This window comes from Carex rostrata, chromosome 24 (genome assembly GCF_964058835.1).
Source record: "Carex rostrata chromosome 24, lpCarRost1.2, whole genome shotgun sequence".
NCBI lineage: Eukaryota > Viridiplantae > Streptophyta > Magnoliopsida > Poales > Cyperaceae > Carex > Carex rostrata.
In genome coordinates this window covers 6532994-6604337 of record NC_135941.1, presented here as the reverse complement: position 1 = coordinate 6604337, position 71344 = coordinate 6532994, and the positions used below count along the sequence as shown (strand labels likewise).

At 32.9% G+C, this 71344-nt stretch overlaps 7 protein-coding genes and 1 long non-coding RNA gene across 10 annotated transcripts in view; 6 read left to right on the top strand and 2 right to left on the bottom strand.

Moving 5' to 3' along the window:
• LOC144575944 (beta-hexosaminidase 3-like) overlaps positions 1-5652 on the top strand; it is a 6260-nt gene extending 608 nt beyond the window's left edge. Inside the window, exons 1-14 of the mRNA XM_078326202.1 lie at positions 1-211; positions 2073-2147; positions 2323-2358; positions 2454-2565; positions 2688-2758; positions 2873-3003; positions 3090-3155; positions 3267-3367; positions 3555-3614; positions 3707-3740; positions 3865-3963; positions 4320-4379; positions 4753-5003; positions 5298-5652. The exon at positions 1-211 is cut by the window's left edge and continues 608 nt beyond it. Of these exons, the coding sequence (XP_078182328.1) occupies positions 1-211; positions 2073-2147; positions 2323-2358; positions 2454-2565; positions 2688-2758; positions 2873-3003; positions 3090-3155; positions 3267-3367; positions 3555-3614; positions 3707-3740; positions 3865-3963; positions 4320-4379; positions 4753-5003; positions 5298-5464 (1474 nt within the window). The 3' untranslated portion in view covers positions 5465-5652. The remainder of the gene's footprint in view (positions 212-2072; positions 2148-2322; positions 2359-2453; positions 2566-2687; positions 2759-2872; positions 3004-3089; positions 3156-3266; positions 3368-3554; positions 3615-3706; positions 3741-3864; positions 3964-4319; positions 4380-4752; positions 5004-5297) is intronic.
• Positions 5653-12417: 6765 nt separating this feature from the next.
• Positions 12418-18286, top strand: LOC144575444 (beta-hexosaminidase 3-like). The gene is made up of 14 exons (XM_078325594.1): positions 12418-12744; positions 13474-13548; positions 14134-14169; positions 14264-14375; positions 15162-15232; positions 15726-15856; positions 15934-15999; positions 16117-16217; positions 16419-16478; positions 16577-16610; positions 16727-16825; positions 17077-17136; positions 17493-17743; positions 18120-18286. Exons 1-14 carry the CDS (start codon positions 12418-12420, stop codon positions 18284-18286), a joined length of 1590 nt encoding a protein of 529 aa, XP_078181720.1.
• A 668-nt stretch (positions 18287-18954) lies between these two features.
• On the bottom strand, positions 18955-23041 carry ATSPO22 (Tetratricopeptide repeat (TPR)-like superfamily protein). Its single transcript, XM_078325865.1, has 5 exons — positions 21735-23041; positions 21171-21360; positions 20643-20675; positions 19921-20550; positions 18955-19673 (listed from the first exon to the last, which is right to left on the bottom strand). Exons 1-5 carry the CDS (start codon positions 23030-23032, stop codon positions 19029-19031), a joined length of 2796 nt encoding a protein of 931 aa, XP_078181991.1. The 5' UTR covers positions 23033-23041; the 3' UTR covers positions 18955-19028.
• A 2898-nt stretch (positions 23042-25939) lies between these two features.
• LOC144575839 (polygalacturonase-like) lies at positions 25940-28143 on the top strand. The gene is made up of 4 exons (XM_078326082.1): positions 25940-26430; positions 26568-26857; positions 27453-27690; positions 27773-28143. Exons 1-4 carry the CDS (start codon positions 25990-25992, stop codon positions 27995-27997), a joined length of 1194 nt encoding a protein of 397 aa, XP_078182208.1. The 5' UTR covers positions 25940-25989; the 3' UTR covers positions 27998-28143.
• A 4361-nt stretch (positions 28144-32504) lies between these two features.
• Positions 32505-33666, top strand: LOC144575672 (uncharacterized). The gene is made up of 3 exons (XR_013518491.1): positions 32505-32621; positions 33149-33220; positions 33335-33666. It is a non-coding gene; the product is annotated as an uncharacterized LOC144575672 (long non-coding RNA).
• Positions 33667-33897: 231 nt separating this feature from the next.
• LOC144575443 (uncharacterized) lies at positions 33898-36184 on the bottom strand. The gene is made up of 2 exons (XM_078325593.1): positions 34436-36184; positions 33898-34335 (listed from the first exon to the last, which is right to left on the bottom strand). Exons 1-2 carry the CDS (start codon positions 36182-36184, stop codon positions 33898-33900), a joined length of 2187 nt encoding a protein of 728 aa, XP_078181719.1.
• An 18692-nt stretch (positions 36185-54876) lies between these two features.
• LOC144575442 (putative thiol methyltransferase 2) lies at positions 54877-57989 on the top strand. Its single transcript, XM_078325591.1, has 7 exons — positions 54877-55204; positions 55475-55605; positions 56175-56261; positions 56935-57036; positions 57241-57371; positions 57580-57658; positions 57776-57989. The coding sequence occupies exons 1-7, from the start codon at positions 54925-54927 to the stop codon at positions 57827-57829; spliced, it is 864 nt and encodes a 287-aa protein (XP_078181717.1). The 5' UTR covers positions 54877-54924; the 3' UTR covers positions 57830-57989.
• A 3942-nt stretch (positions 57990-61931) lies between these two features.
• LOC144575674 (G-type lectin S-receptor-like serine/threonine-protein kinase At4g27290) lies at positions 61932-67065 on the top strand. Of its 3 annotated transcripts, none has more exons than XM_078325889.1 (7): positions 61932-63273; positions 63434-63529; positions 63601-63806; positions 64833-65043; positions 65185-65422; positions 65523-65673; positions 66484-67065. In XM_078325889.1, exons 1-7 carry the CDS (start codon positions 61977-61979, stop codon positions 66790-66792), a joined length of 2508 nt encoding a protein of 835 aa, XP_078182015.1. In that variant the 5' UTR covers positions 61932-61976; the 3' UTR covers positions 66793-67065. The 3 variants fall into 3 exon arrangements, with proteins under 3 accessions (XP_078182015.1, XP_078182017.1, XP_078182016.1); XM_078325891.1 differs by having other exon boundaries at positions 63434-63535; positions 63649-63806; XM_078325890.1 differs by having other exon boundaries at positions 63434-63535; positions 63616-63806.
• Positions 67066-71344: the final 4279 nt, after the last annotated feature.

Sequence of the window (71344 nt, the reverse complement as noted above, 5' to 3'; positions counted from 1 at the left end):
GGCGAATCACGGTTCAAATACAATCTATTTGAGCACAAATTTTCAATTAAGTTCGCATGGAAGCAACTATTCAGACGGTTCTGGTATTTTGAAAGAGGCATTTGAGAGAATGGTAAATTTGCTTGAGGCTGATCATACCACCAATTCCAAATTTCCTAATTTTAGTGTTCTAGCCGGTGTCAATGTTGTGGTACAGTCGCCTGATGATACGGTAATTTCTTTTTATTAATTTATAATTACTTCATTGTTTACTGTATTATGCTTAATAATAGTTTGGGATATATATATATTTTAAAAAAAATTTCAAAATCAGTGTTTTTCATCAGAAAAACACTGATTTTGAAAAATTATAACAAAATAGTAAAAAATTTTCAAAAAATTTAAAATTTGGTCTCTAAGCACATTTCAATATGAAGAACATGTTGAGAAGTTCGGATTGACTATAAGAATTTTGAAATTAGAGATATAAACGCAAATTAAAATATCCACTTTAATTTGCAAAACATGATAGACTATCTTTGTATATATGTTAATAACTTAATATGCATTATAGAAATACAATCTTCCAGTTTTGTTGGGCTACAAAAACAACTTGTAATTTATTTTTTAACTAGACAGAGACATTTATTTAATAATTTATAGGTATATGCATGTGACCTACTTTTCATTGTAAAGTGTTACTCTAAATTAATTTTCTTTTAGATATTGTGATAGTGAAAGTTGCCGACAGCCTTTTCAACATAAATTCAAACAAGATAGTGAAAGTTGCCACCAAGCAACAACCAGGTCCTTTAGTTTAGTGGCTACAGTCCTCGTAGCATTATACTTATTGTTCTTAAAAAGTTAGAAACTGTGTCGGTGGGAAAAATGGAACGGCGGAGCCGGCACGGTTACGACACTGAACGGTACATCACGAGTGTTAGTTACGTGCCGTAATTCGCGTGTTCCGTGCCGTAATTCGCGTGTTCCGTGCCGTAATCATTCGCGTACTGTGATTATTTTTTGAAACTTTGGCACGGTACGTCACGTGAAAAATCTAGTCACGGCACGGCATATAGTCACACGAGTCACGTGTAATTAGAACCATTAGATATTGACTAAATGGTGAATCTTGAATAAACTAACTTAAATTATGATTAAATAATCACACTAGTTACATTTGGGCATAGAGTGACTCATGTAGTGTGACCATTCAGGTGCCGTGACCATCCCTTGATATTTTAGTCACGGTACGGCACAACACGTGAAATATTCACTTGGTCACAACATGACATGAGATCAAAATCACGGCATGCTAATCATGACACGACACAACACAATACTTTTTTTCCACTCTATGTATCGGCATATATAAAAAGATTGATTAGAAACTTGGAGCTAAACTTTTTGTAATGCTCTGTTTCAGCCACACTATTGTCAGTTTTCTAATCTTTTTAATTCTTTCTTAAAAAAAAATGACCAAGTTTTGAACCTGAGTTGGTCTTGTTCTGCCACACTAATAGGTTTCAAACTTAAATTAATTATTAAACTTTAATTGATTCATGAATATCATTTGCATCAAATAGTTCTTGAAATTTTGGGGAAAAAAAAAATCCGCCCTTCAACTTTGGAAAAGGACCAAGTTCATTTTTAGCAAATCCATCCTTAAAATTTCAAGAAATAACTTTTTGAGCCCTTGGACTTCTCTCAAAAGAACCAAGTCCTTTGGAGAAGTATCGCTAGTAGGGCTACATTTTATATTTTAAGAGAAATTGAAGGATTAATTACTTCAATATTTGCCAAAATACAAGAAATTTTAAGTGGAGAAAAATGGTCAGCAATTTAATTAACTTTTTCTAAGTGTCCAAGGGCTAATTGGTGGAAGGGAAAATTTTGAGGACTAATTTGATTTTGATTTTCTTTGAAATTCAAGGTCCAATTTGGTGCAAATGAAACTTGAGACTGATTCGGTCTCTCTGTATTAAATGTGATATGTTTAATTGGAATAGAAGATCATCATTTTTCTATAACTATTATTAACAGCATGATCCTCTGTACTAAACTTTTGCTCTGAATTTTGTGAAATCATGCAGCTGAATTATGGGGTTGATGAATCATATTATTTAAATATACCTGCAAAAGGAAGCCAATTGTACGCACAAATTGAGGTCAGTTGATGCTCAACTTTATACCTTAAAAACCTTTTAAAAATATTTACTTCTCTGTTTCTTGTCATTTCTATTATCTACTGAAGTGAATATATCTAGTAAATATAATTTAGGTAAGAAACCAATACCTGTATTAACTATTTATCTAATTTGTCCTTTCTCTTCCTTTTTTCAGGCAAAAACAATTTTTGGTGCACTTCATGCTTTAGAGGTAATGTTAAAACCACTAAACCTTATAAAGATGCTTCTTAAAAATTACAAGTGATTGATTTTTTTTTTTCTTTTTTCTTTTTTTTTGAACTGAAGACATTCAGCCAACTGTGCTATTTTAATTTTACAACAAAAGTGGTCGAGTTGCATGCAGCTCCTTGGACTATTAATGACCTCCCGAGGTTTCCTTATCGCGGTCTCTTGATCGGTTAGATTTATAACACCTTTTCATATAATTTGAATTTTTTTTGAATTTTTGCACCTTATTTCTTCAAAATATTTTACTTGCGCAGTTGAATTTTTCATATAACTGGTATCTCGGTTGTGCAGATACATCACGGCACTACCTTCCTGTACCAGTTATAAAGAGTGTCATTGATTCAATGACTTACAGTAAGTTGGTATGTAACTGTGATAACATCTAATGAAATAAATAATTGTTTTGTGAGATTTTTCAGAAAAGGAATAATTATTTTGTGAGATTTTTCAATTAATATGTACCTTAAATTGCATAGAATGTTCTTCACTGGCATATTGTGGACGACCAATCGTTCCCTTTAGAAATACCATCATACCCTAAACTATGGGATGGTGCTTATTCTTATTCAGAGAGATACACAATCAATGATGCAACTGAGATTGTGAGGTATATATGCTACTCTATATCATTAATTTGGCATGTGTTATGGCTTTTAAATTGTAGAGTTCTAAGATGAGATAAATCAATTGTAGGTATGCAGAACGGAAAGGGGTGAATGTTTTGGCTGAGATAGATGTCCCTGGCCACACTCTCTCTTGGTAGGCATCATGTTTTAATTTTATTTTCCATTTTGTTTTAGTTTTGTTTTCCTTAAACAAATACAAATACAAATCCATTTACTTTTTATTGAACTTGAAATTTTCTCACAGGGGGGTTGGTTATCCATTTTTATGGCCATCACAAAGTTGTAGAGAACCTCTAGATGTTAGTAATGAATTTTCATTTAAAGTAATTGATGGCATCCTTTCAGGTAACAACCTCAACTTTTTATGAAATTTTGCTTTAGTCCTTGAATGATGTCGTCTTTAGCAAATTACCTACTTGATTTCCTTGTAAAAATATTTATAAGTTATGTTAAGAACTTAAGATCAATTTTTGTGCTAAAAGATCATCCTCGTAAAAAAGTAATATAACAAAAGTCTGTTTTCTTTTTGCAGATTTTAGCAAGGTTTTTAAATTTAAGTTTGTTCATTTAGGTGGTGATGAAGTGAACACTAGTAAGGCAGATTATACCATCAATTCTTTTTTAACTAAGCCTGATTATATTGTTCTTAATTTTATTTAAGTTTGTCCATTTGTTTGAATTCAGGTTGCTGGACTACAACGCCACACATCAAACAATGGTACTCTTAATCATTTTTATTATTCAAAGTTTCAGAAACTTGACAAAAAAAAAATATTGTTTAAATTAAAAACAATTGTCTTATAATCATTAGAACTCTTTTTCTTATGTATGTGAACTTGCAGGTTAGACAATCATCACATGAATGAATCTGATGGTTACAGATATTTTGTGCTTAGAGCTCAAAATATAGCAATCTCACATGGTTATGATATCATTAATTGGTACATTTGAACTCTCTTTATTTATTTCTTTGCTGGTTAACAGACCGAGGTTAGATCCATTAAACTCAAATTTTGAGTTTGGATCTGGACCATCCAATCAGCATTGGCACGAATATTAAAGGGCCCCGTGAATTTCCATATTGGGCCAGATTAGCCCAATTCTGATTGGACGGTCTGGATCCAAACTCAAAATTTGAGTTACTTTAGGGACCGGGACCCATTGAACCCCTGCTGCCAAATTATCAGCATATTTTGTAGTGTATTGGGGACTTCAGATCCAGAAAATGTTACTAAATGAAGAAAAACATTCATATCATTTTTGTTACTACTAAATGATGTTTATATAATGATGCTAGGGAAGAGACATTCAACAACTTTGGAGACAAGTTGAGCCCCAAAACTGTAGTGCACAACTGGTAAAAGTTATATACCACCAAACATTGCATGTTAGTTGCACATGGTTACAAGTTGCTCCATCCAAACTCCAATCTTAAATTGTAATCATATAACAAAGGAAAGAGAAGAATCACTTTTGTCAAAAATAAAAACAAATTTTAAAGAGAAAATTAATTCTATAGATTCTTTTCCTTGTTGGTATTATACTATTATATCATCACCCAAAACCAAAATTAGGAATTCTTGGTACATGTAACTTTGGGGCCACCATTCTGTCATTAGTTCTTTTCAATATTCTGATTTAGCTGCAGATAAACCTTTTTGTGTACTAAATTTTTTCATTCCAAGAACTAACAAAATATTTTCCAAAAAATAAATGAATTGAAAAAATAGGTTAGGCAGTGGGGTGGCAGAAAAAGTGGTGGCGGACGGTCTGAGATGTATAGTAAGCAACCAAGACAAGTGGTACCTCGACCACATAGATGCCAATTGGCAAGGCTTCTACACGAACGAACCCCTAACTAACATATCCAACCCTGCCCAACAAAAATTGGTACTTGGTGGTGAGGTGTGCATGTGGGGTGAACATATTGACACGTCAGATATTCAGCAGACTATCTGGCCTCGCGCGGCTGCTGCTGCAGGTACAATCATATTTCTATTGGCTCGATCGCAATCCTAATTTGTTTAGGGTTTAGGGTTTGTGAGTTCAGTTGAGGTTATTTTTTTGAACTAGTGAATTATGATAAAGGCTGATAACAAACAAACTAAACATAGTATTTCACCCTATTTGCATGTAAAACCCTACATATATTCATATTTGTAAACTAAACTAAACTAAATATTGTTTAGATGAAGAAGAAGAAGAAATGACTGAATTGTCCCTAGGCTATATCAATGATCATACTTAACATTTTGTGTGTTATTTTGCAATGTAGAACGGTTGTGGACCCCATTTGACAAGCTTGCGAAAGACCCGGAACAGGTCGCATCAAGGTTAGCTCACTTCAGGTGTTTGCTAAATAAAAGAGGGGTTCAGGCAGCTCCTCTATTTGGATTTGGCCGGCAAGTCCCGTCAGAACCGGGCTCTTGTTATAAGCAATGAATTTGTAGAAAACGCACATTCATTTTGCTAGCAGAATAATTTGAGCCTGATTTCTCTCTAGTGCTTTCATTAGGAAGCTCAGTGTGGCCTTCTAAAATGTAGGGTTTTAAAGAGCTTGCTACAAGAGAAGTTTTGCATCAAAGTATTAATAAGATCTAAATTTTACATTTGAATGATTTGTAGGTAAACTAATTTTTTGGCGTCGAAATACATTAAATAGCATATAGCTCAGGAAATATTCAGACATGCAAAACCTTTTTAAAAATATATAAACTATAATTATTGCAACACTTCTCCATTTCTTTTGAACGATTCGACGTGAAGTTGCAACCGTTGCATGATGAACTACGAATTTGTTGCAGACAATGCAAATTTTAAAATTCCCAAGAATGACAGCAAATAGATGGTAAACAAAAAAAAAATCATAAATATATGGGCATGTTTCAACTAACATATTTTACTTAGTTTCATTTTATTATCAATTTTATTAGTAAATTTCTTCAAATCGATTTGCTTCTGCTTTTTTTTGGGTATTGGTTAATGGTTACTTCGGGGAAAAGAAATCAGATATGGTTAGGAGCGGATCCAGGATTTTCGTCGGGGGGCACAAAAAATATCAAATCGGGTTCAAATAGCTAATCGGATTTAAACCTATTAACCAATTGGATACTCGATAAAAAAATAATATTTTGATTTATATTTTTCAATGCTCTAACTTGTAATTTCTGATACTTTAACTTATAATTCTAATTATTAATTATAATTCAAGAAATTTATTTTGATTTTAACACTAAATTTAACTTGAATTACAAATCAAATATCCAAAAGATGACATACAAATCAAATATCCAAAAGAGGACAAGGTTTTTTTTTAGGAAGATATGGTTTTGGTATGTTGGGCCCCTGAGGCCATGCCATCTCAGTTTAGTTTACGAACCACAAAAAAAATCCCGTACCTGTGTAAACTCTCTTCTTGGGTAAGTGTAAGTGTGTAACAATACTTGTAAAAAATCGCTCGAGCTTGTTTTTAAGGCTGAATCAATATTGAGTAATTGGTGTTGTTTTGGGCTGAAATTAGCGAGACCGTAATAGTTGGGCCTTTGTTGTCGGCCCGTTTCACCAAAAACAACTATTTTTACAATTTTATATAATATGAGATTTGATAGCTAAACCCCATTATGTCCCTAGCAATCTTTATCAGTTCTGGAAGCTAAAGTATAAAAATTAATTATGAGAGTTAAACATGAATAAGGATTAATCATATATATATAATTTTCATGCTAAATATAAGAATTAATTTTACAATATCTATAACATTTTAATCTAGTTATATAGAAAATCTTGTATAAGTACAAAAAAATAAAAAATAAAATTGACTCCATTGTTTCTAACTAAATTTGCCTCTACATGCATGTGTTGTCCTTGTAAATTTTCTGTATGTGCCAGGTGGCTTAAAATTTGTTAGAAGAACCGAAAATAAACTGACCATATTTTTTTTTCTCTAATAGTTGATTTTTCTATGAAATAAAACTCTGTCTTTACCAATTTGCGTGTGACAAACTGACAATTGAGATTGTATGTTTTCACCACATAAAAAATAGTTTCAAACAATAAATTTGAATTATTCTTCTTGAAATACTTTATTAATAAAATGTTTATTTCCCTACATATTTTTTTGAGTGTACTTTACATAAAATCCAGAGATAGAAAATTGATTAAAAATGTTTATATGGCACAAAAAAGATAATTCATTCAACCACTTGATATGCATAAAATGAAGTCGAAATATTAAAAAAGTTAGAACATGAATGCTTAATTATTAAATTGTATCAAGATCAACTGTTAAAAGATTTCATTAAATGAAATTGAAATATTAAAAGTTTGATGGTGATTTGATGGTTTATAAAGTTTGTTGTTTCTAGCAATAATCTTTTTAGTCTATTTGACTAATTTGCAAAACATACAATTATTGAATTTTACGATTTTTTTCTATTTTAGAGTCATGCAGGTTCAAGACAATTGGAATTGCAATATAGATTGCTTGAACTGAAGAAATCATGAAGACATTTATCAAGAATTTAAATTGTATAATTATAAACTTGGTAAAGTCCTTTTAATGTTGTTTCAACATGATACAAATGTTGATAACGTTTGTAAAATGTTATAACGATTATACCTATAAGAAAACGTTGTGGAACAACTTGGTCAAACTTAGAAGGAATTACAAAAGTTATAACATTTTAAAAAAAGTTATAACTTTTATGAAAAATGTATGTGAAAAAATTATAACGTTTTAAATAAAGTCAAATTCAGGAATCACAAAAGTTATAACGTTTTAAAAAGTTATAACGTTTGTAAAAAAGTTGTAACGTTTTAACTAAATTTTTAAACTTCAGAAATTTCTGTTTTTGATTAAGTTTCTATAGAGTCAAATCGTTGGTAACGTTTTAACTGAGCTCGCAGAAAAAGAAACCCTAATTCGTATTTTGAACTAAAACGTTGTAACGTTTTAAGTCAAAAAACTCATTTTGGAGCTGTCTCTATAAATAGAGTTTTGGGTCTCCATCCCAAACTCTCTCTCAGCCGACCCTAACTTTCCAAACACTGTTTTTCTGTGAGCTTAAGTCCTCCATTGTTGATTGAGTTAGATTAGGTTAGAGTGAGATCTTGAGTGTTCTTCTTGAGGATTTAAACTTTGAGACTTTGTTCTCACTTTGAGTTGGCCGTGTGACTTCCCGTTGGTTATAAGGGCTCACTGGTTCTCTTCTCTAGTTGGCTGTGTTACTTCCCGTTGGTTGTAAGGGCTCACCAGTTCACAAGTGTAAACCTTCTGTATTGGGTAATAGAAAGACACACCTAGAAGAGGTTGTGACGCCTCGGAGACGTAGGCATTTGTTTTGCCAAACTTTGTTATCATCCCGCATGTCAAATTTTTCTAAACTCATCTATTTACTTTTAATCGCAATTATTTTTTAATCTTAAGCGATTAGTGATGCATTTAATATAACAAAATTAAGTTCACAAATGCTCTTAATCTTGGAGCTTATGCTCATTAGTCTATTCTTTAAAATAAAGGGTTAATTTCTCATGTACATAATAAACCTACCTCTTTTCAGTTAGAGAGCTCAAACAAAATAAATGTACTTGGATCCTGTTGCACAGAATTATTTTGCCTTATTATGTACAAAATTAGTAGTGAATTATGTATAAATTATTCTAACTAAGATTAATTTTATACAAATTTAAATTTATATAAATTATATAGTTGTTGATCTGTTGCATTATCTAGTGTGATTTTTATCCAAAATTTTTATTTATAGCACAAATAAAAAAAATAAACCAAAACACTCTAGATTTGGAGGATTTTCACATTTATCCGAGCCGTAAAGCAAATCTGCAATTTATTTATGGGAGCTGCAGATTGGCTTAGAGGTCCCCCAAAAACACAAAAAATGCACTGTCATATTGAATATATTTTTTGTTTTGAGGGACCTCTAAATCAATCTGCGACCCTCCATAAATATGGGCCGCAGATTGACTTTGTGGCCCGAATAAATATAGAAATCTCTCAAATCTAGAGTGTTTTGGTCTATTTTTATTTTTTTTAAAGGTTGTAAATAAAAATTTTGGGTTTTTTAAAGATCGGAAATAATTTTCGTGCTTAATTTTTGTAATAATTCAAATTATTGACAAGACTATGCTATGGTCCTAGACGCGATTATTTCCATGTTAGTGAAATATTTGCAGTACATTATAAAATAAAATAAAAAATTCCCTTTCAGGCGAGAATGAGTTACCGCGAGCATATAAGAAGCTTGGAGACAATTAATTAATAAGGATAAGTCAACTAAGTTTTGTTAGATTATTAATTGAGGAAAGGATAAGGAGCTAAAAGTTTTAAAAAATATTTGACTCGTCGTTAACATAGTGTTATTTAAAAAAAAATGAATAATGATAGATTAGTATTATTTTGAGCTATTTAGAAGAGTAAAAATATTAGGATAAATGTAACTGAAATAGTGAATATGTATGATAATGATAATAATAGTTTGAGATAATAACACTACAAAAATGTAATAAAAAATATGAATATATCAGTAGATAAATAATATAATAAATACATAATGAGTGTTATAAATAATTATAATAATTATGATATACTATTTAATACTAGTAATAAATAAATAATATAATATAATATAATATAATAATAAACTACCGTAACTTAACATGTTTCAGATACCGGTAAGAAATTTTTTTAGTTAGCACCTTAGAAAATCTAAATTAATTGATTATCACTTTAATAACTAGATCTCAATTCCTACCACCCACGTATATCCAGTTCGCACACCAAATTGAACTGATACGTAAATTAAACAGGGTACGCGTAGGTGATAGGAATTGAATTCTGACGGTTTGAGTGGTGATTGTTTAATTATGATTTATTAGGATACTAATTAAAAAAAATTCGGGTGAACGAAGCAGAATACAACAAAGAATTAATCAACCAGATCAATAATTTTGACGGTTTCCTAAAATGTATTATGAAATGCATGCATGGAATGATTCCATGTGCTCATTTAATTATTCAGAATTTGGTGGAACTTTCAAAGTAATGAAATCTAGAAAAAATTCAGAGATTGTATTATTGATATATTTTTTTTTATCAAATGAAAACTAAACATGTGTTCCCATCAAGAGAATTGCATCGATCGCATGTTGTTAGATTTATGGAGTCCGGGAATTTTACCAAAACAAATAAATCGAAATCTGACTTGACTCGAACCAAATTCAAATAATTTAAAACTCGAAACGGCTCGAATGAAAACGGACGTAACCGAGATCCGGTCTAAACATATCTTTTTCTTCTTCTTTTTCTTATCCACAATTCGGACATTTCAATATTATGTAAGATATATATTTTTCAATTTTTTAATTTTTCAAATTTTATATTTCTTGCTGATTTCACACTTTTACGGGTTCTTCCTTGAATTAGTTTGAACCACATGTTGGTTTTGTTATATCTTGTTATATCTTGTTTACTAGCAAATGTTGATAATTTTATTGTGGGCGTTTAGGCATTAGATTTTAGAATGTTATTGCGGTGTTTAGCATTTCGGTGAAAAGCTGGGAATGAAATCCGCTGCTTTCTAAAAAAAACTGCTATTCTTGATGTCCTCTCTATCTCAATCCTCTTTCGCTCTCTCTTCTCTCTCCTCCTCTTTTAAAGAGAGAGAGAGATAGAAAAACAGAGAGCACCCGTTGCTATTTGCTACTTTTTTTCTTAGAATAGTAGCAGATTTGGATATGAAAAGCAGACGCTAGACAAGTATTTTAGTGAATTGTAAGTTGCTTAAAAAATGAGTATGTTTTAAAATGTCTCGATTGTTTTGTATCTCAATTATGCTTTTTATCTATATTTATAAAGTTCAAATAGTCAATTCAAACGGCTCAACATGATGTCTATGTTAAAATGTTTTTAAGACCAAATCTTTTATTAATTTTTAGGTAGAAATAAAATAATTATTTTTTATGGTTCAAAATTTTCAAAATAATAATTTTGTATTATCTAAAAAAAATAATAAATTATTTTTAATAAATATAAAATTTGATCAACAAACACATTTAAAATATGAAAATTATGTTTAATATTAGAAAACTGACTATTTGGACTTTGAATTAAATTTTAATCCTACTCAAAAAGATAGTTTCGTTTTTATTTTTGTCCTTTAGTGTATGTATTTTGTTTTGGTAAAAATATAGGTAGCATCTAGCTATTCGTTAAATAAGATATGAAATCTTGACTTAATCAAAAATGATATAAACAATACAAAGTTAACTGAAAAGCATTAGTTTGAAAAAAAAAAAATAGTTATCTTATCCGTGTAAGCAAAACTTTGTTCTCAATCATACGGTATTGGAAGTTCTTTGCTCTGTTTTTTTTTACTTAAAAAGACTAAGCAAATTAAAAACTATTATAACCACGCCAATACTAGGAACGATGACAAGTATGCTTTCTTTCTTTTTTTCTAAAACTAAAGTTAACTGTCAAGTTTAGGGAATACTTCTATAATAAAAGTGAGCAACAAAAATATATATATATATAATTTTATTTGAAAATCGCTGCTTTTATTAAAATTATGCACTATTGAAAAACAACGATTTTCAAACTATCTTAATAAATAGTAAAATAATTTCAAAAAAATGTAAAATTTGGTCTCCAAGCACATTTTAATATAGATTGAACTTTTAACGGTTTGGATCGATTATTTAGACTTTGAAAATCGAAAAACTGAGTCATTTGTTCCGGAGGCTAGAAAAAAACGTTTTGACCTTAGTCATTATTTATATATGAGGAGGATTCAAATGCTTCCATCATGCCTCCATCTCTCTCCATCATTTTCAAAGTTCAAACAGTCGATCCGAACCGCTCAACCTAACCTCCATACTAAAATATGTTTGGAGACCAAATTTTATATTTTTAGGAATTTTTTTACTATTTTTTTAGATAGGTACAAAATCAGTAAATCTGAACCATCTAAAAACAGTATTTTTGTACCTATCTAAAATAATAGTAAAAAAATTTCTAAAAATATAAAATTTGGTCTCCAAACATATTTTAGTATGGAGGTTAGATTGAGCGGTTCGGATCGACTGTTTGAACTTTGAAAATGATAGAGAAAAATGGAGACATGATGGAGACACAAAAACACAGAGGCATTTGAACCCTCCTCTTTATATATATTGTCATCCGCTGCCCCAGTGCTCTGCTTTCCTATAAAATTAAAACAAGACAATTGTATCTCTCCTTGGAAAGTATCAAAAATTAAAACAAGACATTTGTATCTCTCTTTTGGTAATCCTTTCTTGTCTATACCTCTGCTCTCTATCAAAGTTCTTTCTTATTACAAAACAATCCTCATTGTTTTCTCAATATTATACTGTCTGTATTCATGGGTGATATATACCGTTCCAAGCGCCTCTTTTTGGGGCTTCTCTTTGGCTTTCTTCTGAGTTCTTCTCTAAGAGTTCATGGCCAGAACATTTGGCCGATGCCGAAAATGGCGAGTTCTGGCTCTAGTACACTTCGCCTGAGCCGAAATTTTGAACTGAGGACGTACCGAAGCAATTATTTGGACAGTTCTGGTATTTTGAAAGAGGCATTTGAGAGAATGCTACATTTAATTAAGGCTGGTCATACTGTCAAATTCGATTATACGCAAACTTCTCTTCCTGTTCTAGCTGGAATTAACATTGCTATACGTTCTCCTAACGAGATAGTAAGTAATTTCACTTTGTAAATTTGTTAATTATAAGTTAGTTACTTCCATTACTATATATGTTTAGGAATTCAAATTTTGTTGTTTATAACAAGTTAGTTACTTCCATTAAGTAAATTATCTTCCTGTTTATAAGGTAGGGGTGTTCATTGGGTCCGGTTTAGTCGGTTTTAAACCAAACCGAATTAGTTTGGACCAAACGGTTCAGTTCAGTTTGTTTTTTAAAACCGAATTATAACTTTGGTTCAGTTCGGTTTGGAAATTTTCAAAATTGAAATAACCAAACCGATCAAACTTTTATATATTATGAATTTGGTCCGGGCTGCCTCGATTTATTTCTTAATATACTTTGGTTTGCTATAAATCAATTGCTTTAAATAAAAATATTAATATATTTCGGTTTGAACTGAACAAACCGAAATAAAACTTTCGTTCGGTGCAGTTGCAATGCTAAATCGGTTCGGTTCGGTATATTTTTTTTAAACCAAATTATAACTTTGGTTTACCTAGTTCGGTTCAGTTAAACCGAACTGAACCGATGAACACCCCTATAATAATATAAGGTGTCTCGGGAGACACCTAGCTTACACTTGTATTTGCTATTCTTTTTAAATTTTTTGGCTGTTTATAACATCTGTCTTTCTTTTTTTTGTTAAAATGGGTGCAATAAAATTAATATCCTTATTTTGATCAATATTTTGTTTCTCTGTTTTCAATGAAACAATACAGCTAAATTTTGGGATTGATGAGTCATATTATTTACATGTGCCTGACACAGGAAGCATATTGTTTGCAAGAATTGAGGTCAGTTCAAGTAAAATTCAAATCCATTTCCCTTTTCTTTGCAAGTTTACCATCATTCTTATGATGCATTGAACTAAATCTGATTCAATATAGGTCAGATTTTAATCAAAATTGAACAATATGCCCAATTTTTTTGGGATTTCTATGTTTTATTTGTATGTCCGGCCCTTGCAGGGGCGGACCAGATGTATCCAGGAAGGCAGCTTGCCTCTCTCTGAACGTTTGATTTGTAATTTTAGTTAAATTTACAGTTAAAATTAAAATAAATTTCTTGAATTATGATTGGTAGTTAGAATTATAAGTTAAAAAATCAGAAATTACAAGTCAGAGTATTAAAAAGTACAAGTCAAAGCTTTTTTTTTTTTTAATCGAGTACCCAATTAGTTAATAGATTTAAATTCAATTTAGCTATTTTAAGCCCGATTCAATATTATTTTGCCCTCCCTGACGAAAATTCTGAATCTGCCCCTGGACTGGACTCTTGTGCTATGATTTTTCTATAATTTTTATACAATATATAATAAACAGTAATATATATACATCTTCATCTTCATTTGTAATTCACTTTTGTTTGTGTTTTTCCAGGCATCAACAGTTTTTGGAGCACTTCATGCTATAGAGGTGACATACAAAAAATGTACAAATTAAAAATAATTTTTTAATTTCATGATAAATACAGTTCTGAAATTTTGAATATTTTCCTATAAAATTGCAGACACTCAGTCAGTTGTGCTATTTTAATTCCACAACTAAAGCGTTAGAATTGCATTCTGCTCCTTGGACTATTTATGACCTTCCCAGGTTCCCTTATAGGGGTCTCCTCATCGGTTAGATTTCATATTATCTAGCTATTAAATTTCTTTATAACGAGGTTTCTAAATAGTTAGCTATAGCTGCGCTATAGCTTTTTCAGATCTCAAAAGCTATAACGCTATTAACTGTTTTTCTTTTATAATAATTCTAAATAGCTAGCTATGGTTGCGCTATAGCTTTTTTGGATTTTAAAAGCTATAACACTATAATTGTTATTTAGAACCTTGATTATAACTAGTATAAGTTGGTACTGTTGTCAGGGGCGGACCCAATATGTAACAGGGGGGCAGCCGCCCTCCCTGGATTTTGAGTTTTAGTGGTAATCTATCGATACTGATCGACTTTGCCCTCACTGAAATTTTTTTTGCCCCTCTAGATATTTAATTTGTAATTTGGGTTAAATTTAGTATTAAAATCAAAATAATTTTTTTTAATTATAATTGGTAATTAGAATTATAAGTTAAAACATCATAAATTACAAGTCAGAATATTGAAAAATATAAGTCAAAGCATTGTTGTTTTATCGAGTTCCCAATTAGTTAATGGGTTTAAATCCGATTAGCTATTTAAACCAGATTCGATATTATTTTGTTCCCCCTGATGAAAATCCTAAATCCGCCCCTGACTGCTACTTGCATTATATTATCCAATACTATATACATACATGAATATATATGATAGCCTCATAAAAATGTTTGTTTTGCAGACACTTCTCTCTGTTCTTTCTTAAAAACTGTACTGTAATACTAATTGATCAATTAGTTCATGGAATGAGCTGATAATATTATATTGTTGAGCAGATACATCAAGACACTATCTTCCTGTACTGGAAATAAAGAGTGTGATCGATTCAATGGCCTACAGTAAATTGGTATGTTAATAAAATGGCTCCAAATGAAATAGATCAGCTCTTGGTGAGATTGTCAAATTTTATGGACAAAGTCTAATGATTAATTCAGAAAATACAAATCGGTTAAATTTTCTAAAATAAATGATTTAAAAGACACCTACATGTTATTCACAGCAACCCAACCAGAAAACTTCCAATTTTGTGCAAGGGGTTGTTGGTTGGATATGTTTGTTATAGATCAAAATTAGAAGTGATATGATAGTCAAAATGAAAAATTGCAGTAATGATAAAATCATGAACTTTCAACTACATGTATTTACAAATTTATAATATTCCAATCAAGCAGTTGCATAAATATTGTTCTGCAATTCCTTTATGAGGATGAAAACAAACAAATGAAATATGGGTCAAGTGTAAAATATCTTATAAACTCATAGATTTTTTTTTCTGAGTCCTATCTCATTTATGAAAAGTGAACTCAGGACAGTTTCTTTGTAATGATTTGCATGTATAGAATGTTCTTCACTGGCATATTGTGGATGACCAATCATTCCCTATTGAAGTACCATCATACCGAAAACTTTGGAATGGTGCTTATTCTAGTTCAGAGAGATATACAATTGAAGACGCAGCTGAGATCGTAAAGTATGGTATTTTCTATTTTTACTTAACAGTTCTGTAGTCTTAAATTGGTGTTATGCTGAGACTAAGAAGAATTGCAGTTATGCGGAACGGAGAGGGGTGAATGTTTTGGCTGAGATAGATGTACCTGGCCATACCAGCTCTTGGTACATTGCTTTTCTCTTTGTTTCGTTATAATTTTCTTAGTACGATTGACCATACGAGTTCATCGTGTTCTACTGCTTGTTAGACGTAACTTTTTCCAAAATATTTTATTTATATAGGGGTGTCGGTTATCCATCTCTATGGCCATCAAACAATTGTAGAAACCCATTAGATGTCAGTAATGAATTTGCATTTGAAGTAATCGATAGCATTCTTTCAGGTAAGATTCCTATTCTGGTAAATTTTTACTATATTACTTCACTTGATCCCATCTTTAGCGAACCACTGGTATTTGATAGGACATGCTTATGAAGCATGTTCAAATTCTTTGTATTTGTGACATTCAAACATTTAAAAAATAAAACTAGCTTGTCATTGTTTACCAGAAGTTAATTAATAAATCTCTTTTATTTTATTTCAGATTTTAGCAAGGTTTTTAAGTTTAAGTTTGTCCATTTAGGCGGTGATGAAGTGTATATGGGTAAGGCACATTGAATTATCCAGCTTCATTTTTTCTAAAATTTATATTATAATTATTTAATTCTCTTTCTGAACTGATTAGATCTGTCTTTAATTCAGATTGCTGGAATAAAACACCACATATCATTGATTGGTATGTTCATCCTATGTACCCTATTAATTTGAGTAGATAAGCAAAAATAAATTCTAAATCAAATAATTAAAAAACGCTCCTTTATCTTGTGTGTTTGTGTGCTTGTGAATTTTCAGGTTGAATGAGAACAACATGACTTTATCTGACAGCTATAGATATTTTGTGCTGCGGGTTCAAGATATAGCAATGTCATATGGTTATGAAATCATTAATTGGTACAATAGTTATACTTTTACCTAATATTCTCAATTCCAGCTAGGGACTGAACTCTGGTAGTTTGTGTCATCAGTACCAACCTAATTGTAATGATTTTAGGTTTCCTGCAGATCAGAGAAAAGAGGAAAAAAAAATATTGAGTGTAACCAGCCAATACGTACTGATAATTCATTATTACCAAATTGGAGACACTAATAATATGTTGCTGATTACTGTTAACTGTTAAGTGACATTTTCATGATACTGCTAGGGAGGAGACATTTAACAACTTCGGAGACAAGTTGAGCCCAAAAACAGTAGTTCACAACTGGTAAGAATACTGTACACAAAGATTATTTGTTTCTTCACATGGATATATGGCACAATTTCTAAGCTCAAATTAAACATGAAACAGAAAGAACGAATAATAAAGTCCCAAATGATAGCAGTAGTTATTTCAAAATTATAAAATAAATTGACTAGTTCAACGTAGCTGTAGAATCAGTGTCTAGAGTTACTATATATAATTTTTTTAATTTATCAATCAAAATGTGAGAGATGGGAAAGATCAATACCCATTAAACATTTTTATACGAAGTTGAACAAAGCTATCTAGAATATTCAGGACATCCCATTTTAAGGTGCTAACATAATTTTCAAATCAAATAAAAAACAAAACAAAAATAGGTTAGGGGGAAGGGTGGCACAAAAAGTGGTGGAGGCTGGTTTGAGATGCATAGTAAGCAACCAAGATAAATGGTACCTTGACCACTTGGAGGTCTCATGGCAAGCCTTCTATGATAATGAACCCCTAACTGACATCTCCAACCCTGATCAACAAAAATTGATACTTGGTGGCGAGGTGTGCATGTGGGGTGAGCAAATTGATATGTCAAATATTCAACAGACTATCTGGCCTCGTGCAGCTGCAGCAGCAGGTACAAGGATGGCAATCTCAAAAAAAAAAAAAAAAAAATGCCCACAAATATCAGCTAAAATTTACATTTAAACTTCTTTGTTTGGGGTTTTCTTCTTTTCTGTTTGTTTGTTGAGGCTTTCAAGATGGTCAATACCAAAAGACCCACAAAAAACTTTCCTTATCTTTGATTCCACACCTAATAGGCTAATACGTCTTTCATGCAAGCAATTCAAATTTGCAATCAATACCATACCATTTTCTTTGGGCATTTGGCAACTAACACCTAGCTCTCAGAAAGATTGATTATTCCTAGCCCTTTATTATCTACTCAACCGAAAATAAAGTTACCCGGTTAAGTATTTACTTAAAGTTTTGTCTATGCTCTTTCAATATAGAACGGTTGTGGACCCCATTGGAGAAGCTCGCAAAGCATCCCATAGAAGTCAGAATGAGGCTAGCCCACTTCAGGTGTTTGCTAAATCAAAGAGGCATTCAGGCAGCTCCTCTTGACATTTTCGGCCGATATATCCCACAAGAACCAGGCTCTTGTTTTAACCAGTAAATTTGTATTAGAACAATCACATCTGGTAAGATAATTTGGGCAGCTTGTCACAAGCATGTGGACCCCGCCCATTGTACAATATAGCATTTAGTACTTCACAACAGAACTCATAAGGAATCTGCTAGAGAAATCAGATTATACTTTTCCTTGTAAATAATTTCTTTTACTTCCCATCCAACAATAAAAGTTAATACGGTGCTTTGATATTTGATATAGCTTCAAATTTAGCATAGTTTTTTTATGATGCTTGCATTGGAGTTCGACTTGAAGTTGCAACATTTTTCAAAGTTTGTCAGGGAGATTTCTCAAACCACTTTTAAATACTCCTTGGGCGATTGGATTCCAACAACAGGATATAAATTCCAGAAGATCTTCCAGTCAATATTATCTATCTTCACCTTTGTTAAAAATAAATTCCAGAAAATCTACCAGTTAATATAGTAAGTGAAAACCAATTTAGATGCTGTCACCTCTTTTGTACTTAATAGCACTGCACCTACCAACTGGTAGTAGTCTAGCACTGTACCAAACGACATCAATCCAGTCCAAAAAAAATTGGCTTATGAATTTTGCAAAACTCAAAGGACAACTTCTACTACTAGTGGTTTGCACAAACAACAAACAACTCTCTCACTAATCGACCTCCCCCCCTATTATATAATCTATCCTCAGCTTTGTACAAATAGTATTTAGTAGGGATATCAGCTCTGTACATAACTTCTATACTATCTCAAAAAAATTTCTACACTAAAACCAATTGATGATTAGCACCACTCTCATCCCCATCTCTTTCACCATTGCAGACTGTCTCGAATTTCTGTAAGCATTCCTCCATATTCGCCACATACTTCTCCATACCACTAACCTGCCGTGCCAGATCCAAACCAATCTTCATCCACTTCCTAGCAACCTCCCCTTGTCTGAGGCGTACTGCTAGATTGGATATGTTCCATGCTGACATGGCAAGCCACTTCCCCTCTTCTGCTGGGTACTCCCCCATTCTCAACCCAACGACAATCTGGTATGCTTGTTTGTACACCTCGTATGCCAAGTCCTCACTATGCGAAGTAATACTTGCAAGTTTTCTTAGTATAATACCGATTGACTGGTAGTCAGGAGGATGCAAGGAGAGCAGGGAGGTGAGAGAGGATCTGAAAGCAAATTCAGCTGCCTCAAGATTTGGTTTGAGACCAAGGGAAGCAGTCAGGCCAAGCTGTAGGAGATGATGTGGTGTACATGCTTTGGTGGACGCATAGCTCTTTATGAGTTGGGTTTGTTGCCGTTGCATGTTGGTGGGGCTTTTGTTTAGGAGTTGGTATGAGTTGTATGTATGAAGGAAATGGAACCCAGCATTTATAGATTCATCAGCAGATAATGATGATAATAACTGCACAAGCACAACAAAATGCAAAGTAAGATGCAAATAAATACGAAAGCCTACTAGGCATCGAAAACTTGTCAAGTTATTACTGAAGCAGGCCAATAATACAAATGTATCTATATGTCAGAAAACTAAAAGTTTAGCGGAAAAAAGAAACAGAAAATTAACAACCAACAAGCCTTCTGGTATGCCAGTTGATAATCTCCCTAAAGGGGAAAAATACAAAAATTCTTTTAAAAATTTGAATTATTACCTTGCCTGCTTGTTCGAGCATTTCAACACCTTTCTTTACATCCAAGCCCAACAAATTACCCTTCTTTCTTTCATCTAAACTCAACAAAGCACCTACACTCAAAATCAAGCACTTACAGATCATGGCTTGATTTGCATCGTTAATTCCATCCCCAAAATTCCCAGCAGTACCATAAAACTCTGCAGCCAGCTCAAAAAAATCTTTACACAACTCATGCTTCATCTCTCTTCCTGCTTTAAGTCCAAAGTTCCAGCAATTTCCAGCAAACCAGTTGATTTCACGTGCCCCACTGGCCCCTTTACCAAAGAAACTTTGTACACCAATTTCAACCATGCGGGATCGTACCAGTTTTGCATGTTTTAGTATTTCAGATTCAGTATTTGGTTCGCAAAGCAAGAGGGTTGTCAAACTGCGAATTACTGAGACTTCTGACAAGGGCATTGATTTGCCAGGGGAGTATAGAGAAAGAAGGATCGAGAGAGACGAGATTGCCACACGTGTAGACTTATTTTGTAGGGACTCATGTGTGGAGATGGATAGGAACTCTGGATGGAAGTCGGTGTAGGTCAGCATGGATTGGAGCTGCTTAATTGCTTCATCCTCTTCTTTCAGTCTAAGATGGATTTTGAACTAAATGTGCATCAATTTTTTTTTTGGGATTAGTATTGATTTTCCTGAAAGATATTAGGAAAGCTAAGTTTAATGAAGTGCAGGAATAGTACCTTGAGGAAAGCACATGTTATGCTTGGCTCGAGCTGGTAAAAAAAAAAATTAAATGGGTAAATTCAGAAGAAGAAAAAAATCCATACACACTAAAACAATGGCACTTGGCATTTCTTCAATCAGTGACTACCAAACTGGTGGTAGTCAGCAGACCCACGAGCTGTAGTATTACTGATGTACAGCTTCACCAGACCATACCAATCTAGTGCAGCATCAACAGTATTAGCATGATTATGTAGCTTAATTATGCCTCATGGAGCCCAAGAATAACAGCAAAAGAGAAACTGATAACCACATTAAAGGCCAATTTTACAAAACTAGCATTGGTATTTTATTGTCATTTGATATTATATTTGTTGTTTTAGCTTCAGCTTTGTATTTCATGCTCAATGCATCCCTGATTTACAAGAAAGATTGCAACTAAACAAATACCTAATGCACAAAACCATACTAGTCTTGGGCTCTTAGCTCTCTACCTGACCATTACTGTACTACAAATAGATAAGACATCTTGGTTTAAAATGTACCTTGTCAGCCTCATTAATGAATTCTCGAGCTCGATCAAGCTGGGAATTTGCGAGATAGCAGAGAGTCAGAACTCTGAAGCAATTCGCTCGCCTTGACCGGCTCTCTTCTTCTCTAGACAAATACAGCATTGACCTCTCAAATAGCTCGGCACTAATATCCAAGTTTTGTAGTCTGAAATGCTCGGCCCCACTTCAAGATTAAAGGAATGTGATGAGGGTTAAAAGGAGTTTTAGTGGTTTGGGTCTCCAAAATTCTTCCAGATATTTCTCAGGACATTTCAAAAAATCTTTATATGTTGTAGAAGATGACATTCCTTCAATCAAATCTTAATATGTTGTAGCAAGAAATTACCAGCTTTATAAAAAAAAAACACTGTTTTACCCTTAGCAATCTGAAAAACACATAAGCCTTTGCAAATTTCATCAATGATTAAACCATTGTTTCATAGAAACTCTATAACAAACACCTTGTCGTCAAGCTCATCCTTATTCATGACATTATAAAAGACAAACTAGATTTCTAGAATTAAATCTGGCAGCTAAAACAACCTAAAACCAACTCACCAATTCCAGAGGAGAGCATGCATCGCGCCACGTTCTCTCTTGCTTTCATCGCCATTAAATAGCCCCACAATCCTCTCATCAGCTGCCAGCTCAGCGGCAGCCTTAGCCCGTCCCTTCCCTCCACCACCTCCTCCGCCTTCCAAAACCCTTTTCACCACCCTCACTGCAGCTGCAGCCCCACCAACCCGGCACCGTCCCGCAAGTGCCACCATCACAGCAGGTGCTGCCTCCGCACCAGCCTGCTTCAAATACTCCTCAGCTGCTGCCACCACCACACTTTCAGCTGCCTCTTTATTTTTTACTAATCTCATCAATTCCTTCTCACCCTCTGGTACATTCCCTATTCCTAGCCAACCCTTCATTGCCACGTAACCTACACTTGGATGTTCAGATTCATCTTCCTTCCAACTGCTTCGCAAAACCCGCACACATTTTAAGGCACCTTCAAAATCTTCATGGTGTAATCTCTCAGCTGAGAGGAATCGAAGACATCGGGATTTTAGTGCTTCTAATTCTGATTTTTTAGAGTATTTTCCAGTGGCAGAAATCCCCTTCTCGCATATGTCTAAGGCTTCTGATAGTAAATCAGAGGCATTGGGGCTTGTGCTGGATTTGCTTTTTGACAACAGATGTTTTCCATATGAGAGGAACTGTTCAGCACAGGATTTGTATGCATCAGCGCAAGCTGACTTTAACAGAAGCGGTTTTGATCGGTTTAACAAGGCAATTGCCAGGGTTTTATCAGATTCATCCCATGCTGTCTGCGACCTTGCAAGATTCAGATCCAGTAGCATTCGGATTTCTTCTTCATTGCCACTACTAGCATCGACTAAATCAGTGGCCTTCTCAAAGCATTTGGCTGCACGATCCAGCCGGCCAAGCTCGTGCCAAATCAAACCAGTTCGGTGAAGGAAAGAGGCTGCTTTGACCGTAGCAGAGGGGACGCTGATCGGAATCCCAGCGACTAGCAACATATCCGTCGTGCATTGGCGGAGTTCGGCCAGGGAGGTGCTCTGGCGATCCCCCGAGTTGGAGAGGTCGATGCACGCATTCCAAAGGCGGAAGCTCAGTTTCCATAGGTGAAGTTGCCAAGGATCGGGGAAGGGTGCAAGAGGGGCTAGGAGTGTGAGTTGGCGGCGCAGAGAGGTGGCAAGAGTAGAGAGAGAATTTGGAGAGGCGGAGGAGGAAGACGAGTGTGTTTCCGCGGAGACGACGAGGGATTCCAGATCGGAGATTTGAGATGACAGCGGATCGCCGGAGCTTCTGTTGAGATCCGGCGATAGCTCGGAGATCTTCATTTTTTTCCCTCCTTTTTGGTGTTTTCACGAAAGTTCCATTTGGTTTCTGTTTAGCGGGAAATATTCCGAGTTTGGAGACGAAAACTAGAATTCTATCCTCTGAGATACCTCAAAATTTGCGTGACTTTACGGAAAATTTTAACCGTTTAAATAAGTATTGCACGAATCTCAAATCACAAATAATACAGGCCCCCGCGCTATCACCGAATAGGAACCGGACACGTCGGTCACGTAAAAGTTGAGATATCTCAGAGGATACGCACTCCGAAAACTGGGGGTATGGATCCTAAAGTAACCCGAATTTTAAGTTTCGATCTAGGCCGTCCGATCAGAGCTGATCGGACGGTTTGGATCCAAATTTGAGTTATTTTAGGGAATCGGAATTCAAAACAAGGAGGGAGGAATTTAGGCTCATGCAAATTTGTTGAGCTCTGTATCTAATTTTTTCAACTGATATATTATATAGAGTTAGGCTGGGGTGCTATGGATAGCATAGTGGCCTCTATGCTACGGCTCAATATTTGAGTTTTCAAAATCCAAACGGTCGATCCGAACCGTTCATCTTATTCTCCATATTAATATCTGCTTGGAGACCAAATTTTATAATTTTCTGAATTTTTTTACTATTTATTAAGCCACTTTGAAAATCGCTAATCCAACGGTTTTACTGTTTTGTGCAGCCACCGTTGGATCAACAATTTTGTAAAATACTTAATAAATAGTAAAACAATTCAGAAAAATGTAAAATTTGGTCTCCAAGCAGATATTAATATGGAGAATAAGATGAACGGTTCGGATCGACCGTTTGGATTTTGAAAACTCGAATATTAAGCCGTAGCATAGAGGCCACTATGCTATCCATAGCACCCCAGCCTAACTCTATTATATATGCATATTTGTAATTATTTAATTAGTTTTTTAACGAATACATTATTTTTAAAAATATAATAATAAAAAATTGATCTTGTATGTTTTTAACATTCAAATAATTATTTCTAACAAATTTTAAATTTTATAAAAAAAAAAAAACCTTAGCTACATTTTGTTAATATGGAAATAAAAAATACTTCCTGTTCTGATTTAACACTAATAATTTTATATTTTTAAGGAGTCTAGTGATAATATGAAAATGTAATGATGACCACTAATATGACTTCCGTATCATCACGGGTCCGGATCCCCTAAAGTAACTCAATCTTTGGGTTTTGAATCGAGACCGTCCGATTTGAATCTGTCGTTCGAGATTATTTTGTGATTCGAATTCACCTCTCGAAATGTGTGCGCTCCACTTCGGATAGATTATCATAGATTCGAATCGGATAGACCTACCAAACCCCACTTTCCAATTTCAAAGCTCAAAAGAAAAAGAAGACTTTGTTCAACGGGCTAACGGCTCGTCTATTTGGGTTTCTGTTAATTAGTTGGGGCTTAACCAGTAGTACATTTTGACTCTGGAATTTTAGTAAAAAAGCTAGCGTACGTGTAGAAAACAGTACAGATTATTGTAGCTATTCTAACTATTCTTAATCTACTATTCTTAACAGTAGCTATTCTAGCTATTCTCTAGTGCATCCAAACGTACCATCATCCGTATCCTCTCCGGTATTACAGAGGATCACCCTCACTTTAAGGTTTGAGATTAAATCTCAATCGGTTTGGGATTCAGATCGCAATAGGAGCAGTATTTTTGGACTTTGAGATTCGTGTCAAGTTAAAAAGAACGGTTCAGATCTAGTAATTGTAAAAGATTCCCTTATCAGGTATTGGAGAGGATGTGAATTCCAAATTATTGAGGTCAGACAAGATGCGCGCTAGGAATTTTTTTTTTAAAAACCATAATTAAAAAAATTAATTTTTGAAAACCAATATGATTCTTTTTTCTTTCCTTTTTTTTATAAAAATCATAAGAATTGAAATGCCATTTTGGTATGCCATATTTTTTTTCCGAACTGTTTTTTCAGAAAAAAAATGGTGTAATACCTTTAGACCAAGATGCCATTTCAATCCAACTTTTTTTTAGTGCGGAACAAAATGACATTTCGGTCCGAACAATCTTTATTTTTTTATTTTTTTAAGGAAAGAGAGAAGAGGGAGGCTGTCTTGGGGTAAAAAAAAATTTAATACGGGATTGAAATGTTATTTCAGTCCGGAGAGATTAATTTATGGATTTTCTGTGGCCCCTGGTATGAAAAGCTGTGAAACAAATACGGACCAAATTGCTATTTCGGTCTCCAAAAAAAAAAACTGGCGAACTGAAATGACATTTCAGTTATTATGGTTTTTGTAAAAAAAAAATAAGTAATCAGGTTGGTTTCATAAATTTTTTTTTTTTAATTATGGTTTATAAAAAATATTCGCGCGTTAGTATATCCCGTTGAAAACCAATGTATAACTGGTTAAAAAAAAGGATTGTATATAAAAGTTTCTAATAAAAAGTATCTAACCATAAATTATCGGCGGACATCAGAAAAAATAATTTAAATGTTCAGTCAAAAGAAGAAAAAGAAAATTGTTCTCAGCTATTTCGCAGTAGCAGCAAGTAGCTAGTGACATCTCTCTACTTTTTTTTTTATTATTGTTTGAAAGTGAAATGATTTAATTTAATTTCTATTTATTTATATGTAATATCTCTGAAGTAGGTAATGGCTTTTGGACTTGTGTAATTTTGTTTTACTGGTGCCCTTAGTTGTAAAACTTTTTCACAGGTAGTTAAATTGATACTGATTCGGTATCATCTTCTTTGAATTAACTATATTTTCTAATAAATTCGGTAGGTTTACAAACCCACATTTTTCAACAATTGCACTTTAGTATAACAAGTTTGGTGTATTTTGATTCTCAGACAGCTTTCGTTGAAAATTTTACAACCAAATTTTCGATGTATATATATATATATATATACCCCTTTGTAAACTTCAATAACTTGTTAACAACCAAACACATAAACAACAGTTTCAATGTCAAAGCTTGTTATCTCCACATGTCTTCTACTTCAATTAATCTCTTCTCTCTATTTTGCATCAAATGTACACTACCTCAACGTGCAAGATTACGGTGCCAAGCCGGATAGCATGACCGACTCATCCCAGTCATTTCTTCAGGCATGGGGTAGTGCATGCAGCTCGAGTCAACCCGTTACAATCCATGTACCAGCCGGAAGTTTCCTGATTACAGGTACCACATTCTCTGGCCCCTGCAAAAACACCGATATCGAGTTCTTAATTGATGGCACGATTGTTGCACCAACGAAGAATGAGAACTTACGTGATCCCGATCAGTGGATAATGTTTGATACTGTGGAGGGAGTCTCGATCAATGGTGGAACTTTCGATGGAAGAGGAGAGGCGCTCTGGAAATGCAAGTCGGCTAATAATCACCACTGCCCTGATGGTGCACCGGTATAAAATCAAAACTTAAGAATATTTAGATTTTTTTTTACAAATTAACAACATTTAGAAAATTGTACTGAAGTATGTACTGTTATATAGAAGAACATAATCAGTGTACTTAATTTATTTTTTTTCCAAACTCGCAGACTCTAATTTTCAGAAACTCAAAGAACATCGCAATAAACAGCATCAGCTCAATCAATAGCGAACTCTTCCACGTAGTCATCCTCGGGTGCAACGGTGTGACATTGCAAGGTGTCAACATAATAGCACCCGAAAGCAGCCCCAACACAGACGGCATTCATGTCGAGAGTTCCACGGGTGTCACCATTATTCAAGCTAATATTAAGACCGGCGATGATTGCATCTCTATTGGGCCCGGTACCAGCCATTTGTGGATTGAGCGTGTCAACTGTGGCCCTGGGCATGGTATTAGGTGAGCATGTATATTAGTTATTTATTTTAATGCAATGTCAATAATATAGTTACAATAGAGCAGGAAAAATTAACAAAGGGGAAAAAATATACTAAAAGGAAAAGTTCTTAGTCTAGAGTGGAAGTTGATCCATTAGTCTAAAGAGTTTGGTTAGTTTCAAATTTTGCACTAGTTTTGGAAGCCAACTGTTTGGTATGGTAATTTCTTTCTTCTTCAACTGAAGGAGGCAAAGTAATTGGGCCCCAATTCAGTGCTGTAATAACTGAATCTTACTTTTGCTGGGTCTGTTACAAATATATGAAGTTGGAACTAAACCTAACCCAAATATGAACAAATAAGATGGAGTAAGTAATTAAGCTAGGCTAGCCAACCATCTTCATTTACCAGAACTAAATGCTTTTTCTTTACAAATAGAACACTTGTAATAAAGGAACTTATAGAAGGAAATTGAGTTAGACAAAAGTTGCATTGTTGGAACTAAAACTAAATTTAGGGGTGAAAAATGTACAAGAAATATGCTTATGTAAAACTTTTTGCTTAGATTTAAATAATTAATTTATGACGTATTTTCTGTAATTTTTTCTTATAAAATTAGCATAGGAAGCTTGGGGAAAAAGGGACAAGGGCTTGACGTGGATGGCGTACAAAATGTTACAGTGAAAACTACGGTTTTCACCGGTGCAAAAAATGGTTTTCGAATTAAAACATGGGGCACAAAATCCCGGGGATATGTGAAAAATGTAGCATTCGTCGACGCCATGATGAGAAATGTCGAAAACCCGATTATTATCGACCAGCACTATTGCCCCGATGATGATGGCTGCCCTAGTAAGGTACGCGCAGAATTTGTAAAAACATTTAAATTTGTCATATATACCATCTTAAACTCTGTTTTCTTGGTGTCAAAATGATCAGGACTCTAGTTCAGGCATCAAGATTAGTGACGTGAAGTACGAGCAAATCCACGGTACATCTGCCAGCCAAGTTGCGGTGAATCTCGACTGTAGCTCGAGCAACCCCTGCAGTCAAATCAGCATGCAGGATATTAAGCTTGCGTACACGAACGGGCGATCGGAAGCAAATTGCAAGAATGCTCAAGGAGTTTCATTGGGGTATATGGTTCCACCTAGCTGTCTCTGATACTGTCAATTGACAAAATTATTATTTAGGAATTTAGTTATTATAGTATGAAATTTGGTAAAGAACAGGGGAAATATTTTAGAAGGGGGTTCTGTGCTTGGTTCGTTGGCTCAAGCCGACCTTAAAAGAGAGAACAAATTGGAAGTAAATTAAGGATGTTAGATATGCATGATAGTGATCTACTATACTTTTAGATTGGGCGTTTTATACTTTTAATAAAGGATAAAATGGATATTTTATAATTTGTGAGTTTTTGGAAGTTTAGAGGGGAAATACGTAATTTTGAAGTTTTTGAGGGGTATACGTGAAATTTCTCCTAATATTTATATTCATAAAATTAAACTGAAATTAATTTAAAATTAATTTTGAAAAAACTATATTCATGCAATTAATTTTGATTGCTTTTAGTTTTGAAAAGTTTGAAAAAAAAAATTCATACATCTCAAAATTTAATTTTTGAAATGAAATGAATGACCGAATAAAAAATAATATTTTTGTCAATATGATGTTGTAAAAGCAATTTTATTAGTGTGGCAGCGTGCTCTGTGGAACAGTACTAATACCCTCCTAGTTAAACATATCATTGTTATATCCAATTTATAAATATTAAATTTCGTCAAATTATTCTGAATTTCAAATTTAGGCTTCCAAATTACGTGACGTACTGAAAAATGCTAGAGAAGTTTCGGTTTGAATAAAGAAAAGGTAAATGTAAATAAAACAAGAGGATTCAAATGCCTCTATTTTTAAAAACTTTAATAATTTAAAATTTAAAAGTTGAAATAAAACCGTTAAATATGATCTACATCATTTTATCTATACACATGTAAAAAGCTATCACATTTCAATTTTATTTTAGTTATCATCAAGATTCAAGAGTTTAAAAAAAAAAGTACTAATGTGAATAATTTCTAAATGTTGATTTTTCCACTTTTGATTCACATGGAAACAAAACTGAAATGTGATACTCTTTTATGAGCACTTGGAGAAAATAATATAGATCACATCTAACGGTTTTATTTTTACTTTTAAGTTTTAAATTTTGAGTTATTAAAGTTTTACAAGATGAAGGCGACACAGAAAATAGAGGCATTTGAACCAGTGTTGTAAATAACGGTATGCGGTAATCAGACAAACAAAGTACCATCAAACAATTAATCAGAAATAATCGTAAATAATCGACTATAATCGGAAAAATCCATAACAGTTTGATTACAACAAACCAACCGATTAATCAGTCTAAACAGACGTATTTTACAACACTAATTTGAACTAATTTAAACCCTCCTCATGAAACATAAGCTGCAAAATAAAATAAAAAAGAGAGGAAAAGCGAAACATAAGACGGAGCTAATTTTCTCTCTTCGGTCGATCTTAATTTCCTACCCTTCTTAAATCCCCCCAAAATTCGTTGGCACTGCTGCGGTTCTTGTCGGTCGGATCGGCCTTCGGATCCCAAACGCTCAACCCGAAACCGTCAGCATCTGACTCAAGGTTTCTCAGCTCAGAGAAGTGATTGGTTCTGCTGATCCCACAGGCTCTCTCTCTCTCTCTCTAGTGCTTGTTTGTAAATACCATCCACACAAAACTTGGACACACTGGTACTGTGGTACAGATTGGTACCAAACCAGTTCCTTCTCTTTGATTTTGTATTTTCTTGTGCTTCATGTGAATAGAAGCACAAGAAACGAAAACTTATTTGGGCCCTTGAGCACAATTTTCTTGATGATTTACATGTTTTGATATGTAAAAGTGCTCTTATACAAAATCACAATCATAACGTACATATATGTTTGCCAATTAACTGAATTAATTATACTTAGCGATATTTACGTATATGCAGCAATATATAATATCAATATGTGTTTCACTTTTAGCTAGTTTATTCCTTAATAATTAGCTGTTCATGGAAGCAATTAATGTGAAGGGATATATAAGAGAGGAAGCTTCCTCCAAACATCCCAAATATTAGCTATATCCATGTCATCCTCCTTAATTACCCCTATAATTATCCTTATTCTACTACTAATAACTCTCCTGCTAATCCTGCTAATCCTAATTCTACTATTTTTTTCTTCCCCTATATGCTTACACCATCTAACACAGTACACGGCAGCAGTGCTTAGGCACTCCAACCACCCGGGTCCATAACATATCAGTCTGTACCTAGGGGTGGATCCAGAATTTCGATCAGGAATAGACACAAAATGCACACATTTTCAAATTTGAAATTTATAGATGAAAAAAATAGTTATCTATACGAAACTGACATAAAAAATAGACACAATTATTTATATTTAGTTTTAAAAACATAACGTAATTATTTATGTTAAAATTTATTTAAAATCCATATTTTAAAATAAGTTTTATATATTTTCTTGTAAACACACAAGATATTACAGACATGGTTTGTAGAAGTTTGTTTTGAACTAGAAAAAATAGAAAAAAAAAATTGATAAAAAAAAATTGTCAAAAATAATGTTAAGACAAATTATTACACTCAACAAATTGGTCTATTCTATGAGGTAGTGCCCTATGGTTGTTCTCATGTACTGATTGATTGTCTCGAATTTTTCGAAAAAAATATGTTTTGTTTTAGAAAAATAAGAAATGATTTATATAATTTTAATTTAATAATACAAAGGACAAGACTCAAATATTTACTAATATAAATAATGTAGAATTAAAATTAGGAAGTAGCTAACAGTCTCCCAACTCCAGTCCCCCAAAAATTCCCGGACTAATTCTGTAAACATCAATACCAAATCCTGTAAACATCAATACTAAATCCTGTAAACTAATTCAACAAATCCTGTCAACATAAAACTTTCAATTATGTGTGGTCCCCAATAACTTTCACTTTAACCACTTTAACTATTTTGACTGGGACCACTTCTAGACCTTTGACTAGGACCACATTTAGAAGATCTTTAACAGTTTTTCAAAACTAAAAACTAACTATGACTACATTAAAACTTTCAATTTTTTTTTTCAAATTTTTTTTTCAAAACTTTATTTTATAAATTTTTATTTTCCAAAATTTTTTTTCACAATTTTTTTTCCGAGGACTGAACGTCGGGATGTTACCTTTTCTCTTAAAATTAAACTACAATATTTTATATGAATGAATAAAAACTAATTCTAATGCAATGTGCCTCTAGATTGTTGAGTCCCAAGGACTTGCGCCCCAGATCAAAATTGAAACACAACACTTAAAATAAACATTAAATTAGATATGACCCAATATAAAAATCAAAAGGTGGCCCATTAAATTAAATTGTAAATATTGGTTCCACATGTCATATTCTTCTCTTTCCTTTTGTCTTCTTCTTTTAATGAACAAACAACGTATTCTTCTTCATTTCCCCCCAAATTCTTCCTTTTTCCCCTGATTTTTCCCCATTCACGGTGCAAATCTCCGCTGGACCGTGTTTCTTTTTTTTCCTTCTGGATCAGGGGTAGGCACTAACATATAATGCTAGTATATCTCCAAAAAAATTCATAATCAAGGGTAGGCACTTGCCTACCCCTGGACCTCTTTGAATCCGCCCCTATCTGTACCAGTACCAAAAGCATGGCTGCATGGGTGGAGATTGTTGTTAATTTTTCAAAGGCAGCAAGAGTAGGCATAGTGACAAATGAATTATTTGAATTCGGTTCAGCGAAGTCAAAAATTCATGATTCGGATATAATTCGGAAATGATTCAGAATTATAAATTGAGTTTAGATCAGAAATTAGGCCCATTAATATAAGAGATTTAAATTTTTGGACTTTTGAACTTTCATCTATATAAAATTAGGCCCATCAAGTAAACAAGTCAATAAAAACTGGGAGCAAAAACATTGTCCGGTTTCTACTTCCTGCTGCCACCTAAATCCCACACGCAAGGAATAAACTAAAGAGGGCGCTAAGATTTCTATAAAATAAGGTTGAGTGCATGGCGGATTAGTATAACTTGGACTTGGTGAAAGAGTCAACTCTTCAAGAAGACTCGTGGCCTGCTGACAGTGGCCCAAAAAATAAAATTTGTTTAAATATTATATTACATGTAAAACGCAAATGATTCGTGAAATCCGCATTTTATTCGTAAAATTTGTGTTTTATTTATAAAATTCGCGTTTTATTCGGTCTATGGTTCGGTCAACCGAATAGTAATTTGCGAATAAAACGCTATCGTGTTGCTATGGGAGCATGTGGTTTTTGGTCAATAAAGCAAGTACCAAGGGTTGGAGAGGATCCGGTCCTGCATGAGAAATAAAAAAAAAACATATATATTAAGATATGCAAACCGTCTTGAACAGGTTTAAAGCCCAGATTTAAAAGCCATTTCTCAGGATATTGAAAAAGCCATATACACTTCTAAGCAAACCTGGTCTAACAGGTTTAAAGCCCAGATTAAAGCATTTCTCATGATATTTCTGTGAAATAGAAAATTGGTTTTATTTGGGTTTTCTAGCAAGCCCATGGGCGATAAATGTTAATATTTGATTAATTTGATTTGATTTGAACAGGTCCAATTAAGTCTACGATAAGATGGATAAGGTAGCGGGAGAGAGGGAAAGAAGCGTGTGAGATCTGAGGAGGCCCCCATTGAAGAGAATTGTTTCCACTTTCTAGCAATAGGTAAATCCCTTTTTTAAACTTCATATTTTCTCATTCTTTTCGCGAAATTATTGAACCATTTCATGAAATAATTAATTCTGCCTTCAGTTGCAATATGTACCTTAATATAGCTCGTAAAATTCTCTTATAATTGTTTTTTTCTCCCCTTTCTGTTACTTCATAATTGCTGGAAATTTGAGAGCAATACTCTTGGTAATAACAATTTATGTCGCCCGTTAGTAAATTATAAGAAGTAATGAAACAATACTTCTTCAAGTCGCACAAGAGGGAGCTTTCGTTTTATTTTCCTTTTTTCTTCTGCTCTCTGGGTGTGTTTGCTTCTCTCTACTAACTGGAAAATATTTTTAAATCCTGAAATTTCTACATTTAACATGCAACACATTTTATTTGACGATTGTGTGGTAGATGATAATCTTCAATTTTTACTGGAGTTCATTGCTGCTACTACTATATATCAGCCTGAAAAAAAAAGTATATATGACGATTGTTTTGATAATGTTGAGTTTTATTTTTAAAAAAAATTACAGTATGCACATAGAGCTTGTGTGCAGAGGTGGTGCAATGAAAAGGGAGATGTAAATTGGGAAATCCGCCACCAGGTAATTTGCATCCTTTTTCTTTCATAGTAATTAATATTGTTTCATTCTCAATAATGTCATTGATACAGTAATTTACATAACCTTTGACACACCAAAAATCCCTTATTCTTACAGTGGTTTTTAATGTATAATTAATCAACTACTGCAATGTATTGGACATATATACGTGTGCCTCATGAAGGAGCAAATCAAGACTGACTTGGTGCTTGCTCAGCCCGACACTCCCGGAGAAAATGTCAAAGCATTCAAGCTCTGATGTTGTCTCTGATATACAACTCAGTTCTCTACCAATTCCATAGTAATATATATTGTTTCATTCTCTTTAATGTCATTGATACAGGAATTTACATACCCTTTGACACATTCATACCAAACCAACCAAAAATCCCTTATTTTTACAATAGTTTTAAATGTATAATTAATCAACTATTGCAATGTATTGGAGATATATACGTGTGCAAATTTATCTAGTGTACATGCTCTTGCACGTGTTGTGTCGGTGAACATGTCCACACACAGAATCTATTACAAACTAAGTTAATTTAAAAGAATGATTTATATTTATAACTCTACAAGATAAATAGCCGTGGGAAGAGAAAAGCTAAAAGCAAACAAACAGTAACGGTAACAAGCTGAAAAATAAATAGAAAAATATATGAGTTTATGCTCTGTGCACCCTAGAATTTGGTGCCTAATAACTTGAATGCCTCATCAAGGAGCAAATCAAGACTGACTTGGTGCTTGCTCAGCCCGACACTACCAGAGAAAATGTTAAAGCATTCAATCTCTGATGTTGTCTCTAATATACGATTCAGTTCTCTACCAATTCCAGCATCTTTGAACAACTTCACATATTTCTCTTTATTAGTTGTTATCATCCCCACTATAAGCTCAATAGCAAAACGCCTAATTTGCGGTGCTTTGAGGGACAGGTTTCTGTAGGCTGGTAATATGGCAACCAACTTATTTATGAGATCATCATCAGAGATGCAAGCTCTATGAAGCTCCTCAGTTAATGTCTCTTCGCTCATAAATTTAAGTATCTGAGCAGCGAGGCCAAGAGATGCCTCTAGCAACTCCACACCTTGATTGTCCTCCATGATAGCATTGAAGACCTGATTTGACAAAAAAAAAAAAAAAAATACTGTATGCATTATGTAAGTTCTACCTTTAATTCAGAAAGATAAGTAGATGGAATAAAAACTATTAATTTACCAGAGTAAAGCCATCAACGATGCCGCCCAACAGTGGAGAAAACTCGGGCTCTATAAAAGCACACAACCTGTGTAGAATCCTAGAGGAGCTGACAAAAAGCACCGGATCCTTGAGAGCCTCCGTAAGTCCCTCCACGATTCTCTCCTGTTTGAGTATTTTTTTACAATTGTCTTTGTTTTGTAGAGTGAGCATGGCCAATGCCTTGCCCGCCTCTTTTCTCAACATATTCCATTCATCTGTCATTCCTGGTTTGAAGAACAATTTGAACAACTCCTCCACCATCCCACCTGTCCTTCCAATTTTCTCTCGTGCCTTTTCATCCATCGCCAAGTTCGTTAATACCTCTAAGGCCAGCCTCTGAAAATGGGGCTCTCCATCACAAAGAATGTTCCTGATATTGCGGCAGGTGAATGCAACCTCCGATATCTTCTGTCGGAACACCAACCCCGTTTCACCCGTCGTGCTGGCAAGCATGTTCATTATTTTCAGTGATATCATCATCGCATCTGGATCAATACCTTGGAAGATGCTTGTGAAGTCGATTATGAGGTCGAGTAGGCCATGGGTGTTGCATATTTTCATACAGCTGTCATGCTCCTTTGCAAGCTTCATTACTATCATGAGCCCAAGCAAATTATACTCGTGGCCCTGGGTTGTAATACTCGGATACAATAAAGAGGAAATTGACTTCATTGCTCCCGGGATTTGCGTAACAAGGATCACATTTTGCCCCTTATCAACTAACTGTGATACAATTCCGGCTGCCAAGCGTCTGATCTCCTCTTGAAAGTCAGAGGGTTCTTCCGAATTTAACATCAGGATCAGCTGGTTAATCACAGCAGTTGATGTTCCGATCTTATGAAGTGCATCATCAGACAATTGTTGACTGGTCAAGAGCGCCTTCAAAATGCTTGCTCCCATAAATTGTTCTTCACTCGAGGTTGAAACAAGGAGCTCTTGTGAAAAGGTGACTAGATCCATTTTGAGAGCATCCAAAATGTTCCCAGTCACGAACTTATTATGCAAATCATAGTAGAACCTGTTAATTGAGTCCATGCCAAGTCCGTACTCATCTTTCACTTTCTCAAACAATCTGCAGTAAGTCACCTTCCATATCCAAATAGCCATTGCAGCAAGGAACACCAGTGCCTCCAAGATTGCCACGACACAAAAGAACACCAGCACCGCATCTGTTTTGCCAAAATCAAGTGAGGCTAGCCTCACTGTGGAGAGTACACCAGAAGTCAACACAGAGATGAGGTTGAGCCAGTAGAAGAGCCGGCTGATGATACGAGTCGAGAGCGGCAACTGTTTCAAATTATGCATGTGGTTTAATTCAAGCCCACGACTACGACATAATATGCGGATTCCCTCCAAGACCAACGTAAGCACGGTGATTGATTTAATCATCGCCCCCAAATCAATCTTCCGTACTACCAGATAAAGCTTCAGCATTCCCAGCACGATGGCTATCAAGTCTAGAATGCCCATTGTTATGGAAAACATCCTCACCTTCTTCTCCGGTGACATTCTTGGCATTCTAAACAACCCGATCACTTTATGGACAACCACCATACCCACCATACCACAGGTTATTCTCATGTTATCCTCGGGTGGGCAGCAGATTTCACTATGCTCGAGTGGGTCACTATGCTCGAGTGGGTAGATGCCTTGCATATCGGGGTTAATGACAACCACTATACGCTGGGGTCGGTGGATGCCAATACTGGGGACGTCAATGTCATCCATCATGCTACATGAAGAATATTACATGTAAACCATGTCAGTCAATTATTACATCATCCAATTCAATTTTATTGGGTAAATTACATTGGTCCCTACGAAACTTTGTACCGGTCATGTCCTTCTTTCTTTTTCAGAATTTAGTTACTAGCTTTTTATATTTAAGGGGGAATTACATATATACCACTTAAAAACATTGAAATTACATATTTACCACTCTAAATTCTATAATTACGTATTTACCATTCCAAATTCAAAGAACTCACGTATTTATCCAATATAATTTTAACATATATCAAATATATCCAAAACTTAGATTAATTATGGTTAATATTCTAAAAACTATAATTAATCAAGAATTAATTTAGCACTCTCCTTAGACTCGTTCTCCTGTACATGAAATCTGATTCAAACTTTCAATAACTTGCGCAATTGCTTGAATCAAGGAATATATAAATAAAAACTTTTTTTATTATCATCAAAGTCCGTAGGTCTTATCTTTCATTAAAAAAAAAAATATACATTTAAAAGCTCATCATTCGTTGTTATCTCCTATATTTCCTTTACCAACTAATCAATACCAATAAATACCAGTATAGCTTTTAGGTTCTATTTTCATCTGATACACTCCTCTAAGCACATGCATGCAAGATAAGATGTATTCTCCTTAGCATCCTCCATATTTGAAAATTATCTTGTATTGATTTTATTAAATAATTATCCAATTACTATGATTCCCACCATACATTGATTTATACCATACTGGTACATATCTCACTTCGTGTGTGTGTGTGTTTTTTTTTTTTTTGAGAAGCAACCTTAGGCATATATTACAAACCAGAAGCAATACACTGCACATCTCTAGAGATGAAAGAACAACACAGTAAAAACAACACACATTTAACTATAGAGAAATAAGCAACTATTTCATTAACCAAAATAAACGTTGTTTGCAGGTTCCAAACAAAATCCAATGAGATATGACAAGCATATATAACTATCATGTTTAAAAAGCGAGACTCGTGAGTAATAGCAATATCAAGATTAAAGTGCTTACTCGATTTTGGGTGATTCTACTCCGATCTCCCATCTTGGTCTCTCTTCCTCTTCCTCGTATAACATCTCTATAAACAGACAGATTATTAGAATGGTGTTCGAAAAAAAAAGGAGAGATCAAGAGTTTTAGTGTGCAGCAAGATAGAGTCACAATTTTGGCGGTAAAGAAAGGCGGGAAAATCATACGCTAAAGGGGAAGGAAGAAGAAAAATTATTAAGTTGTTAATTATATTTTATATAATATTAAATATAATTAGTCTCAGTTTTGAATTAATTGGATAAATATATGAGTTCTTTGAATTTAGAATGGTAAATACATAATTATAGAATTTAGAGTGATAAATATGTAATTTCAATATTTTTGAGTGGTATATATGTAATTCCCCATATATTTAATTATATGCATGTCTAGGAAACATTGCTAGTTTCACATCTTCTAGTTATTTAATTAATGTGCCCCATACAATTACAAATTTACCCATTCCAACTAAAAGTCAAGCCTTTCTGACTTTTAAGGAGACATCACCATTTTTCATTGTGCAATTCCTACGTTACAAAATTAGTCTTGGCCCAAATTTGCTCCAACCAAAGCTTAAGCCCAGATCTGCTTAGGTGAGGGAGAGTGCTTGACAATAGTTATTTTGACCATTTTGATAATAAATTAAAAAAAAAAAATTATATATGATATAGCTTAGTTAACAAATTTCATACAATTTAAGTATCGTTTGATGCTACATCAAGAATCGTTAATTTAAATTTTCAATCACTTGAAATATAGACTAAATCTCATCATATTTAATAGACATATATAATATGTGAATAATATAGATTATGTAAATAATATCGGGTTCCAAATTTCTTTTTAAATAACGCTATATACTTTTTTTTGCCTTTTATATTTCTTTTAAAAAGTGTATGCATTTGTTTACACTATAATAAAAGGAAATAAAATTGTTCTTTGGATTGCAAATCTTAAGGTCATTTTTTTTAGATTTGCTTTACTACATCACGATTTAGTGAAAATAATTTTGAAACTGATTTTGACTGTCAGATAAACTAATGACAATATCAAGAAACTAAATATAATCAGTCACCATTTTTTGCTAGCAAATATTATAATTTAGATTGTGATTATAAAGAGATTGTTAAATTTTTTGATTGAAAATAAAATGAGAAAAGAGAATGTTTCTTATTAAGTTATATATATATTCTTTAATTCTGGTCAGTTAACGTACGTGTAGATGTACATAATTACAACAATATATTTATGAGAAAATTTTCTAGCAACCATATATATGGTGAAATGAACTATAATTCTGGTCAGTTAACGCATATTACTTTATTTTACACAGAATATTACTATTTGAAATAACTTTTAAACAGATACTAAAATAGTAGAAAAAAGCTTAAAAAAATTTGATCGTATGGGTGGGGTTTTTGTTAATTAATTTTTTACGTGAAGAAAATTATTTGATCATTTGCACACAGTAAAACAAACCATTAGATTGGAATTTAAAAAGTAGAAAGTTGATATCAGATAAAACTAGTAAAATGAGGTTATTAAGCTTAAATGATCATACCTAATTTAAGCTAGGGGCCGGAATGGAATTATTAGTGTAAAAAGAAGATAGTGGCAAGGTGAAATTAGTGGCTCGATCGAGAAGCTTTCCTCTGATGATGAATTATCTGCATCAAACAAATATGCATGCATGAGTTACTCGATCTATTACATATATATATATATATATATATATATATATATATATTTCAGTAAAAAGCACCCTTGAATATATATCCATCTAATATAATTGTCTGATTCAAATTAATCTTGGATCTTTGTAAGAAAAAGATTACTGAAAAGAGAGAGACTGTTTTTGTTTCAAGGAGGAAGAGGGCAATGGAAAAACCCAGAGACGAATAACTTAACAAGAATCACAGTGCAGTTCATGATCATATCCTAATTAAGTAGCAACAATCCTAAATTATCTTGATAACGATTCTAAGTCTTGCATGATAGAAACAGAATATGTTTAAGGACAATATTTCACACAATCCAAGTAATATTGTTTCCATTTGATTTATTTTGATTAATTTATTAACTATCTGAATTTCTGAAAATGTATCCCAACAATCTTAAGCGTATCAATCTTCTACCCGAATTTTTGTTTCTTTTTGATTTAGAATCAAACATATTAAGTGTATTTTCAAAATTCGGATAGATATTGTGATTTCTCTGAAATTAAACTTTGTCATTTGTACATGCATAGATGTTTTTTCAGGATAAAAAGATGCATAGATGTTTGGTTGAGTAAATGCATCTCAAAAGAGTAGTTAGTTTAAATTCTAATTCGGTGAAAGTGTCTGCTATAAAAATCCAATTACATGCATTGATCTAACCATAAAATAAAAAGGTGCATATATATAGGGATATCTCTATTTTGATATGAGAGTTGCAATAAATAATAAAATAAATAATTAAGCACAAAAATCATATGATCTGTCTAATGAAAATCCTACATATCTGATTACCGGTGATTATTCAATTCATCTCTAAAAGTGGCTATTAACATTCGCTCTTATTTCGTTCCACTTTTCTCCACCAGAAAAAAAAAAGAATAAATAGAGTTCTCAATTTCATTCATCTTCAATAACATCGGATTCTAATAAACAAGGGATTGGATTTTGTCCAAAGGCATTGTATTAAGAATCGTGCAAACATATTTAAAACTTAATATTCAAATAGCTTCTTGAATCTAAATGTTTGTACGAATTTTGATGCAGATTGGACAGTTTAGGTCCGGCTTTGGATGAGACTTTGTCCAAAGCCGTTTGGATAAAAACCCCACCCAATAAACAAATAGGAAATTAAATTTAAGTCCTTTAATTGATCTGGATCTTCAAGTTCAGAACTTGATTAAATCTTCCTGAATTTTCTTTTTAACAAATAAACTAAGTCCGTTGATAAAATAATATTTGTTGATTTTACACTCCGAAAAATTGTAAATAGAACTTGAAAATTTGACTTCTTACTCTTAAAACAAGTAATTAGACTAACAAATTATTTTTCTAGAAAAGAAGAATGAAAATATTGAGTAATGGGACTTCTTAATTAGTAGTACAAATAAAATTTGAGCTATCAACAAAAAAACTTGTAGGATCGATCTTTGATGAAAAAATTGCCTCATATTTCATGATAACTTCCTTTCCTCTTTAATCACCGAAAAAAGAATATAGATGAAGTTGATTATAGTAGATTTGATTTGTTGTACTAATTGATGTAGATCCAGTTTGTTGGTAAATAATTTTAGTCATTATTTATATGAAAACTTTCAGACTAATCTGTTTATAAAAAATTCAAAATCTGATAGAGCACATGTCGATATCTTAAAAGCACAAGTTCATACACCATAAAATAAAATAAAAATAGCATAAATGTTATTCTATATCTCAGTCACGTTTGATATTTTATGTCGTTAGATTCAAAGACAAAATTTTATCCTTGACAGTCGTGTTTGATTTTTGAAAGTTGCTAAAATTGAGGTTGTGCACACCCGCACCCACTTATAAATTAAAATTAGAAACTAGAAGCTGAACTAAAATGAAGAAAATTATTACCTGAATTGCAATGGTAGATACGATAGAAAGATCGAGGGAGAGAGGAGGAAGCTATGACAGACCAAGATGTTAAATCTTCAGCTCATTCTCTGGCACTCTTTCACCGAAGAGAGAGAGAGATAGAATGAGAGGCGAACTCACAAGGGTACTTTTATAGTCTCTTTTTTTTTTTTTTTTTTTGATTAATACTTTTATAGTCTTCTAGAAAGGATAAAGTGACATTCCTTTCACCCAATAAGTACGGCCATTTTTTTATATACCCAAAAAAAAAGGATTTTACAAAAGTGCCCACCGTTTTTTTTTTTTTTTTTTTTAATCTACTCAGACAGCCAGGCTCAAGGGCGGCCTAGAATCCTAGCAGACCGCCTGGGGCTGGGGCAGTCCACTAGGGACCCTTTAAACACCCCCGATGTCTCCGTCTCTCCCTTCTGCTTCAGTCCGTCCGCCCAAAAACAAAAACAAAAACAAAAAAAACCTAGGCCCTCTGCCCCCTCTGCCCCTTCACCGCCGGTGCCACCACTGCACCTCCGCCTCCTCTACCCCTCCGCCCCTTCACCGCCTCTCTCACTCCGCCACTGCACAGCCCGCCACTGCCGCTGCCTCACTCGCTTCTCCCTCGCTTGAATGTGAGTTTTTTTTTCTGATTCGATTAGAGTTTAGGGTTAGGGTTAAATGTGATTAAATTGATTGTTGAGTGTGATTAGATTCAATTCGATTCGATTAGAGTTTAGGGTTAAATGTGATTTAATTGTTGAATTGGTTGAATTGCTTGAATTGGTCAAATTTCTCGAATTATTTGAATTGTGGGTTATTAATAAAAATTTAGGGTTAAGAGTTTATGGTTAAAAATTTAGGATTAGAGTTTATGGTCGAATTTCTCGAATTGCTTGAATTGTGGGTTATTAATAAAAATTTAGGGTTAGGGATGGTCGAATTTCTCAAATTACTTGAATTGTGGGTTATTAATAAAAATTTAGGGTTAGGGTTAAAAATTTTGGAGTTAGGGTTTATGGTCGAATTTCTCGAATTACTTGAATTGTGGGTTATTAATACTAATAGAAGAATCATCACTAAAAATGAAAATACCCATTGAATTAATGTGAACTTTACACTTAAATTGACTAGTTGTTGGATCAAAATCAGATGGTTGGAAGTACCATTTGAAATACCTTTTTCCAATAAAAAATCATGTATGTCCCTATTCTATACTTAGATCATTTATTGAGATTATAAAAAACAATTCCAATGACAATAATAAATTAATTTTTAATTGATAATGGTAGGATGAAACTATAAAATTGAGAGTTGGAGGTTGAATAAGCTCTTGTAGTGGAATTTTATTTTATAATTAGAATTAAAATCTATAAATACTTATACATATTATAAAAATAAAGAACAAAATTGATAATTTTTAAGTCAAAACTAAAATCTATGATTTATAATTTTTTTACTTCCAGAAAAAAAAATGAGGAATTATAAGTCATAATATATATCTTACAAAACATGAAAAAAAAATGTAAGAAATCATAGAATGTATCTTAAAATAATTGCGCTTGAATTGGATTTAGAGTTTCAATTGCTTGAAATAATTGCTGAATTGCGAGTTTAGGGTTTCAGTTGCTTGAATTTGCGGTTGAATTAGAGTTTGAATTTGGTTGAAAATATTTAGAAATTGTTTAAAATTGTGAATAAATTTCGATTTCTTAATTGTGATTGATTAAGAAAATATTACTAGTTGGGTTGTGGAGGCGAGGTTCTCCTCCTCTCCTCTCCTCTCCTCTCCTCCATAGATGCACCTATCAACCTCTTAAAAAGGTTAAAATCAAAAACATATCTGTCTATACTCTATAAAGTAGAGGTTGATGGTTCAACTGGCCCCACACCTCCAGGGATGCCACCTTTTCTCTCTTTCTAGTTTGGTCTTGGCAGGCAAGTGCAAGGACACACCACTTGGTCTTTATTCTGTTTCGTAGAAAGAAAGGACATCAAATTAAATATGAGATAATTCATCCAAGGAACAGAATGTAGAATTTTGTAGACCTTATTGTCATATGAGGTCTTACATAGATAATATTGTTATATCAATTTAATACAGAGATTATGTCCATCATCCAAAGTGCGGTAATATAAAAAATAGTTACTCCCTCATTGGAATATAAAAATTGATTCAAGTTCATTTCATTTCAATAGAATGGGATAGAAAAGAAATGATTTCAACAATCCCCAATTGCTTACTGTTTAGCAGGCAGGCACTGCAGTCAGTCCGAGCAGAAAGATGCTAAGACAGAGGGTTGTGATCATACAGTAAATGAAGGAATGTTCTGGGCCAAGAGGATTGGATTCTTTCTTTCATTCAGAAAATAGGAGATAGTTCTGCCTTTTGAATTCCTATGATTGATATTAGTGCTTGTTGCTTAATATTTCTTTGCAAAGAATAGGAAAAAAAAAAAATCCACATAATTATCTTAATTTATAACGTTTGCCATTATAATTTTTCAACTAGGATTGACATGCAGAAAAAGGTATAAAATAAAATATTAAATAGAGAAAATAAATGAAAAATAGGAGTTCACTTTATCAAAACAGTTGTCCAAAGACGCGACACTAAAAACACATCATATTTTGTCAAGACAAGATAGAGACGAAAATAACAGACATGACTTCTAACTCAACTTTTGGACTTTGAATCAAGACCATTCAATTCGAATCCGTCGCTCGAGATCGCTTTGGAATTCGGATTCGTTTCTCGAGATGTGTATGCTCCATTTCAGACAGATTGTTGCGGATTCGAATCGAACGGTCCCAATCTAAAACCTAAAAATTGAGTTACTTCCCTGAATCTGAATTCTACTTTTAATGCGACTTTACAGTACAATTTGAAGCAATTCAAATTGTCTCCCCTCCAAACTGGGAGACCTGACCTTTTGCGTTATTTTGTTCATTTTCGAAGTTGTTTCAAATTTATCATTTTTTTTACACGTGCAGTCGTGCATGTTTCTCACTTTTTATTTGAAAATAATTTATTGTCCTGATATTATATTTGTATCGTGAAATTAATAAAAAATAATTTGGGAAGTTTATTGGACAACCTATAGAAGAAACATATTTTAACAGTGTTTTTTATCCACATAAAACGATATACGTTCATATTTTTATCACAAAAAAAAAAAGATTGAAGGCTTCAATCTATGCAGAGTTCATGTCTTCACAAAAATAAAAAATAAAGGGACATGGAAGAAAATTAATTTTATTGATTGGGCCCATTAGAAATATCGGGTCAGCCCAGAAAATTCATTTGTCAGAATCCATATCCTCTGAGGTAACAAAATATTTTTGTTTGGATCACCGTTGTCTGATCGGAATTCGGGCCAATCTGATCCTTGGTGGAACACATGGAGTCGCTTTAATAGTCGTGTGGATTCTGATTAGATAGACCAGATCCAAATAGAAATATTTGTCATGTAGATTTTAGCTTTTAACCAGGAAAATGGAGGTAGTCCGATGAGTATTAGAACTGCGAACAAACTTTGAAATTCGTATTGATTAAGTCCATACAATATTGATGCGGACCGAACGGCTCCGACTGGACATTAGATGAATTTGATCTGATGTTCATCGAACCGCCCACGCCCTCCTATAACCAGGTGGTCTATACCGGGTCGACCCATTTGTCAGACCGTCACTGGTTGGAGTCCGCATCATCTGCATTAACTCAAAAGAGCATCTTTTGAATTAATACATATCGGCCGTCTGATTGTAAACAGAGCTCATCCGGCCCTATCTAAAACATAGGGATCTTTAATATTAGTACGATTGCACGAACTTTAAAGCTGATCGGACGGTTCAGATGCATTAACTCAAAAGGTTACTTTTTGAGTTAATGCAGAGGATACGAATTCAACTGGTTGGGTCAAAACTAATCCATGAATAATCGTTAACAATCTTGCACGAGCAAATTAAACTAAGACCATTAACTGTCAGGATCGAATCAGGAAACGAGAAAAAAGACAAAACAGACAATCTCTTTTTCTATTGGATGGTCCCACTAAAAGTTGAAAAGGAAGATTTGGGAAAGGAGGAATTAAATGTGGCCTAATTGGGTTTTTTTAGATTTGGGAAAGAGACAACATGCAATCATGTCAAATAAATTTTAATTTATAATTTTATATTTTATTAGTTTAAATAACAGCAAAAAGGAAAAAAAAAATCTGTGCTACCGGGGGTTGAACCGGGTCGGATACGGTTTTCAAAAAAAAAAAAACCCATGCTACCCTACTCGTGTCACCTGTGCCCGCACGTTGCCCGCCACCGGTTTTATTCCGTCCAGCCTGTTTGCAAAACACTATCTAACACTAAGAAGCACACCCTATTTGAACTCAAATTATCCATAATTCACATCACAAACACAAGTTGGATCAATTTCTCAAAATTCAAACATCTGTTGTGCTTTTTCTTGTCAGTGAAACCAAAAAAGCACAAGAGACAAATTTAAGGGATTTTTGGAAGGGTGAAAAATTAAGATTAACTATGTGACATAGACATTTAACAACTATTAGTAATCATAGACCTGCTAACCTGATCACCAATCATAAATTATGAATCAAATCACTCTCCTATTGAGTCCAATAGAATCATACGATTCGAATCATGAGTCATAAGATTCTAGTTAATTCCAAAGATAATTTAGCAAATTTTTTTAACAATTCAAAATAAAAAGAATTTTAATGGCGCTTACTGTGCCACAACCAGGTACCAAAACTCGGCCTTTGGGGAGAGATTGTGCTTGTACCAAGTGTGTGACAATTGGTGTGGGCTTCCCCAAGTCCCATGGGATAATTCCTTCTTCCCACGACTTCTCCCATGCATCTGTTTGCAAATCAAAACAAAAGTCAGAGAAGAAGTGAAACTTGAGGTGAAAAGATTCTAACTGTTTTCAATTCAACCCAGAAACTCCAGAAAACCAATAAATGCAAAAGTTTTTGTTTCTTGTGCTTCTATTCAAATGAAGCACAAGAAAATACAAAATCAAAGAGAACGAACTGGTTTGGTACCAATATGTACTCAAGTTTGGTTGTGGATGGTATTTACAAACAAGCACGAGAGAGAGAGAGAGAGAGAGAGAGAGAGAGCCTGTTGGATCAGCAGAACCAATCACTTCTCTGACTAAAAGCAATCAAAATTAATTCCATGAATATAGTATTTTCAAAATTAATTTAAAACTAATTTCAGTTATTTATATTCTAATTTCAGTTTAATTTTACGAATATAAATATTGTCCATGTTCAAAAATTTCTCTCTTCCTTCATTTAAAACGGGGCTCTCTATTTCAAATTTTCATACAAAAGTTTATATTACAAATCGTGTCAAACGCGAGGCTCACGGAACATAGTGACAAATGCATTATTCAGGTTCGGTGAGGTGAGGTCAAAAATTCATGATTCGGAAATAACTCGGATATAATTAGGGAATGATTCGGAATTTTCGGACCAGAAATCTCAGTCCTATAAGAGAGCAAAAAAAAAATGTTCTGGGAAAAATTTGGAAAAAATTCGCTAATAATTCGTAAAATTCGTGAATTATTCGGATTTAATTCGGTCAAAGTTCGGTCAATCAAATAATTCGGTGTTCGGTTCGACATCACTAAAAAAATGAATTATTTGGATATAATTCGTGAATTTTGTGACCATGCCACATACTGAATAGAGGGAAAAACATGAAGGCAATACAATTGGCTACAGGTATACATCCTTTTACTAAATTAGCCTTTGAATCATGAAATTAACATCCTTAATTTACTTCCAATTTGTTCTCTCGTTAAGGTCGGCTTGAGCCAACAAATTTCATACTATAACTAAATTCCTAAATAATAATTTGGTCAATTGACAGAATCAGAGACAGCTAGGTGGAACCACATACCCCAATGAAACTCCTTGAGCATTCTTACAATTTGCTTCCGATCGCCCGTTCGTGTACACAAGCTTAATATCCTGCATGCTGATTTGGCTGCGCTCGAGCTACAGTCGAGATTCACCGCAACTTGGCTGGCAAATGTACCGTGGATTTGCTCGTACTTCACGTCACTAATCTTGATGCCAGAACTAGAGTCCTGATCATTTTGACACCAAGAAAACAGAGTTTGAGATGGTATATATGACAATTTTTTTTTTTTTTATAAATTCTGCGCGTACCTTACTAGGGCAGCCATCATCATCAGGGCAATAGTGCTAGTCGATAATAATCGGGTTTTCGACATTTCTCATCATAACGTCGACGAAGGCTACATTTTTCACATATTCCCGGGATTTTTTTGCTCCATGTTTTGATTCTAAAATCATTTTTTGAACCGGTGAAAACGGTATTTTTCACTGTAACATTTTGTACGCCAGCATTTTGTGCAGCCGTAGATATGCATATATGGAGGCTTAATTGAGAAGTTTAAGTTTGAAATTATAATTTCTCCGCTTAGAATCTAATTTCATTCATTTTTAATTTAATAATATATCAATCCATTTTTTTTTTTTTTTTTTATGATTGGCGACAATTGAAAAAAAGTTTATTTACAAGGTCCTAATTAAATCCACCGAACTACGTACACAATTACATAAAAATTAACTAGCGAAAATATATCAATATAACTTAAAGTACAACTATAATATATTAGAGTAATAATATTTAGTGAACTGAAAATTTGTTAATAAAAATTATGTAGCATCTTCGAAGATTTTTTTTTTTTAATAAAAAAAAAGACAGTTCAGATGAGGGTGACAAGAAGCTTCCTTAGGCTCCGAATATCGGGAACATGGCCTTGCGTGGGAATTCTTTTCCTTCTTTTTCCCTTTTTCCCTTTTTTAGCTTTTTTGCTTTTTTACCGAAACCGAGCAGGATATTGATACTTTGATTGAATTTTAAGGCATCCTGACATTCGTCTCCGATTTTTTTAAAAATACCTAAAAAAAAAAAAATTATTAAAAATAACCAAGATCTGCCCAAATTTTTAAAAATGCCCAAACCATCTATTTTTTCAGCGGTCCAGAATTTTTATTTCGAACCGCCTATTTTATCGGCGGTCCGAGATTTTTTTTTTTTTTTTTTTGCAAATCAAATTTGCACATCTGGTTAACATAACAAAACACCTTCAAAAATCGTGAAAATTGAAGACATGCAGTTTTGACATCGTAGAACAAGACTGTGAAGTTTTATACAAAATCTCCGAATAGGTCGTGAGATATCGGCTCTAAAAAATTGCCCGAACTGCTGAATATTTCATTATGAGCCCAACTTTGCATATCTAGTTAACATAGCAAAACACCTTCAAAAATCATAAAAATTGACCGACATGCATTCCTGACATCGTACAACAGGACTGTGAAGTTTCATACAAAATCTCCGAATAAGTCGTGAGATATCGGCTCTCAAAAATTGCCCGAACTGCTGAATATTTCATTCTGAGCCCAAATTTGCACATCTGGTTAACATAGCAAAACACCTTCAAAAATTGTGAAAATTGACCGACATACATTTTTGATATCGTAGAACAGGACTGTGAAGTTTCATACCAAAACTCAGAACAAATCGTGAGATATCCGCGCTCAAAAATAGCCCGAACTGCTGAATATTTCATTCTGAGCCCAACTTTGCACATCTGGTTAACATAGCAAAACACCTTCAAAAATTGTGAAAATTGACCGACATACATTTTTGACATTGTAGAACAGGACTGTGAAGTTTCATGCCAAAAATCCGAACAGATTGTGAGATATCCGCGCTCAAAAATAGCCCGAACTGATCGTGAGATATCCGCGCTAAAAAATAGCCCGTACTGATCGTGTTTTTTTGTTTAGTGTACTTTTGTTGTTATTTTTTTAGTTTTATTGTTTAGTGTTTCTTTTAGTGTTTTTTTGTTCTTAATTATTTAGTGTTTTTCTGTTGTATAATTACTACCATAAAACTCAGCTCAACTCAAAACTAAATCTAAAACATAATAAAACATAAATCATAATAAGCTAACTAGCGTATATACAACATAATAAAACATAAAACACTATAAAAAAATATAAAAATATAAAACTATAAAAAAACGCTCTATCAATGATACCGCGAATCGGAATATCGGTTAGCTGCTCTACCTCTGTTCTCTCTGCTGAAAACCCGATGCCAGTTATTCCACTATACTTCTCCTTCCTGCGCCACGCGAGCTGGTGTGATCTCCACCTCGGGCTCAGCCTCTCAGCTCATCGTGAGTGTTGTACCCCATGGATCCTCAGCGGTGTGGGTAGCTGGCGGGGGTATGAAACAATGATAAGTGAGGCTGAGTCCCGCTACCAGGCCTCCCAATCGTGAGCCCTCTCTGGATACGGCTGACATGGTGGCGGAAAGGCGACTGTATCCCACTGATCCTCGCCAACTAGATCTACAAGGCTGAAAGACAAGCTCTCATCATGCATAGGGTGGATCTCCGGAGATCCAGCCTGATGCTCAGGCGGTGTCGGCATGCAGGCAGGACCCTGTAAGGATACCAATAATTTAATAAATTTTAACTAACTTACTTTACCAAAGGAGGAAATTTTAACTAACTTGACATAAAATAAAGAATGTCATACCTGGGGAAGACACGGACGTCCATACTCGTCAAAATAGGCGTGCCAACTGGACATGCTCAGAACCCAACGATGGTAGTCCCACTCTGACTTTGCAAGCACGGCACAAGTTGGAGTAAAGATGTGTTAGGACAGCCTCACCCCAGTTGTACCTTCTTGACGACCCAAGGTCTCGCAATAGCTCGAGATACATCATCGGGATGGCATCACCGCTAGAATCAGCGAACATGACAGAACCAAATAGGTCCATCACGAAAGCCCATGTGTATCTGTAATGTCGAACAGAGCTCGCAGTGCCGTCTTCTTCATATGAAACCTCGACTTCCCGCCATTATCGGGTATATCTGGTTCCGCTCCCAATAGCTCTGCGAGGCTGGCATTAATCGTGTTCTCATCAGTGGGGTCAGATATGCCACCGACGAGCACGCCCTGGATGGGCAAACCCCAAAGGACACTCATGTCCTGGAGAGTCACTGTCATCTCTCCAAATGGGATGTGGAACGTGTGCGTCTCGGGGCGCCATCGCTCCACTAGTCCCTGGATGAGGGATGCATTAGTGGCCTTGCTCTTCGTCTCCAAAATATCGACCAAATGGTACAACCCCAGATTTCGTAGATATGAGTCCATCAGAGAGTAGTACTGCATGCCATAAGACCGATTCTTGCTTTCTAGGGGGTCCTGACTCTGCGTTGAAAAAAAGGAAACAACTTAAAAACCTGAAAGTACGAGAACTCGAAAAAATTTAAACTTAAAAAAAGGAAAGAAAAAAAATAATCAAGTACCTCTCGGGATGCCAGTGAGACTCGATGCTCACTGTGAGGTATCCATAATAATGTACTGAAATGCTCTGTGCTGTCCACGGGAATGGGCTCATCAATAGGGTTGGGTGGTGGTGGTCTCCTAGGCCGTCCCCTAGCCATCTTACGTTTGGAAAAAAATTAGACATGCTACAATTGGCTAAAATTACGTTAATATGAAAAAAATTGTTATTTGGACAAAATATACTACAAAAACATGTTATTCGAGCAAAATATACTAAAATATGCTAAAATACGTTAATTACGACAAAAATATACTCAAATATGCTAAAATACGCTAATTGCGATCAAATTTTGGACTAAATAATCCAAAATAAAATTAAAACTAACTTTGGTCCCTCAATTATCACTAATTACAACTAATTTAGTACCTACATTAACACTAATTACCACTAAATTCGGTACTTTAATTAATTAACCCTAATTACCACTAATCAACACTAATTACGATCAAATTTTGGACTAAATAATCCAAAATAAAATTAAAACTAACTTTGGCCCCTCAATTATCACTAATTTGGTACCTACATTAACACTAATTACCACTAAATTCGGTACTTTAATTAATTAACCCTAATTACCACTAATTAACACTAATTACGATCAAATTTTGGACTAAATAATCCAAAATAAAATTAAAACTAACTTTGGTACCATAATTATCACTAATTATAAATATTTTGGTACCTACATTGACACTAATTACCACTAAATTGGTACCGTAATTAATTAATCCTAATTATAACTAATTAGCACTAACTCAACTAACTAAAAAAAAATAACACTAATTTTGGTACCTTACTAACATAATTGGACTAATTTACAACTTTTTTACACTACAAATAAAATTTCAAAAAAATATAGGGACTTATTTGCAAATTGGGAGAAGAGAGAAGAAGAGAGGAGAAAAGAGAGGAGAAATTCGGGTGGGGAGGAGAGAGAATGAGATTTTGAGAAAATGAATTGTGAGGAGAGAGAAACAGCTGTTGGGGGGTATATATAGGCCCGGACCGCCAAATTTTTTGACGGTTAGGAATTTTAATTCCGGACCGCCGAATTTTGAGGCGGTTTGGACATTTTTAATTTTTTTTTCAACAACCTGGTTATTTTTAATAATTTGTTTTTTTTTTTAGTATTTTTTAAAAAATCGGCATACGTCTGGTTATTAATTACTTTTAGTACTCGCATTAAATTTTTATCGTGAAGTTAAAAATATTTTATTATTTTGTTAATAAATATTTATATGTGAGATATATCTAATTTTATGTGTGATTTTTTTTTGTTAAAGCCCATGGGCAATTTTATATATGAAATTGATTATAATTCTATGATCATTTATTAAAAAAAATATATCTTTTTAATATTGCATATTATATAATAGTATTTATCTCGAATTAAAAAAAATTATAATACATATTTATGTTCCCAAATTAAAATAAACGTAATAAAAAAGAGAAAATGTATATCCCCAAGCCTCAATCCCCCAACGACTTGGATCACTTCTAACTAAAGAAGAAAAAAACAGTCGTTCCAGAGCAAAATCAGCTAGAACCGATCCGATTTCGAGCTGAGTTACGTGGTTAGTGTTTTTTCGTCCAATTTCAGTCGGAACGGTCTAATTCCGCCAAATTTCAACCAAAACGATAATATAAAAATAATGATAATGTTATTAATTTTTATTAACAACTTTTCAGTTCACTAAATATTATTACTCTAATATATTATAGTTGTACTTTAAGTTATATTGATATATTTTCGCTAGTTAATTTTTATGTAATTGTGTACGTAGTTCGGTGGATTTAATTAGGACCTTGTAAATAAACTTTTTTCAATTGTCGCCAACTATAAAAAAAAAAAAAATTGGATTGATATCTTATTAAACTAAAAATGAATGAAATTAGATTCTAAGAGGAGAAATTATAATTTCAAACTTAAACTTCTCAATTAAGCCTCCATATATGCATATCTACGGCTGCACAAAATGCTGGCATACAAAATATTACAGTGAAAACTATCGTTTTCACCGGTGCAAAAAATGATTTTAGAATCAAGACATGGAGCACAAAATCTCGGGAATATGTGAAAAATGTAGCATTCGTCGACGCCATGATGAGAAATGTCAAAAACCCGATTATTATCGACCAGCACTATTGCCCCGATGATGATGGATGCCCTAGTAAGGTACGCGTAGAATTTGTAAAAACATTTAAATTTATCATATATACCATCTTAAACTCTGTTTTCTTGGTGTCAAAATGATCAGGACTCTAGTTCAGGCATCAAGATTAGTGACGTGAAGTACGAGCAAATCCACGGTACATCTGCCAGCCAAGTTGCGGTGAATCTCGACTGTAGCTCGAGCAACCCCTGCAGCCAAATCAGCATGCAGGATATTAAGCTTGCATACACGAACGGGCGATCGGAAGCAAATTGCAAGAATGCTCAAGGAGTTTCATTGGGGTATATGGTTCCACCTAGCTGTCTCTGATACTGTCAATTGACAAAATTATTATTTAGGAATTTAGTTATTATAGTATGAAATTTGGTAAAGAACAGGGGAAATATTTTAGAAGGGGGTTCTGTGCTTGGTTCGTTGGCTCAAGCCGACCTTAAAGAGAGAACAAATTGGAAGTAAATTAAGGAGGTTAGATATGCATGATAGTGATGGACTATATGTTTGCTTGTTAATTTCATGATTCAAAGGCTAATTTAGTAAAAAGATATATATACCTATAGTCAATTGTATTGTCTTCATGTTTTTCCCTCTCTTCTGTCCGTGACATAGTTACAAGATTCGCGAATTATATCCAAATAATTTATTTTTTTAGTAATGCCGAATTGAACGCTGAATTATTCAGTTGACCGAATTAAATCCAAATAATTCGCGAAATTTTCCCGAATTTTTCTCATAACTTTTTTTTTGTTCTCTTGTAGAACTGAGATTTCTGATCCGAATAATTCTAAATTATTCTCAAATTACATCCGTTATTTCTGAATCACGAATTTTTGACGACACCAAACCTAACCTGATGCATTTGTCACTGTGCTCCGTGAGTCTCGTTTGACACGATTTGTAATATAAACTTTTGTATGAAAATTTGAAACAGAGAGCTCGGTTTTATATGAAGGAAGAGAGAAATTTTTTAACATGGACAATATTTATATTCATAAAATTAAACTGAAATTCGAATATAAATAACTGAAATTAGTTTAAAATTAATTTCGAAAATACTGTATTCATGCAATTAATTTTGGAAAAAGAATTTCATACATCTCAAAATTTATTTTTTGAAATGAATGACCAAATAAAAATTAATATTTTTGTCAATATGTTGTTGTAGAAACAATTTTATTAGTGTGGCAACGTGATATGTGGAACAGTACTAATACTCCTAGTGAAATAAATCATTGTTATATCTAATGTTGTAAATAATGGTATGTGGTCGTCGGACGGATGGGATACCGCCAAACGATTAATCGGTATGCGGCCGATTAATCAGAATTATAGAGACAATTTAACATTTTTATTAAATTTATATTATATATATCATAATTTATTACAAAAACTAATTTATTTAACTCATTAAACTTTTCCAATAAACTTAATTTAACTTACTTCTATTATTATAACATGACAATACGGTTCTCATTTTGTTTACCTCAGTTGTTTTTGTTGTTAGTCTGCTAAGTGATACTATATAAACATCTATAAAAAGCGCTTGTATTCAGTCTCCGTTTTTGAATACTTTTTACTTGTGATGTTTGATTTCAATATGAAATCGGTGGTATAACCACTAATTTTTTTCAAAAAAAATAACATGACACTACACTTATTTTTTCTTAACGCATAAGCACTTTACATTTGTAAGTAACATATTTATTTAATAAAAAAATAAATTCAAGAATTAAGTTTTTTCAAATACTAATAATATTTTATTTGAAAGAAATGAAATATTATAACATAAAATCACTAAATTTAGTTTATGATAACTACTTAGTTTCATAAATACATATGTCGTACTAATTTAAAAAATTATATCAGTAGGTAAGAAAAATATATAATATATAAATAACAGAAGAATTAATCAATTTCAAAGCAAGTAAGAAGAAAAAACATACATAAAAAATATTGAATGTATGTCTAAATACAAATAAAACTACAATACATAATTTATAAAACTTATTATCACACACTATCACAGCAAAAAGAAAATCAAAATCAAAATAAATATTTACTATAATAAATTGGAATAAACGGAAATAAATAAGAATAAACGAGAATAAATGGGTGATTAAACGGTAAAATAACCGATTAATAAGAAGAAGAAAACGGCCGATTAATAATTTTCATCCGCAAACAAGCATCCGTTAAATATATTCATAACAATTTGGCCGCCGTTAACAATTAAATAGCTGTTTAATAAGCCGTTAAGTTGTTTTTTTACAAAACTGGTTTTATCCAATTTATACATTTTAAATTTCGCGAAATTATTCTGAATTTCGGATTTATCATTACGATTTGAAATTACGTGACATACTGGAAAATGCTACAGAAGGTTCCTATTGAATAAAGAAAAGGTAAATGTTAATGAAACATAAGCTACAAAATAAAATATAAAAGAGAGGAAAAGCGAAACATAAGACGGAGCTAATTTTCTCTATGCGGTCGATCTTTCCTACCCTTCTTAAATCCCCTCAAAATTCGTCGGCACTGCTGCGGTTCTCGTCGGTCGGATCCCAAACGCTCAACCCGAAACCGTCAGCATCCGACTCCATTTTCAGTATCTGTACCAGTACCAGTAGACTGATGAAAAACAGCCCCATAAGCGGTGATGTTCGCACCCGCACCGATACCAGTACCGGTGAGCGGTACCGGGACCCGAGTTCGAACCCGAAGGTTTCTCAGCTCAGAGAAGTGATTGGTTCCACTGATCCCACGGGCTCTCTCTCTCTCTCTATCTAGTGCTTGTTTTGTAAATACCATCCACACAAAACTTGGACACACTGGTACTGTGGTACAGATTGGTACCAAACCAGTTCCTTCTCTTTGATTTTGTATTTTCTTGTGCTTCATGTGAATAGAAGCACAAGAAACAAAAACTTATGCATTAATTGGTTTTCTGGAGTTTCTGGGTTGAATTGAAAACAGTTAAAATCTTTTCACCTCAAGTTTCACTTCTTCTCTGACTTCTGTTTTACTCTGCAAACAGATGCATGGGAGAAGTCATGGGAAGAAGGAATTATCCCATGGGATTTGGGGAAACCCACCCCAATTGTCACACACTTGGTACAAGCACAATCTCTCCCCAAAGGCCGAGTTTTGGTACCTGGTTGTGGCACAGTAAGCCCTGTTAAAATTCTTATCATTTTTTTTTTTTTTCAAATTATGGTTTGAAGAGGGAATAATTTTATTTTGAACGAATGGAATTGTTAAAATTTACTATACCGTCTTTGAAATGAAGTATAATCTTATGACTCATGATTAGAATCGTACGATTCTATTGGACTTACTAGGTGAGTGATTTGATTCACAATTCATGATTCGTGATTCAGGTTAGCAGGTCTATGATTACTAAAAGTTGTTAATTGTCTATATCACGGAGTTCCTCTTAAATTTCACCCTCCCAAAAATCCCTTCAATGCGTTTCTTGTGCTTTTATGGTTTTGCTGGCAAGAAAAAGGACAACAGATGTTAAAATTTTGAGAAATTGATGCAATGAATGTTTGTGATGTGAATTGTGGGTAATTGAGCTCAAATCGGGTGCGTCTTAGTGTTAGACCACGCCCATATGACATAGTATGGTATTATCATGATGTTGCAGTGAATTTTGTTTGCTATATGTAGTTTTATTTATTTCATTAATTTTGAAACAGTGCATGATCTAAGCTTATTTTGATATCATTTATTAGGGATATGATGTGGTAGCATTGGCTGGTCCAGAGCGATATGTTGTAGGCTTAGATATATCTGATACAGCCATCAAGAAGGCTAAGGAGGTATGACCTATAAAATATAAAGCATGGAAAACCCTACTTTTGTTTGAAAATAAGTGGCAATGGCCGACTGTTTCATTTACTGAAACAAACTGTCTTTACATATGTTACATATGTACATTACCTAGGCCGTTTACCTAAAAATCTCTTTATACAACTCATGCTAACATAACAAAGTTGCCTGTTTACTCTGGTAATGTAAGAACCTTATGCAATTTTGCTTCTTTATTGTAACCTTCTATTGAATCATGTCAGAGTGTCCATCTTCTTAACAGACAAAAAATACTTCTCCTTGAGATAGCACCACCATTTTATCATCTTTTCAAAAAATGCTTATTATTTCTTGTGATTGTTACTATTTGGCAACAAGTTTTGGATATAATGCAAAAAAAACTACCAAGCTTTATAATAAGGTTAATTCTGGCAAATATAATTAAGTCGACCTTTATATTTTCCTATTAAATTGCCTTTGGCTACCTCCCCTACTTATTTATACATACTTTGTACCAAATATTTTTACTTTACTGGAAGCAATATGCCTCTGAGATGTCGAGAGTTAGTCTTCAATGTAAAAAAAACGTTGGTGATTTGCAAAGACATTGTAATAATTGATGTATTTTTAAAAAAGACCTCACATTCGTATTGATATTTATTACCTTTTCTCTACATATTCCAGTTGTCAGCATCTTCTCCAAACAAAGAGTACTTCTCATTTTTAGTCGCAGATTTCTTCAACTGGAATCCTTCTGAGCCATTCAACCTAATATTTGACTACACGTAAGTCAGTATTACACACAATTGAGGAGTCATGTTTGTTTGTGAGGTAAAGTTATATTTGGTTGAAGGGAAAATGAAGTACTCTTTAGTGAAGTACCCAAAACTGATGATATACTCTTTCGATCCTGAACATTTGGTTGAAGGGAAAATGAAGGGGATTGTTTCCCAAGGTGGTGGAGATATTTGTTGTTTTGTAGGGTTTTAGGCCATATTTTTGGTAAATACCACTTGTTTATTTTATGTTTTGCTCAACAAGATCAATGTGTTTTTTTTTTCTTATTTATATCAGATAACTGGCCAGAAAGAGGGCCCGCCATTCAATAATGATGTGTCAGAGTACGTGAAATTTAATTTATAGTAGTTATGACCATACAGTTGCTATCATGTTACTCCCTTTTTTTTTGTTTTCATTTTTTTAGTAGCTTTGTGGTTTCGTTAATTGAAATTTATTGATAACTTGGTTCTTCTTACAAGCCAGTTGGTGTGATAATCCTAGGTTTACATAAACAGAGATAGGTATTTGAGAATTTACTGATTAATACAGCTACGAGGAGGTGCTAAATCCCTTGGGTTTCAAGAAAATTTCTATTGAAGACAATGAACTAGCTGTCAAACCTCGCAAGGTACATCCACCATGAAATTCCTATTAAATTTTTTATATTGAGTTCCATTTTGGTTGATATATAATATATTGCAACCTCTTAGTACTGTTTTTGTTAATTCTGTCATTGTTTCTTCAGGGGAGAGAAAAGCTGGTAAGATGGAAGAGAAGTAGATACCAATCAAATCTCTGATGACAACCTTCTTTTACCCTTTGTGGATAACTCTTTCACATATAAATAATTTCTTACTATGTGCGAGCGAGACAGACAATACTCAATAAGAATATATTGACACAATAAAAATGAAATATATTGTTATTTATTTATTTATTGAAATAAGTTTGTGTAACAAGTTTCTTGTCTATTTTGTGGTGATGACATAGCCCATGTTATTTATGGAATAAAAAAAGAAACCGGGTTCAATCTACTATGATAACACCTCCAAGTTTTATTTTAAAACCACACAACACACGGATGTGGAGCATACAAAAGTGGAAGAAAGACGAGCAATAATTCTTTTAGTGCATTTTTTTTTTAACTTCGGTTTAAAAATTTATGGAATCTTTTTATTAAAATTAAATGCTCACAACTAAGTTTTGAAAATAATTGTAGTATTTAAAAATATTATGAAATTATTTCAATTATGCAACGGAAATAAATACTTACCTTGCATGTAAAGCTTAAAAAAATACATCATGTTAAAAAATAAAATGCGAGCAAAAAGGTACCTATTTATTCTTTTAAATTTTATGAAAATATGTTAAGTTTAGAGTTTAGACCATCAAGAAGCGTTGGCATAGTTAGGATGTGCTCTAAAACAGAGGGAGAAAACCTTCATTAAAGGAAAGGAAGGGGACAACAATAGGGGTGGCCAACCCTCCGCACAATAAATTTACACCCCAAATCGAAGCTTAGCGCTCCCCTCTTATCCACCGCATAGTAGCACGTACCCTCCACTTCCTTTTCAATTCTCCTCTTCTGGAGTAGGTGCAAACCCTCAATCAGATACAATTTGGCGATGTCGTAACCTCCGCAAAGTATTTTCTTGTTCCCTTTCCTCTGCGCACCTTCCTCTAAAGCTTAGCCTTAGTGTCATCTACACAAATTTTGGTATATGATTATTCCATCGTAAGTATCCCAAAACATTGATACCTATTGTTGTAAAACGAATTTTGAGTTGATGATCTAAAAAAATATAGTATTAGTCTCACTTTATTTCGGAAAACACTTTTTTAATACCGACATGAAGCTTTGACAAAACTGTACCAGTATATTCAACAAAATGCTGTCAAACTAGTATTTTGTTTTGGAGATATTTTACATTTCTTAAGTAACATTGTTAAGATTGAGAGGTGTTTCCTTGTCAATGAGTCTAATCCTCTTTAGCCTCAATTACAGTATCAAAACAGCGTGTTATTCACTCTGACATGCAACATAATTTTTTTTGGTCATTCTTGTTCAGAATTTTTTTTTTTCCACTTTAGATCGTATAATTTGAAACAAATAAATTTGTTTAATCTGATCCGTTCATTTTAAATTAGATTATTCAAATGAAAAATCAGACCTTGCTGAAATAATAGCAGATACACATGACAGTTATTTCAGAAATTCAGACTACTGAATAGCATTGTACTGAGAATTTTTTTTTTAGAAACCATAAATAAAAAAATAGATTTTACCAAACTAACTTGATTGCTTTGTTTTTCACAAAAATCATAAGAATCAAGATGCCATTTCAGTCCCTTTTTTTTTTGGGGGGGGGGGGGGGGGGGGGGGGTTTCGAATTATCATTTTGGTCCCAACCGTTTTCACAGATTTAGAGAAAAAAATATGTTAAAAAATTGTGAAAATTTCTCAGACCGAATTGCCATTTCGGTCCCCAAAATTTTTTTTTTGAACCGAAATGACATTTCAGTTCTTATGATTTTTGTAAAAAAAAATCATCACGTTGGTTTCATAAAAATCTTTTTTTTTCTTTAATTATGGTTTATAAAAAAAAAAAAACTCTTGTACTGATGTGGCTGGAGTATCCAACCTATGGGTTTCACTATTGTTAAAATAACGGATGCTAGAATAGCATTTTATTCCTGCTAAAAGTATTAGTCAAGCATAGCTAGTTAGGTACTAACACCATGTTTGGTTGTGGTCTAAATGGTGGAATAAGGAGTTTAGACTTCGTTATTCCACCAAACGTGCCTTAAATGAGCCGGCCTAAGATGGCATAAGCCGATCTTTAGGCCGGCCTAAATTAAGCCACCTCACATGGTGGTTTAATTTTTATTCCACCTCGTGGCCTAACTTAAATGATTATAATAATATTTTATTTGTATATAATTAGTATATTATTGTTAATAATTATTATTAGTATATAATTATATAATTAATATCTTATATTGTTAATATATTAAATAATTATTATAATAATATTATATAATTAATATCTTATATTGTTAATATATTAAATAATTATTATAATAATATTATATAATTAATATCCTTTTATTAATAATTATTATTAATAAATAATTATATAATTATTATGTTATATTGTTAATATATTAATATTGTGTAATTAGTATCTTATTAACGATATATAACTATATAATTAATATGTTATATTGTTAATATATTAAATAATTATTATAATAATATTATAATATATTAATATTATATAATTAGTATCTTATTATTAATAATAATTATTAATATATAATTAATAACCTATATTGTTAATATATTAAATAATTATTACAATAATATAATAATATAATAATATATTAATATTATATAATATTTTCTTATTCATAATTATTATTAATATGTAATTATATAATTAATATGTTATACTGTTAATATATTAAATAATTATTATAATAATATTACAATATATTATAGTTGTTATTAATATATTAATATCATATAATTAGTATCTTATTATTAATAATTATTAATAATTAATAATTAATATTCTTAATATAGTAAATCATTATTATAATAATATTATAATATATTATAGTTGTTATTGATATATTAATATTATATAATTAGTATCTTATTATTAATATATAATTATATAATTAATATTTTATATTGTTAATATATTAAATTATTATTTTAATAAGATTATATAATTAGTAATTATTATTAATTTATAATTATACAATTATTTTTTTATTATTAATAATTATTATTAATATATTATTTATATTTATATTGTTAATATATTAAATAAATTTTATAATAATATATAATATATTACAATTATTATTAATATATTAATATTATATAATTAGTATCTTATTATAAATAATTAATCAATTTAGGCTTTTAAAACTTTAGTCCTCTATCAACTCTAACCAAACAAGGAATAGTTTAAGCTATGGTTTAACTTTAGGCCTCAACCAAACATGAATAATTTAGACCGACCTAAGTTGGAATAACCAATTTAGACCTCCTTAGCTTTAGGCCACAACCAAACATGGGGTAAATGAATTCGAAAATAAAATGGTTAACAAATGATAAAAAATAAATGGATAAAATAACTTGCGAAATTTTATTATTTTTGACTGTATGATTTTGTACTAAATAAATTAGAAAATTAGAAAATTTTGCATCTACATGCATACCTCCTCGTATATTAGATCAATTTCAAATTTTCAACCGTTTAGATTCATTATGCAAAGCTAATCTAATAAATTTATTCCAGGGATGTGAATTAATTGGTCTTCATGTTGATTGGGCTGTGATGTTGACTAAATATCTAGCCTATTCAATTTTGGCAGCTCCACAGTCAAGGAGACTTGGAAAAGTATCTTTGGTTGGCTCCACGCGGAAATTAATAGTAAGAGCTACTATTTCCCTTTTTTCTTCATCCTCAAACCACTGGTTGAGCTTACATATCATGAGGTGCGTGCCAACTGTCATACTTCCGTAACCATCTGCACTCATTTTTCTATTTCTACCACTGGGTAGCTGGAGAATCATCTACAGAAACAACGGGCACACTGTCACAAACAGGATCACTCTCAGACGGGTTTAGGGTATTCGTATATCGGATATCCGTAAGTAATTTTCGGATACGAATGGATAATATCCAATCCGTTTGCACCCCTAGACTTTTGGTAAGTTTTTATTTTTTTTTGTACGAAATTTTCAAAATAATTTACTCAAGAGATGTGAATTAATTGGTATTCTTGTTGATAGTAGTGTTCAATTTTGGCTACTCCATAGTCAAGGAGACTTAGAAAAGTGTCTTTGGTAGAATTCCAGGCTAATCAAAGAGATACCGTTTCTCTCTTTTCTTCATCCTCAACTAAACCACTGTTTGAGCTCACATATCATGTGGCGCCAACTATTATACTTCAGTTCCCATCTGCTATTTATTTTACTATTTCTACCTCTTTGGGTAGCTGGAGAATCATCTACAACAACAACAACCACGCTGTCACAAACAGGATCACTCTCAGACGGGCAAACATTGATTTCCTTAAACAAGACATTTGAGCTCGGCTTCTTCAGTCCCAATGGGTCAAGTTATCGCTATGTCGGGATATGGTACCACAAAGTTCCAGGCCAAACCACAGTTTGGATTGCAAATCGAAATAACCCATTGGTAGACAAATCTGGTGTTCTTTTCTTCAACAATAATGGAGAACTAGTAATAATTGATGCTAGAGGGAGCTCTTTTACGGTTGCTTATGGCTTGGGCGGAAAGGATGTTGAGGCAACAATATTGGATTCTGGGAATTTGGTGCTGAGAGAAATAAGCAACTTATCTAGTACTATTTGGCAGAGCTTCGACTATCCGACAGATACATGGCTTCCAGGCATGAAGCTTGGAGTTATAGAGGGGCAAAACCGGTTGTTCACTTCTTGGCGAAGTTCTAGTGATCCAGCAGCTGGAGATTATTCATTTGGTCTTGATCCAAACAAGACAAGCAACCTTTTTATCTGGAAGAAGGATCAGGCTTACTTGACCTTTGGCAAGTGGAATGGTGAGAGTTTCACACTTATTCCTGAATTTCCATATTTGGGTATTAATCTTACTTTTGTTTCGAATGATGAAGAGATGTATTATATGTACTCCATCATTGCTGGTTATGGTAGATATGTTATTGGTATCACTGGACAAATTCAAGAGCTATTTTTGGTAGATTCGCCCGGGGAATGGTTTTTTATCTGGGGTCTGCCACGTGCAAAATGTGATACGTATAACGTTTGTGGACCGTTCGGTTTGTGCAATGAGTCGGCTCTGCATTCTTGCACATGTATGCAGGGTTTTGCACCGGCATCGCAGAGTGATTGGAACAATGGAGACACAAGTGGCGGATGCATTCGCCAAAGCAACTTGCAGTGTTCTACTAGCCCAGTAAATATAACATTTCTTGCCATTCCCCTAGAAGCATATGATCTGCCCCCAAATTATAATCATAAAGCAGTAAATGCTGAACAATGCGAAGCTATTTGCTTGGGTGAGTGCAATTGTACCGGCTATGCCTTCTCCAAAGTGTGCTATTTATTGTATGGAGATATTATAAACTTGCGTGCATGGACTAGTGGTTCTAATATTAAAGAAAGTGTTCTCTATGTTCGTGAAAATGCATCAACCTTAGTGAGCTCCGTCAAGCACTCTCAAGGTACTTTTGAAGTTCAGATTTTTATCAATGTACTTTGTGCTATGAAGATTAATGCGAGGCACAGATATAATATTTTACGTCATGCACTAGCATATAAATATTAAAAATTATAGTCTATTCATGGGAGATCTTTGAAGGATTTGAGAATTTTCATTTACAGGCGACAAGATAAAGACCTATATTATTGTACCAGTCTCGAGTATAACTTTTCTCCTTTTATGCATCGGATTGTTTCTTATTATGAAATGGAGGAGACGTCAAGGTAGGCATCAATTATTATATATATTTATTAAATTTAATTATCTCAGATATATTAGTCATTGCAAGTTGGTGACTATGAAGGGAATATGAAGTACCGCAATAATAACCAAATAGAACTTGAACGTGGCATCGACGGAGAAATAACGCTATGGAAGAGTGATGACAAAGATGTACGAGTGTCATTGTATGATTTCATGTACATAGCAGAGGCTACAAGTAACTTTTCAGAAGAAAACAAACTGGGGGAAGGTGGATTTGGACCTGTCTACAAGGTAATGCTTTTATAGAAACTCTCAGTAAATAAATAATTCTATTATTTCTGAACTTGAAATCAGTTTCTGAAAATCATTTGAATAACAAATTTCTGAATTTGAGTTTTGCATTTACTGAGTCATTGATCTAGTCTCAAAAAACATCGTAAGTTGGACTCTGCAAAAGTCTAATTGTCATGCATAGTTTTGTTTCTATGTACAGGCTGAATTTCCTATTTATATATCCTCCCAATATCTCAATAGTACAAATTTACTCTCCAAATTCCAAACATATATTCACAAAATTGGTCCATCCAAAAATCAAAGCCTAGCAAGAAGATTGAACTTGCTTTCTTATTCTCTCTCTCTCTCTTTTGGAAGAGGATGCCAATTCATGTAGGCCATGTATATTAATTAATTGCATCTTGTATCAGTATCCTTTTATTTACGATAAAACAATATTATGAAAAACAGAGGAGGTCCAATACTTACGTCGGCCATCCAATTAATGGGTTAGATTAGGTTAACGTATTTGATAGGTGTGGATTATTACTCGTTTATGCAGCTTGTTACGGCTGGAGCACGCATTGATCCTCCTGCATGCTTCCTGGTCAATATATTGGAATAGAAAAGGCAATTTACATCAACAACCCAATTTTCAAAAGATCAATTGGCCATCACCTCTCTCTCTCTCTCTCGCTCGATCGATCGATCGATTGACAAGGGTTTAAGTGCCATATATATGTGGGCACAAGTTGTTGCAACTTGCCTCATGCAGTATTTCAAACCGTTAATCGTGATCGATCATTACAAGTCTACAAGCAATTTATGCACATTAAAGTATTGGATTTTCTTAACGGAGCTTAAAATTTAAGTCTACCCAACTTGCTGAACATAAAATTAATGACTATTGGAGTTGAAGAGTTTTTTTTTAATCATAAGTTGAAGAGTTGAAGCGGCACATATTGTAGTATAACAATTATTTTGTTGGTCAATATATCATTCCCATACATGTATATGACTGCATCATGTATCTACTACTTGCAGGGCTGCTTTCGAGAAGGACAGGAGATAGCAGTTAAAAGGCTTGCTTCGACTTCTGGGCAAGGGATGGTTGAGTTCAAAAATGAAATCCTTCTTATTGCCCGTCTTCAGCACAGAAATCTAGTTAGGCTCTTAGGATGTTGCATAAGAGAGGAAGACAAGATGCTAATTTATGAGTACATGCCAAACAAAAGCTTGGATTTCTTCATATTTGGTAAACCTTTTGTATTCAACATCTCAATTATTGAACACACGAGGGAGAATTGCATTGCCTTAATTAGCCACTAGTCCAGATCGAGGCTGGTTCTCAAAAGAGAATTCATGTGATTTATAGTTTCATTTTGCCTTTCCTCAGATCAGATAAAAGGGGCACTGTTAGATTGGGGTAAGCGTTTTCACATAGTAGAAGGGATAGCACAAGGTCTTCTTTATCTTCACAAACACTCTAGGCTCAGAATTATACACAGAGATCTGAAAGCCAGCAATATTCTCTTGGATGAAGAGATGAACCCTAAAATAGCTGATTTCGGAATGGCACGGATGTTTTGTTCAAATGAAACAGAAGGAAGTACAAGAAGGATTGTTGGAACATAGTAATATCTTCACACATATGTTCTTTTATTTTATTTTGAATAATTAATTTGCTGCCATAATGGATTCGATTTAAAACACACCATATATATTCTGTTGCAGTGGTTATATGGCTCCGGAGTATGCATATGAAGGCATTTTCTCAGTTAAATCAGATGTATTTAGCTTCGGTGTATTGCTTCTAGAAATTGTTAGTGGGCTAAGAAGTTCGGGTTTTCATCGATGTGGCAATTCTCTCAGCCTCCTTGGCTATGTAAGTCATGATTAACAAAAAAAAAAAATTCCAGTTTAGAAGTTAAAAAAGAAATCTCATGCTCAATTGCAGTACTGGATAGTTTCTTGCAATACATGACTGCCATTAATTAGCAGATTTGGTTTTCTCGTTGGTGACATAAATCTATATACAATTCTACAAGAATATGTATTATTCGAGAGTAAGCCAACATAAATAGATATTTCCGAGGATATCACTATTACCGATGATAGTATCCACGAGGATGCAAGCACTTTTACCCTCACGGATAAAACATATTCTTGTAGTTAACTATTATAATGCCCTCTATGTTTATGTTATATGATTTGTTTAATATATTTTTTCCTTTTTACATATAAATATTCATTTATCAAACACACCTTGTACTATATATAACTCATTCATGTAAAGTTCAGCCAAATCTTGGACCTTATTAAGCCTCAAATCAGCTTTCAAGGTTGCAGTTAAACAAAATCTGCATTTGTAGTGCTACCATAGTAAGTTCAATAAAAATTGAAGAGTGAAAAAAAAAGAAAAAAAAAAGAAAGAAGAATGACTAATGGAGTTCACATCCTCTACCATTGGTGCCGATGTATTTTTCTTTTCTTCTATAATTTTTCATTTTGAAGGTCTTATTAATTGTCTGGTATTTAATTAATTATAGGCAGCTGAGATACATTAATGCACAATGGTTCCACATATTCAATAATAGCAGTGAAAGTAAACTGCAGAATTACTATCTAAATGTGAAACTAAAGGAACTAAAAGGAGAAAAATCACAAAACTATAATCTCGATTTGATTTTGATAGGCTTGGGATTTGTGGAAAGAAGAAAGGTGGTTTCAGCTGGTGGATCAATCTTTTGTCAACAATTGCCCAATGACAGAGGTGCGCAAGTGCATTCACGTGGCACTGATGTGCGTCCAAGATAATGCAACAAATAGGCCCACCATGTCAGAGGTTGTTACCATGCTTGGCAGTGACAGTAAGAACTTACCTGAACCCAAGCAACCGGCTTTCTTCACAGTTAGGGTTGCAATTGGCGATGACATTGGCCATGACTTGAATAAATCCTACTCTGTTAATATTGTGACAAACAGCATGCCAGATGGTCGCTAGTCATGGAACTACTGGGCCAGAGTGCATTATATTTTTTTTTTTTCAAATCCAATCTGGATATCTTAAATTATTGGTATTATAGAATGATTACCTAGAATAGTAATTGATCTTTTTCAGATCAAATTACTGATCACTAACTTTAGACAATTCATTTTTTGTCTAATGGAAATCTGGATAATTTGATCAAGTCATACCAGATTTGTTTTTTTTTAAATTTTTTTATTTAACAATGCAGATTGAATAAAGCACATTGATACCATCACAATTACAGAACTGTATGTACTGTTTTCTGCATAGTAGTAACACTGTGAATTGGCAGAAGTTTGATGTAATGCCGCACTTGTACATAAGCTGTTTTGATGTAATGCCGCATGAAACCCGCATGAGAAATTAGCATGTTAAGAAATTTTGGGTTACATGAGAAAGTGATTGGCAAGTCCTGAGCCCCGGTTTTAAAAGATATGTTTACTGTACTTGAGAGTTTTGAGTTGGATATATACCAAAAGAAGCAATAGTTGTTCTAAAGATTAAGCAGTTTCATCTTTGCTTGATCAATGATTGGAATTATCATTGCAAACTAAATAATAAAAAAAAACTGACTGACCAGATTTGATGAAATCCGGGGCAAAGGCATGTTATAGTACATGATTAAGTACTTTCTGTTCTAATTATTTTTTAAGAAAATCAGGAAATAAATCTACAGGCATGTAGGCATGCATCTAATATTAGCAAATTTACAATATTTTCAAACATCAATAAATCTGAAACTCAAAAGAAATGTACCTTGAGCCATATTATCACTTGGTTATATTGAGTTCCATATTATCAAACCTCGCAAGGTACATCCACCATGAAATTCCAATTAAATTTTTTATATTGAGTTCCATTTTGGTTGATATATAATATATTGCAACCTCTTAGTACTGTTTTTGTTAATTCTGTCATTGTTTCTTCAGGGGAGAGAAAAGCTGGTAAGATGGAAGAGAAGTAGATACCAATCAAATCTCTGATGACAACCTTCTTTTACCCTTTGTGGATAACTCTTTCACATATAAATAATTTCTTACTATGTGCGAGCGAGACAGACAATACTCAATAAGAATATATTGACACAATAAAAATGAAATATATTGTTATTTATTTATTTATTGAAATAAGTTTGTGTAACAAGTTTCTTGTCTATTTTGTGGTGATGACATAGCCCATGTTATTTATGGAATAAAAAAAGAAACCGGGTTCAATCTACTATGATAACACCTCCAAGTTTTATTTTAAAACCACACAACACACGGATGTGGAGCATACAAAAGTGGAAGAAAGACGAGCAATAATTCTTTTAGTGCATTTTTTTTTTAACTTCGGTTTAAAAATTTATGGAATCTTTTTATTAAAATTAAATGCTCACAACTAAGTTTTGAAAATAATTGTAGTATTTAAAAATATTATGAAATTATTTCAATTATGCAACGGAAATAAATACTTACCTTGCATGTAAAGCTTAAAAAAATACATCATGTTAAAAAATAAAATGCGAGCAAAAAGGTACCTATTTATTCTTTTAAATTTTATGAAAATATGTTAAGTTTAGAGTTTAGACCATCAAGAAGCGTTGGCATAGTTAGGATGTGCTCTAAAACAGAGGGAGAAAACCTTCATTAAAGGAAAGGAAGGGGACAACAATAGGGGTGGCCAACCCTCCGCACAATAAATTTACACCCCAAATCGAAGCTTAGCGCTCCCCTCTTATCCACCGCATAGTAGCACGTACCCTCCACTTCCTTTTCAATTCTCCTCTTCTGGAGTAGGTGCAAACCCTCAATCAGATACAATTTGGCGATGTCGTAACCTCCGCAAAGTATTTTCTTGTTCCCTTTCCTCTGCGCACCTTCCTCTAAAGCTTAGCCTTAGTGTCATCTACACAAATTTTGGTATATGATTATTCCATCGTAAGTATCCCAAAACATTGATACCTATTGTTGTAAAACGAATTTTGAGTTGATGATCTAAAAAAATATAGTATTAGTCTCACTTTATTTCGGAAAACACTTTTTTAATACCGACATGAAGCTTTGACAAAACTGTACCAGTATATTCAACAAAATGCTGTCAAACTAGTATTTTGTTTTGGAGATATTTTACATTTCTTAAGTAACATTGTTAAGATTGAGAGGTGTTTCCTTGTCAATGAGTCTAATCCTCTTTAGCCTCAATTACAGTATCAAAACAGCGTGTTATTCACTCTGACATGCAACATAATTTTTTTTGGTCATTCTTGTTCAGAATTTTTTTTTTTCCACTTTAGATCGTATAATTTGAAACAAATAAATTTGTTTAATCTGATCCGTTCATTTTAAATTAGATTATTCAAATGAAAAATCAGACCTTGCTGAAATAATAGCAGATACACATGACAGTTATTTCAGAAATTCAGACTACTGAATAGCATTGTACTGAGAATTTTTTTTTTAGAAACCATAAATAAAAAAATAGATTTTACCAAACTAACTTGATTGCTTTGTTTTTCACAAAAATCATAAGAATCAAGATGCCATTTCAGTCCCTTTTTTTTTTTGGGGGGGGGGGGGGGGGGGGGGGTTTCGAATTATCATTTTGGTCCCAACCGTTTTCACAGATTTAGAGAAAAAAATATGTTAAAAAATTGTGAAAATTTCTCAGACCGAATTGCCATTTCGGTCCCCAAAATTTTTTTTTTGAACCGAAATGACATTTCAGTTCTTATGATTTTTGTAAAAAAAAATCATCACGTTGGTTTCATAAAAATCTTTTTTTTTCTTTAATTATGGTTTATAAAAAAAAAAAAACTCTTGTACTGATGTGGCTGGAGTATCCAACCTATGGGTTTCACTATTGTTAAAATAACGGATGCTAGAATAGCATTTTATTCCTGCTAAAAGTATTAGTCAAGCATAGCTAGTTAGGTACTAACACCATGTTTGGTTGTGGTCTAAATGGTGGAATAAGGAGTTTAGACTTCGTTATTCCACCAAACGTGCCTTAAATGAGCCGGCCTAAGATGGCATAAGCCGATCTTTAGGCCGGCCTAAATTAAGCCACCTCACATGGTGGTTTAATTTTTATTCCACCTCGTGGCCTAACTTAAATGATTATAATAATATTTTATTTGTATATAATTAGTATATTATTGTTAATAATTATTATTAGTATATAATTATATAATTAATATCTTATATTGTTAATATATTAAATAATTATTATAATAATATTATATAATTAATATCTTATATTGTTAATATATTAAATAATTATTATAATAATATTATATAATTAATATCCTTTTATTAATAATTATTATTAATAAATAATTATATAATTATTATGTTATATTGTTAATATATTAATATTGTGTAATTAGTATCTTATTAACGATATATAACTATATAATTAATATGTTATATTGTTAATATATTAAATAATTATTATAATAATATTATAATATATTAATATTATATAATTAGTATCTTATTATTAATAATAATTATTAATATATAATTAATAACCTATATTGTTAATATATTAAATAATTATTACAATAATATAATAATATAATAATATATTAATATTATATAATATTTTCTTATTCATAATTATTATTAATATGTAATTATATAATTAATATGTTATACTGTTAATATATTAAATAATTATTATAATAATATTACAATATATTATAGTTGTTATTAATATATTAATATCATATAATTAGTATCTTATTATTAATAATTATTAATAATTAATAATTAATATTCTTAATATAGTAAATCATTATTATAATAATATTATAATATATTATAGTTGTTATTGATATATTAATATTATATAATTAGTATCTTATTATTAATATATAATTATATAATTAATATTTTATATTGTTAATATATTAAATTATTATTTTAATAAGATTATATAATTAGTAATTATTATTAATTTATAATTATACAATTATTTTTTTATTATTAATAATTATTATTAATATATTATTTATATTTATATTGTTAATATATTAAATAAATTTTATAATAATATATAATATATTACAATTATTATTAATATATTAATATTATATAATTAGTATCTTATTATAAATAATTAATCAATTTAGGCTTTTAAAACTTTAGTCCTCTATCAACTCTAACCAAACAAGGAATAGTTTAAGCTATGGTTTAACTTTAGGCCTCAACCAAACATGAATAATTTAGACCGACCTAAGTTGGAATAACCAATTTAGACCTCCTTAGCTTTAGGCCACAACCAAACATGGGGTAAATGAATTCGAAAATAAAATGGTTAACAAATGATAAAAAATAAATGGATAAAATAACTTGCGAAATTTTATTATTTTTGACTGTATGATTTTGTACTAAATAAATTAGAAAATTAGAAAATTTTGCATCTACATGCATACCTCCTCGTATATTAGATCAATTTCAAATTTTCAACCGTTTAGATTCATTATGCAAAGCTAATCTAATAAATTTATTCCAGGGATGTGAATTAATTGGTCTTCATGTTG

Bases quoted from the DNA above. Each gene is read 5' to 3' on its own strand.
- LOC144575444 (XM_078325594.1), top strand. From the start codon at position 12,418: ATGGGTGATATATACCGTTCCAAGCGCCTCTTTTTGGGGCTTCTCTTT. The intron at 14,376-15,161 runs GTTAGATTTCAT...ATTGTTGAGCAG, and splicing joins TTATAGGGGTCTCCTCATCG to ATACATCAAGACACTATCTT. The intron at 17,744-18,119 runs GTACAAGGATGG...CTTTCAATATAG, and splicing joins TCGTGCAGCTGCAGCAGCAG to AACGGTTGTGGACCCCATTG.
- ATSPO22 (XM_078325865.1), bottom strand. From the start codon at position 23,032: ATGAAGATCTCCGAGCTATCGCCGGATCTCAACAGAAGCTCCGGCGAT. The intron at 20,676-21,170 runs GTACATTTTAAA...TTTTTTTACCAG, and splicing joins TCATTAATGAGGCTGACAAG to CTCGAGCCAAGCATAACATG. The intron at 19,674-19,920 runs GTAATAATTCAA...GTGCTTGTGCAG, and splicing joins TGCTCGAACAAGCAGGCAAG to TTATTATCATCATTATCTGC.
- LOC144575839 (XM_078326082.1), top strand. From the start codon at position 25,990: ATGTCAAAGCTTGTTATCTCCACATGTCTTCTACTTCAATTAATCTCT. The intron at 26,431-26,567 runs GTATAAAATCAA...CCAAACTCGCAG, and splicing joins ACTGCCCTGATGGTGCACCG to ACTCTAATTTTCAGAAACTC. The intron at 26,858-27,452 runs GTGAGCATGTAT...TTATAAAATTAG, and splicing joins GGCCCTGGGCATGGTATTAG to CATAGGAAGCTTGGGGAAAA.
- LOC144575443 (XM_078325593.1), bottom strand. From the start codon at position 36,184: ATGGATGACATTGACGTCCCCAGTATTGGCATCCACCGACCCCAGCGT. The intron at 34,336-34,435 runs GTAAATTAATAG...TTGTCAAATCAG, and splicing joins TCGTTGATGGCTTTACTCTG to GTCTTCAATGCTATCATGGA.
- LOC144575442 (XM_078325591.1), top strand. From the start codon at position 54,925: ATGCGGTCGATCTTTCCTACCCTTCTTAAATCCCCTCAAAATTCGTCG. The intron at 56,262-56,934 runs GTATGACCTATA...TACATATTCCAG, and splicing joins CCATCAAGAAGGCTAAGGAG to TTGTCAGCATCTTCTCCAAA. The intron at 57,659-57,775 runs GTACATCCACCA...TTGTTTCTTCAG, and splicing joins TAGCTGTCAAACCTCGCAAG to GGGAGAGAAAAGCTGGTAAG.
- LOC144575674 (XM_078325889.1), top strand. From the start codon at position 61,977: ATGTGGCGCCAACTATTATACTTCAGTTCCCATCTGCTATTTATTTTA. The intron at 63,274-63,433 runs GTACTTTTGAAG...TTTCATTTACAG, and splicing joins CTCCGTCAAGCACTCTCAAG to GCGACAAGATAAAGACCTAT. The intron at 65,423-65,522 runs GTAATATCTTCA...ATTCTGTTGCAG, and splicing joins AGAAGGATTGTTGGAACATA to TGGTTATATGGCTCCGGAGT.